Raw genomic sequence first — 72,089 nt, 5'->3', positions numbered from 1 at the left:
ATCCCAACTTAAGTAAGTCAACTAAACTAGAGGTCATCCCAACTTAAGTAAGTCAACTAAACTAGAGGTCATCCCAACTTAAGTAAGTCAACTAAACTAGAGGTCATCCCAACTTAAGTAAGTCAACTAAACAAGAGGTCATCCCAACTTAAGTAAGTCAACTAAACTAGAGGTCATCTCAACTTAAGTAAGTCAACTAAACTAGAGGTCATCCCAACTTAAGTAAGTCAACTAAACTAGAGAAAATACCAATATTTGTTTTCTATCCATTTGCTTACATTACTATTCAACTTATTCTGTTGTCTGAACTGATGAAATATTCTTTAATAACTTTGAAGTGATCGAAGTGAGTACTATTGTAAAATGTTCAACGAATTTCAAAATTAAGAATTTCACATGTGGCACACATTTAACCTTAGTCCCAGCCACTTCTAATGCTCTGACTAGCATTCAGTTAATAAATATCATGTTCAGAGATATTCTGTTTATTGTTTCTTTTTCCAATGTTTAGAATGATTTTCTTATATCTCAATGTGTTGTTTGTTTCTAGAGCTCGGAATGTTTTGTTTAGGAATGAGGATAAGGACACGCTTTAGTTGATGTCAAGTATTGAAGTTTTACATTCAGTTTTTTAGTTAGTATTGTGTACTTTAGTAGAATAAATGGTTGATTATATGGCTCCTTCTGTCTCGAAAGACAAAGGAAGCGCCCAGATAAATCACTGGTTTTTGTTTCTTCTTGATACCGGGCAGAATGTGATGTGACTAAGCAAGCCCATCTGATTCGTCAAAGTTTGCCAAAGTTAGTGCATGTGAATGCACCTGATTTAGGGCTATAGGGCAGCTTTCTTTCTCATTCTCTTGTCCTCGGCCGCTTCATTCTTTTGCTCTGAGCGAGGTTCGTACCAGCACGCACGTCTGTCTACAAGCTGTCCCAATGGTGTGATTGTCTCCTTTTTTTTTTAATGCCTGTAGTTCTGAGATTTCGCGTGAGGAGATTTTTGTTGGGTCTGACTCCCTTTGTAAGCTCAGCATCGAAAAAATCCTCCTTCTGGCATGTGGATGACATGTCCAAGCCAACGTAGTTTTCTCTGTGTCAAAAGAGCATGGATACTGTGCCTATTGGCCAATTTCAAAACTGATGAGCCGCGTGCAGCGCAAGTGAAAACTGTTTCATTTATGATCTTGGTGCCTGCATGTTGACTAGATCAAACTCACATAAGAAGAATGCTCGCTTTGACAGCAGTCACAAGGTTATAAACTATTAAGCTAGTTTCACTGTTCCGGAATGTTACGTACGAGTGTAAACAGTTAAATACTTTTGTGGTGAAATGTTGTAATGTAAACGGACAATAGCAATTTTTTTTTTTAAATCGTAAAATTGTTTTCAGAAATTGCTAACTCGTGTTGTAATTCATCAATTGGGAGTGTGAAAAATTAAACTGAATTATAATACGGTATACAAATGAATTAAAAAGACATTATACAAAGTTAGCTAGCGTATTTTTTAAAGTTGTATGTACATAAATATATTTATATGCGGCCCCCATTCCCCAATTTTTCTTAATGTGGCCCTCGATACAAAAAGGTTGCCCACCCCTGCAATAACATCTACTTCAAAATGACTTAGTTTCTGAAATGTTGTTTCTTGTTAAGTAAGATAATAATACTAAATACTAAGTACTAACACTACCTCAGTTTAGAAATAGAAACAATATACTTCACTCCATTTTTCAGGTTCACCTGTACTAAGTCCAACGGAGGCAGTGCTAACAACAAACATTGGGAAATCTCTGACTGTCAGTGCCAATGTCACTATGTCCAAGAAAGTCTCTGCAGTGTCAGTCTATTATCAAACTCACAAACAGAAGACTAAATCATGTGGGCCCAAACTTTGTGTGAAGGAAAAATTGAACAAGAACTGGAGACGACTGATAACAATTAAGATTGCAAACATCACAGATCAAGACATTGGGAATCAAACGGTTCAGATTTGTTCTAGAAAAGGAGCTGAATTGTTGTGTAGTAATTTGTCGCTGAAAGTAGTTCTGAGCGGTGAGTAGTTTTTGACATTTTTAGCGGTCCCCGTAAGGGGAAAAAGCCGCTATTAGGTTTGTGCAAAATGTCCGTCTGTCCGTCTGTCCGTCTGTCACACTCAGATCTCGAAAACTAGAAGAGATATGAAAAATATTATTTCATCATTAAATGCGGCTTCAAAAGTTTAGGTGCAACGGCTACTTTTGGTTTTCTAAAAGCAAACCGTTTAATTTATAAAATTAATTATGCAAGCGATTTTTTCATAAAAATACACCAATTCTAAAACAATTACGTAAATGTAAGGGAGGCAATGTTACAATATGCTAACAAAGATGGACAATTAATGTGTATTTTCAGTATCACTAAGTCAAATATATTTTAAAAATGTACAGGAAATGTTTACAACAAATATAAATAATAGTTAAAGATGTTTTTTCTGGTCAACTAGCTGCTAAAATTAAAAAGAAAACATTTCTGTTTGTTTATAAAGGCTAATAATGCACTTTGTATGTAAATATCACGCACATTTTTTTAAATGGACTTTTTATGCAGCGATTTTCGTGCAGTAGCGTAACGTCGCAACATGACCAGGTGCTAAACCAATTCCTTAAACTTTAAAAAAAAATCAGATTTTATTTATTTTTTATTTAGTGCCCCCATCCGAATAAAAGAAGCTTATTTTTGTGCGTTTTGTCTGTTGGTCGGTCTGTCCGTCACGATTAGATTAAAAAAACTAGAACTCTAAAAGCAATTGAAAATCTGATTTACCCTTTAATTTTCCTCCCGTAACATCTCAATAGTTTTAATTATCTAAAAATTGATTGTTCCGGATTTTTTGTGTGCAAAACTAATCAACCCCAACAAATGTTTGTTTGCTCTTCTAATTTATATTACATTCAATTTCCATGCTTAAACGTTGCAAAAACACATTATCAATAATATGTTGTTCCGTTTTTTATGTAAATAGCATATTAATGCTAAATCAAAATCTCTATACTGACTTATATTTCATTAAGTGTAAAAATGTTCCGGATATTGTTTTATAAAACATGAATTATGCCTAATGATTGTTTGAAATCGCATAAGGCTTTTAAAAAAAGTAATTTACTAGAATTGATTACTGAAAATTACTTTTTAGACATTTAATTTTCTTGTAAAACATAACATAGAAGTTTTGTAATCGATAAAGAAAGTTCCGGATTTTGTTTCTTACAAATCGTCGCCAGAAATTTCCGAATTTATTTAAAAATCTACTAACGCCAAATAATTGTTTGAACTCCCTCTTCTAATTAATAAACAAATAATCTTCTCATTTACGAAATAATGTTTTTACGGATTTTTATGAAAAATATTTTAACTCACTACTCTCTTACAGTACATTTAACTTTCTACCTAAAACATTAAAAAATCTAATTATCGTTAATATTATGTTCCAATTTTTAAGAAAAACAGAATCCAAACACCAAAGTAAGGAATGAAAATCTCTACACTTGGCTGTAGTACATCTAATTTTTATACGAGACCATCCAAAAAATTTAATTAACGGTATTACATTTATCTGAAATTCTCTTTTTCTTTTACTATTTATACAAACATCCGGAACAATCTATTATATAAACTTTTCAATTGTGTTCATACCTAAAAATTATTGCGATGTTTTGAAACGTAAAATAAAGGTTAATCAATTTTTAATAACTTTTAGTTGTTTTTTTTTTATATCAAGATGACGGACAGACCGACTGACAGACAAAACGCAAAAACAATGCGGCTTTGATCCTCTTTAAATAAATTCTATTAGAACTCAGTGCACCAATGTCTATGAACCCTCGTTAAATATCTCGTGTAAATAAAGACATTTTTTTATAGTACCGGTACTAGCCTATTGTGAGGTAATGGAATTTTTTTCTTTGACGTCATATGAATGGACTCTTTAAATGTAATGTTAAAAGAACGCACTCGGTGCACCAATGTCTATGAACACTCGATAAATGGCTCGTAATGATAAAGGCGATTTTTAGACTAGCTAGGCCGTGTGACGTAGTGTTTTTTTTCTTTTGACGTCATATGGAATGAATTCTTTAAAAGAAATGCTAAAAGAACGCACTCGGTGCACCAATGTCTATGAACACTCGATAAATGGCTCGTAATGATAAAGGCGATTTTTAGTCTAGCTAGGCCGTGTGAGGTAGTGTTTTTTTTTCTTTGACGTCATATGGAATGAATTCTTTAAATGAAATGAAAAAAGAACTCGGTATAGTAATGTTTATTAAGCCTCGTTATGTGACTCGCGTTTAAAAAAGGAATGATATCTTGATTTAGATCTAATCTAGATTTTTTAAACTAGATCTAGATTTTTATTACAGTATATCTAGATCTGGATTTATATTCTAATTAAAATTATTCTAGATTCTAGATCTAGAATTTCTAGATCTAGTTTAGACTAAAATAGACTAGATTAAGATGTAGAATTTCAATTTCTAAACTTAAAGTGTAAAAACAAAGTGTAGATTTTCATTTCCAAACGTTTTGATCAATATTGTAGTGTTTTAATATACTAAAACTAATCTACTATTTTTTATTTAATTTAAATTTAAATTTACGGCAAATGAATCTTTGAAACTTTTGACCATCAAAATTAAATCGCCTCTTGAATATTATTTGCGAATATGCAGATCCGACAGGGATCTGACTTCGACGGGGGCCGCCTCTGAGTTTGTGTAACACAAACTCTCTTTGTAATCTTGTTTATGTGTACGTTATTCTTGAAGTCTCAAAATGTGTGTGAATTATTACAAAGCTTTTATCACCTCAACCTGACTTTATGTATAGTCATCCAATTTGGATAATTGATCGAAGTTTCGAGAGAACGGGAGTGGGAAAAAAATTTGTAAAATATTTTGACCAGACAGACAGACGGAATGACTTGATATAAGCTAGGTAAATATTTGGCAGTATAGGTTTCAATCAACGACATTCGCTTCATTGGCAACTCACTCTATCAATTTTCAGATTGAAATAAATGATTACATTTGTTTGTGCTATTAACCACTGTTTTGACGAGTGTCCATGTTTTGACCACTGTCCATGTTTTGACCAGCTTTAGCCAATGAAGAAGTTGGCAGCTAACGTGGGAGTTTTACGATACAAAAAAAGCAAGGAAAAAAATCTTTTATAATATTCCCACGCAAAAAAATTCTGTCAAAATTTTTAAAAGGTTATGAAATAAAGTAGAGCGCATCCATAGTCAACGTCTACGAGAATGTTCTGAGGCAAACACAACGAACAATGTCTTGTACTTGTCACTGGAGATTACTTCCCTTAAAGTTAAGTTTACCAGGAGATAAATGAAATGTCAAATTAGCATTCATCTTTTTTATCAATAAGATCAAGCTTTTTTTTTTTTTTTTTTTTTTTTTTTTTTTAGTAAAAACAATTTAAAACAAGATTACAAAGAGAGTTTGTGTTATCACACAAACTCAGAGGCGCCCCCCTCGGAGTCGGATCCCTGTCGTATCCGCCTATACGCAAGGAGTATTCAAGACGATATTTAATTTTGATTGTCAAAAGTAATAATATATCAAAGATTCATTTGCAGCTGTAAAAAATGTTTTTTTTCTGTTTTACATGTTTCGGAAGTTTGGATTTAAAAATAATTAACTTCTGGCTGGACGACGGAGGATGGAGGCGAGCAGGGTATAACCCTGCCTGGTCGTGCAGTTTGCGCGCTGAACTGTCGTTTGGATTTATCGAAGGTCCCTGGTACAAAACCCTGCCTGCTCCCATCCCCCGTCATCCTGCGGGAGGTTTGGACTAGGAAGTAAACTATCTTTAACTCTGAAGGAACATCCGAAACATTAAAACAAACAAACAAACAACCCGGGACCATCAAGATAATCAGTTCAGCACGCTAACCGCTCGACCAGGCATTGCGCTTAACTTAATAACAAACTGGTTACAAACTAATAGCCTATTATTGATAAAGAGATATACTACACATTACGGCATGTCATCCCTACCGGATAGGTGCAATAAGCGTGGTCGAGAAGCCAAGTGCACTTGGCTTGGCTTGGCTACCTAGAAGGGGCTCGAGGTTCGACACCCGACTCGGGCAGAGTTGTGTTTACTGAGCGCCTAAAGGCAGCGCGGAAAACCAACTCCTAGATACCCCCTCCCCCCACTGGTCCACAAATGAGATTGGACCAAAAGCGCTCTGAGCATGCTATAAGCATGAAAGTAATGCTAAAAGCTAGTATATGTGTCAGACGAGCGATTTTAGATAATCTTGCAGCATTGATATATCGTGCTTGTACTTCGATGCACGGCTATCAACAGAGCTATTAGCATTTTCATTTAAAAAGAACTAGAATAAGGATGTAGATCTACATAAACTAAACTTCTGATTTAGCACTCTTGAGATCTATATCTACGTCACAATGGGCTAGTAACAAAAAAAAAATGTTTTTATTAACACGAGAGATTTAACAAGGGTGGATGACCACTAGTGCGTTGAGTTCTAATAGAATTCACTTAAAGATATTATGTATAGAAATATATATATATATATATATTAGGATTAAAGCCGCATTTTTTGTGCGTTTCGTCTGTCAGTCTGTCTGTCCGTCATGTTAATATCGAAAATAAAAACAACTAAAAGCTATTGAAAATTTGGTTAACCTTTAATTTTCCTTCCGTAACATCGCAATAGTTTTAAGTATCTATAGTAGATTGTTCCGGATGCTTGTATATATAGTGAGAGAAAAAGAGAATTCTAGATAAATATAATACCGTTAATTAAATTTTTGGAATGGTCTCGTATGAAAATTTGATGTACCATAGACTTGGAGAGAGAATTTTTATACCATATTTTGGCGTTGGGAAGTTGTTTTCCATAAAAATCGAAGCATAATATTAACGATACTTAGATTTTAAAAAGTTTAGCTAGAAAATTAAATGTAATATACGACAGAAGTGCAATTTTACATAAATAGAGTTAGAAAGTTTTTCAAAAAAATCCGGAACAACCGATATTCGTAAATGAGAAGAAGATTTTTTGTTTTATTTATTAGAAGAGGGATTTCAAACAGTTATTTGTGTTAGTACATTTTTCATATACAATTCGGAACAAATTTGGCGATGATTTGTAAGAAAATTTAAGTAATGTAGGTTGATTTCTTTTTCAAAACCAAATCCGGAACACTCTTTACAGATACAAAAAACTTGTTATGTTTCAGCAAGAAAATTCAATATAAAGTAAGTCTAAAAAGTGTTTTTTAATAATCGTTTCTAGTGAATTACTTTCTTTTTTTAGATACTAATCACCTATTGTCGATATTTTTGAAAAAAAAAAAGTCATTTGACATAAATTTGTTTTAAATTGAAAATACGGAACAATTGGATATCGATAATTAAACTATAGTGACTTATAGTCCAAGAATATAAGGGTAATGTAAGTCAATGATGCTATTTCAAATAATCATTGGACATATTTTTTTTTATAAAACAACTTTCAGAACAACTTCATAGTTCTTCATAGTTCATAGGAAGTAAATTACATGTAATATAAGTTAGAAGAGCAAACAAACATTCGTTGTCATTGATTTGTTTTTCAAAAAAAAACTTACGGAACAATCTATTATAGGTACTTGCTATTGTCGCGTGTTTTGGAAGGAACACTAAAGATTAAATCAGATAAAAAGTCCATTTTAAAAAATGTTATTTACTTACAAAGTGCATTCTTAGCCTTTATAAACAAACATAAATGTTTTCTTTTAATTTTAGCAGCTAGTTGACCAGAAAAAAACATCTTTAACTATTATTATTTTTATTTGTTGTGAACATTTCTTGTACAATTAATAAATATATTTGACTTAATGATACTGAAAATACACACAAAAATTGTCTTTAATTGTTAACATATTGTGACATTGCCTCCCTTACATTTACGTAATTGTTTAGAATTGGTGTATTTTAATAAAAAAATCTCTTAATAATTAATTTTATAAACTAAACGGTTTGCTTTTAGAAAACCAAAGTTGCACCTAAACCTTTCAAGCCGCATCAAATGGTGAAATAATATTTTTGATATCTCTTCTAGTTTTTGAGATCTGAGTGTGACAGACGGACAGACGGACATTTTGCACAAACCTTATATCGGCTTTTCCCCTTAAAATAAATATATACTTTTAAGTTATATAATTTTTTCAAGTAAGTTAATTGTACAAAGTTTCTTCTATTTAACAAAAGATCTCATTTTATTTTCAGAGAACAGACTGATAAAAGCAAAGGCCAAAGTGCCCAGCCTCAATGTAAATCAGACTTCCGTCACTCGCCCTTCCACTTCTTTACCAGGGTTCAAAGTTCAAAAAGTTCATTCAAAGAAATTAATGAAAGAAAAGTTGAAGAAAAAAGAAACGAAGCAAAAAGAACAACGTAACAAGTTAAAGCAAAAAGAACCAAAGAAACTCAAACGAAACAAATTTGTTAATTAGAGTGTCTTCTTCAGGAGTTAGTTCGGTTTTTATAAGAAGGGCATTTCATTTAATACGTAGTCATATATTGTTAACACATGTTGTTATATATATTTCAGTAATACTTAAATATCATTCTATTTAAATAAGTATGTTTATGAAGTGTTAATAGGCAGACAGACAGAGAAAGAGAGAGAGAGAGAAAAAAAAAAGGACATAATTAGAAAGGAGTGGCTAGATGTTGTGATCAAGTAACCAAGAAAATTAGACTGCAGAGAATTATTTCAAGTGATTAGTGAGAATGACTTTTTATTTGTATCATTTTAATAGTCGATGTGTTATGAACATGTTTATCAATGGAATGTCTTGCAGTTGTTTAAACAAAAATCAGTTGCTATAAGTTGCTTAAGAATGAGTTTCTCTATTGAGTTACTTCATTGCAGAGAATAAAATAAACACTTGTCAATCATTTCTACTACAAATTATTTTCTTCTTGCTTTCAAGTTTGTAGCGCCAAGACGTGGTAAGAAGTACTTCCGCTCTCACGTCTGCCGATGTAGGTCAAGTGCTCTTTGCGGTGACCGGTCATTTCATTCCCGGTCTTTTCATCCCCGGTAGTTTCATCCAACAACCCCTCCCCGAAATCTCCCCGAGGGAGGGGGGTCGGAATATGGTGGCTGATTTTTAGCGGCCCCCGTAAGGGGAAAAAGCCGCTATTAGGTTTGTGCAAAATGTCCGTCTGTCCGTCTGTCACACTCAGATCTCGAAAACTAGAAGAGATATGAAAAATATTATTTCATCATTAAATCCGGCTTGAAAAGTTTAGGTGCAACGGCTACTTTTGGTTTTCTAAAGGCAAACCGTTTAATTTATAAAATTAATTATGCAAGCGATTTTTTCATAAAAATACACCAATTCTAAAACAATTACGTAAATGTAAGGGAGGCAATGTTACAATATGCTAACAAAGATGGACAATTTTTGTGTATTTTCAGTATCACTAAGTCAAATATATTTTTAAAATGTACAGGAAATGTTTACAACAAATACAAATAATAGTTAAAGACGTTTTTTCTGGTCAACTAGCTGCTAAAATTAAAAGAAAACATTTCTGTTTGTTTATAAAGGCTAATAATGCACTTTGTATGTAAATATCACGCACATTTTTTTAAATGGACTTTTTATGCAGCGATTTTCGTACAGTAGCGTAACGTCGCAACATGATCAGGCGCTAAACCAATTCCTTAAACTTTTTTTAAAATCAGATTTTATTTATTTTTTGTTTAGTGCCCCCATCCGAATAAAAGAAGCTTATTTTTGTGCGTTTTGTCTGTTGGTCGGTCTGTCCGTCACGTTTAGATTTAAAAAACTAGAACTCTAAAAGCTATTGAAAATCTGATTTACCCTTTAATGTTCCTCCCATAACATCTCAATAGTGTTAAGTATCTAAAATTGATTGTTCCGGATTTTTTTGTGCAAAACTAATCAACGCCAACAAATGTTTGTTTGCTCTTCTAACTTATATTACATTCAATTTCCATGCTTAAACGTTGCAAAAACACATTATCAATTATATGTTGTTCCGTTTTTTATGTAAATAGCATATTAATGCTAAATCATAATCTCTATACTGACTTATATTTCATTAAGTGTAAAAATGTTCCGGATATTGTTTTATAAAACATGAATTATGCCTAATGATTGTTTGAAATCGCATAAGGCTTTTAAAAAAAGTAATTTACTAGAATTGATTACTGAAAATTACTTTTTAGACATTTAATTTTCTTGTAAAACATAACATAGAAGTTTTGTAATCGATAAAGAAAGTTCCGGATTTTGTTTCTTACAAATCGTCGCCAGAAATTTCCGAATTTATTTAAAAATCTACTAACGCCAAATAATTGTTTGAACTCCCTCTTCTAATTAATAAACAAATAATCTTCTCATTTACGAAATAACGTTTTTACGGATTTTTATGAAAAATATTTTAACTCACTACTCTCTTACAGTACATTTAACTTTCTACCTAAAACATTAAAAAATCTAATTATCGTTAATATTATGTTCCGATTTTTAAGGAAAACAGAATCCAAACACCAAAGTAAGGTATGAAAATCTCTCCACATGGCTGTAGTACATCTAATTTTTATACGAGACCATCCAAAAAATTTAATTAACGGTATTACATTTATCTGAAATTCTCTTTTTCTTTTACTATTTATACAAACATCCGGAACAATCTATTATATAAACTTTTCAATTGTGTTCATACCTAAAAATTATTGCGATGTTTTGAAACGTTAAATAAAGGTTAATCAATTTTTAATAACTTTTAGTTGTTTTTTTTATATCAAGATAACGGACAGACCGACTGACAGACAAAACGCAAAAACAATGTGGCTTTGATCCTTTTTAAATAATATCTATTAGAACTCAGTGCACCAATGTCTATGAACCCTCGTTAAATATCTCGTGTAAATAAAGACATTTTTTTTTATGGTACCGGTACTAGCCTATTGTGAGGTAATGGAATTTTTTTTCTTTGACGTCATATGAATGGACTCTTTAAATGTAATGTTAAAAGAACGCACTCCTCGCACCAATGTCTATTAACCCTCGAAAAAATTGCTTGTATTAATGAAAACATATTTTAGTCTAACTAAGCCGTGTGACGTAGTGTTTTTTTTTCCTTTGACGTCACATGGAATGAATTCTTTAAATGAAATGCTAAAAGAACGCACTCGGTGCACCAATGTCTATGAACACTCGAGAAATGGCTCGTGTTGATAAAGGTGATTTTTAGTCTAGCTAGGCCTTGTGACGTAGTGTTTTTTTTTCCTTTGACGTCATATGGAATGAATTCTTTAAATGAAATGCTAAAAGAACGCACTCGGTGCACCAATATCTATGAACACTCGATAAAAGGCTCGTAATGATGAAGGCGATTTTTATTCTAGCTAGGCCGTGTGACGTAGTGTTTTTTTTCCTTTGACGTCATATGGAATGAATTCTTTAAATGAAATGCTTAAAGAACGCACTCGGTGCACCAAAGTCTATGAACACTCGATAAATGGCTCTTATAGATGAAGACGATTTTTAGTCTAGCTAGGCGTGTGACGTAGTGTTTTTTTTTCCCTCTGACGTTATATGGAATTAATTCTTCAAATGAAATGAAAAAAGAACTCGGTATAGTAATGTTTATTAAGCCTCGTTATGTGACTCGCGTTTAAAAAAGGAATGATATCTTGATTTAGATCTAATCTAGATTTTTTAAACTAGATCTAGATTTTTATTACAGTATATCTAGATCTGGATTTATATTCTAATTAAAATTATTTTAGAGTCTATATCTAGAATTTCTAGATCTAGTTTAGACTAAAATAGACTAGATTAAGATGTAGAATTTCAATTTCTAAACTTAAAGTGTAAAAGAAAAGTGTAGATTTTCATTTCCAAACGTTTTGATCAATAGTGTAATGTTTTAATATACTAAAACTAATCTACTATTTTTTTATTAAATTTAAATTTAAATTTACGGCAAATGAATCTTTGAAACATTATTACTTTTGACCATCGGATGGCTGCCTGGTCGTGCGGTTTGCGCGCTGGACTGTCGTTCAGATTTATGGATGGCCCAGGGTTCAAACCCTGCCCGCTCCCATCCCCCGTCGTCCTGCGGGAGGTTTGGACTAGGAAGTAATTATCTTCAACTCTGAAGGAACATCCGAAACGTGTAAAACATTTTACATCAAAATTAAATCACCTATTGAATATTATTTGCGAATATGCAGATCCGACAGGGATCCGACTTCGACGGGGGCCGCCTCTGAGTTTGTGTAACACAAACTCTCTTTGTAATCTTGTTTGCTTTGATTTTGTTTATTTTAGGTGAAATTTTAATACTAAACCATCACTTGCCCAACACAGCCAATGGGGTTTTGAGTTTAAAAGCCCCTACCAGGAGGTTTTGCAGTTAAATCCCCCTCTTGTATAATGCAAAACAAAAAAAATGCAAACGACAATCCCCAAATTCCAAGAGCATAGCTAAGGAAGATTTTGATTTTAAAACCCCCTCCGAAATTTACGATAAACCCCCTCTTCAATATAAAAAAGGAAATTACACACTCAAAACTCTATGAGCGTAGCATAAGTTTTTTTTTAGTTTAACCCCCCCCCCCTTCAGCGGTGTTAAAGCTAAAAAATACCTTTTTTGAGTTTAAACTCCCCTCCAGTGGGGTTTGAAGCTAAAAAATACGTCTTCAATATAAAAAAGCAAATTACACACTCAAAATGCTATGAGCCTTGCCAAATGAGGTTTTGAGTTTAAACCCCCTTCTGCGGGGTTTGATGCTAAAAACACCTCCTCAAAATAAAAAAAAAGCAATTAACACACTAAAATTCTTTGAGCGTAGCAAAGCATATGGGGGGGGGGGGGAGGGAGGATTGAGTTTACCCCCCCCCTCCTCCAGATGGCTTTATTTTTAAAGTTTAAAACCCCTGCAGATTATTTTAAGTTTTAAAACCTCTCTCTTCAATATTATTCTAAAGCAAACTACAGTCACCAATTCTATGAACGTAGCTAAATGGGCTTTTGAATTAAAAAACAAACAACTCCAGAAACTTTGTCAGCTTAAAACCCCCAGATGATTTTGACTATAAAATTTCCTTTTCGATATAAAATCTAAAGTTATCTAATTCCAAGAGCTTAGTCAAAAGAGGTTACACAATTCTACCAGTGGCTGAGCTCCATTAATAAAGTGCAGTGAATAGTCATGGCTAAGGCAGATTTTAGGAGTCAGTTATAGAGATCGGGTCTCAATCAAGGAAATCCTATGCCGAACTTGGAGTCGACCCCTTAGTAAGGTTGTGACAGAGCGTCGCATGAGGTTTACGGGACATGTTCTTCGACAAAATGAATTACGCATAGTAAGAGTTGCGATTACATCCTAGTACAACTTGGCGCCACACTTTCATGGAGGTCCTCAGAGCAGGTGGGAAGAGGCTTCAGACATTGCCACTGACAAATTTTTGTGGAGGCAGTTTGCCGCGGGAGGGTCTAAGTCAGTAAAAATAGCACATAAGGTTTTTGAAATAACACTTTTTATCAGCAGGATAATGCACTCTAGATACCTCAGAATATGTATTTTGCTGACTTTCAATACCGGACTTTTGACTACCATATCGGCCAACATATTAGAGGGGTGGGGGGCGAAATAATCTAAAAATAGTTTGAAATATAAATAATTAGTATATATTATTAACATAAGGGGGGTGACGGCCGATTGGGGGGGGGGGGGGCGATCGATCCAGTAACTAGGTCTGAACTTAACAGACATTTGTAGCTCTGCCTACATCAGTGAGAGCTTCTTGAACGATGGGAAAATAATTCCTGCGGAACCTGATGAGTGGTGGATGAACATTTGCTTATGGAACATTACATGAGTGCTTTATGGTCATACCTCACAAATGAGGCTGAGAATGACTATGTGTTTGAAACCATGGCTACTTGTGGGCTTACAAAAGTGTAACGAGACGTCCATGGAAAAGGTCCGCTGACTTGGCGTATTACAGCAACGGCCCTGGGAACAACAGTGATCGCCACAACCTCCATTTGTGTTAAGTGGCTGGCAACCCTGACCTCCATTATCTCCCCCTGTGTCAGCTGGCTGGCATCAGAGACAATCGTCCTGAGGTCGAAGAGGCGACCACGATATCGTCTCAAGAACAGACTGGAAAACTGGAGGAAGAGAAAGCGTCGGCCGCAAAAAAAAAAAACTGTTCAGATGGCATCGTGTGCAAAAGGCTACCTGCCGTCAGTGGCTCCTACCGATCGGCCTCCACCGGAACTGTCAAACCTCCACTGCACTGTTTCTTTTCGGGACGAAAAGCTCTAAGAAGGGGGCAATAATATAGCCCTTCCATGCGCACCGTCATTCAAGCTAGTGCTAGAAGGTGCACACTGTTATAGACTGGACTGAAAAGGATGTCAACATTAGGAGGAAGAGAACAAATTTTACCCAAGTGTAGAGCCGATATGAAGAGACTGTGCTAAAGGCAGATGCTGTTTTGTGTAGGCCTATTTGTGATGTCCCATGAATAAACATAGCTGCCTCGTTGAGTTGCCTCCCATAAGTTATTACAATATATACATATATATATATATATATATATATATATATATATATATATATATATATATATATATATATATATATATTAAAGAACACATTCAGTGGTCTTGATTTGCATCATGCATCTCTCTTACAGCTTTGATTCTGTTCTACATTGATCTGTAGTACAATCAGTAGTTATTTTGCGGAATCTTTATGTTTAGAGTATCTCCTGTGTATAGATGAAAGAAAATCTCCGTCCCATGAAACATCTGTTGTAACAGTTGGTTGGAGTCTAAATAGCGCTACTTGAAAACCTCTGAAATAGGAGAAGAGAATCAATCTGATTTAGACACACATACATAGTGTTAGGCTAAGATGACACAGTTGATTTCTCAAGAGCGATACGAACACATCTAATGGATTAGCCTTTGTGAGACAAACAGCGAAGAAAATTACGAAACGTCACAGGTTGAGAAAAAAAAAGTAAAATGGTATGTAATAAAAAAAAACAAAAACAAGAAAAAGATTAAAAAAATACTTAAAAAAACCAAAATAAATCATATGAAACATATTGAACGATTGTTTGTACTCTTCAATATTAATAAATGTTAGAATTAAAAACATTTTATAACTCCACCCCTTTCTCTCCGAGAATGAATCCTGGTTAAGCGAATGTATAGATCTAGTACACCAATGATAAGCATTTCGATCTAGACTTAGAAGACAATGTGCAAAATTTTACTGAATGCGATAGTCCTTTCAAAACCGATGTAGGATGTAGACCTAGATTTAGTCTCTAGCCAAATTTACATTTATTTATTTTTACTTTGAAAAAAATATAATGGTCAAACTAGAGTTTTCCCCATTTACCGACGAGGTAGTTTTTCTTTTCTCAGCGATACACATCAACTGTTAAATTTCTAGGAAAATCGTTAGAGCCATTTTTGAGATCAGCTTTCCGCCTACTCTCCATGAAGAAGTGACTTGAATATAGAGGTATTGTACAAATCTTAGGAATAGTTTTTTTGGTTCTTACACTACTATCATTTACAGCTTTGTTTATATAGAGTGAAGTTCAGACCCAAGTGGGCGCTACAGAGTGGGCTATTCAGTGTGCATTTCAGAATGGGTTTTCATAAACTACTAGATGTATCAAAAATGCCTTTAAATTCTTTTTTTTTGTGTGTGAATTAAATTCAAGAAGAGGGCTAAAACGAATCTTTGATTAAATTTGTTGAGTTCTTTTCATTTCTCTTCCATACATGATCAAAGCTTGCTCGTAGAAGTATTTTGAGTTTCAGGTAGAGTTCAGAGAACTGACACAAACGTTCAGTAAAGGTTGCAAAATACTTTTCAATGAAAGACTCTCTTTAGCCAGCACAGGCTGGGCAAGGAAAACAATTGAAAACAGTAACTTATATAAGCGCTAGCTACAAAAGCAGTCCAAGTCTGAAGCCGATACTTCAGCTGATGTCTCAGCTACATGCGGAGGTACAGAAACAAGGAGCTAAGACAAAACTATTTGTCATGGACAACAATGGACGAAATTGATTGAAAAACTACAAAAGACACAAAAATAGATGTACATTTCTTGATTCCATACGGTTGAACCAATTCATACAAGTTTTCCTTCTTCAATAGTACAATTAGAGAATGAAATGGGTTGCCTGAATTAGCCAGGAAGAACAACGAGTCATCAGATTTTAAGTCATTAATTTATGTGCATGACTAGATTGATACATGAAATGCGTGGGACGTAATTATCTTCTTTTTTGAAGTAACGTCTGTAACATATAAGATTGATGTCTAAATTCACGTTCTCTGTACTACATGGACTATCCAGAAATGTCTCATCTTCTAGTCTTCTAGTCTTCTTCTAGTCTTCTTCTAGTCTTCTTCTAGTCTTCTTCTAGTCTTCTTCTAGTCTTCTAGTCTTCTTCTAGTCTTTTTCTAGTCTTCTTCTAGTCTTCTTCTAGTCTTCTTCTAGTCTTCTTCTAGTCTTCTTCTAGTCTTCTTCTAGTCTTCTAGTCTTCTTCTAGTCTTCTTCTAGTCTTCTAGTCTTCTTCTAGTCTTCTTCTAGTCTTCTAGTCTTCTTCTAGTCTTCTTCTAGTCTTTTTCTAGTCTTCTTCTAGTCTTCTTCTAGTCTTCTTCTAGTCTTCTAGTCTTCTTCTAGTCTTCTTCTAGTCTTTTTCTAGTCTTCTTCTAGTCTTCTAGTCTTCTTCTAGTCTTCTTCTAGTCTTCTAGTCTTCTTCTAGTCTTCTTCTAGTCTTCTAGTCTTCTTCTAGTCTTCTAGTCTTCTTCTAGTCTTCTTCTAGTCTTCTAGTCTTCTTCTAGTCTTCTTCTAGTCTTCTAGTCTTCTTCTAGTCTTCTTCTAGTCTTCTAGTCTTCTTCTAGTCTTCTTCTAGTCTTCTAGTCTTCTTCTAGTCTTCTTCTGGTCTTCTTCTAGTCTTCTAGTCTTCTTCTAGTCTTCTTCTAGTCTTCTTCTAGTCTTCTAGTCTTCTTCTAGTCTTCTTCTAGTCTTCTTCTAGTCTTCTTCTAGTCTTCTTCTAGTCTTCTAGTCTTCTTCTAGTCTTTTTCTAGTCTTCTTCTAGTCTTCTTCTAGTCTTCTTCTAGTCTTTTAGTCTTCTTCTAGTCTTCTAGTCTTCTTCTAGTCTTCTTCTAGTCTTCTTCTAGTCATCTTCTAGTCTTCTAGTCTTCTTCTAGTCTTCTAGTCTTTTTCTAGTCTTCTAGTCTTTTTCTAGTCTTCTAGTCTTCTTCTAGTCTTCTTCTAGTCTTCTTCTAGTCTTCTAGTCTTCTTCTAGTCTTCTTCTAGTATTCTAGTCTTCTTCTAGTCTTCTTCTAGTCTTCTTCTAGTCTTCTAGTCTTCTTCTAGTCTTCTTCTAGTCTTTTTCTAGTCTTCTTCTAGTCTTCTTCTAGTCTTCTTCTAGTCTTCTAGTCTTCTTCTAGTCTTCTTCTAGTCTTTTTCTAGTCTTCTTCTAGTCTTCTAGTCTTCTTCTAGTCTTCTTCTAGTCTTCTAGTCTTCTTCTAGTCTTCTTCTAGTCTTCTAGTCTTCTTCTAGTCTTCTAGTCTTCTTCTAGTCTTCTTCTAGTCTTCTTCTAGTCTTCTAGTCTTCTTCTAGTCTTCTAGTCTTCTTCTAGTCTTCTTCTAGTCTTCTAGTCTTCTTCTAGTCTTCTTCTAGTCTTCTTCTAGTCTTCTTCTAGTCTTCTAGTCTTCTTCTAGTCTTCTTCTAGTCTTCTAGTCTTCTTCTAGTCTTCTAGTCTTCTTCTAGTCTTCTTCTAGTCTTCTTCTAGTCTTCTAGTCTTCTTCTAGTCTTCTTCTAGTCTTCTAGTCTTCTTCTAGTCTTCTAGTCTTCTTCTAGTCTTCTTCTAGTCTTCTTCTAGTCTTCTAGTCTTCTTCTAGTCTTCTAGTCTTCTTCTAGTCTTCTTCTAAACTTCTAGTCTTTTTCTAGTCTTCTAGTCTTCTTCTAGTCTTCTTCTAGTCTTCTTCTAGTCTTCTTCTAGTCTTCTTCTAGTCTTCTTCTAGTATTCTAGTCTTCTTCTAGTCTTCTTCTAGTCTTCTTCTAGTCTTCTAGTCTTCTTCTAGTCTTCTTCTAGTCTTTTTCTAGTCTTCTTCTAGTCTTCTTCTAGTCTTCTTCTAGTCTTCTTCTAGTCTTCTAGTCTTCTTCTAGTCTTCTTCTAGTCTTCTTCTAGTCTTCTTCTAGTCTTCTATTCTTCTTCTAGTCTTCTAGTCTTCTTCTAGTCTTCTTCTAGTCTTCTATTCTTCTTCTAATCTTCTTCTAGTCTTCTAGTCTTCTAGTCTTCTTCTAGTCTTCTAGTCTTCTTCTAGTCTTCTAGTCTTCTTCTAGTCTTCTTCTAGTCTTCTAGTCTTCTTCTAGTCTTCTTCTAGTCTTCTTTTAGTCTTCTTCTAGTCTTCTAGTCTTCTTCTAGTCTTCTAGTCTTCTTCTAGTCTTCTTCTAGTCTTCTAGTCTTCTTCTAGTCTTCCTCTCTTCTTTGCGTCTTTCTTATTTTGAGACCTGACCTTCTAGGAAGGTTCACATAGAGATCTTGAGAAATAGCTTACATCATAAGTTTACGCTTTTCGCAATGGTCAGGAGGTCATCTTGAGGCCCATCCGTTCTTCGATCCTGCTTTTTACTGCCAATCTTAAGGACATATCCAAATAGTTTCATGCTTTGCATGTCTGTAAGCTCTATGTTTAGTAAACATTTCAGGACAAACACTAATGACTGACCAAAAAAAAAGAGGTTAATTCAGGTTTTGAAGATTTTGGGAGACACACCTGCCAAAAAAGTTTCTTACATAAAAAAGTCAATTTTTATAATATATGTATTTGTAAAAGTTTTGTTTAAATAAAAAAATAAATGTATTTATATTCATTTTTTTTGCAAGATTCATTCTAGAGTGTGTTAAACTTCATTCTAGAGTGTGTTAAACTTATTTCTAGAGTGTGTTAAACTTTATCCTAGAGTGTGTTAAGCTTCATTCTAGAGTGTGTTAAACTTCATTCTAGAGTGTGTTAAACTTCATTCTAGAGTGTGTTAAACTTCATTCTAGAGTGTGTTAAACCTCATTCTAGAGTGTGTTAAACTTCATTCTAGAGTGTGTTAAACTTCATTCTAGAGTGTGTTAAACTTCATTTTAGAGTGTGTTAAACTTTAATCTAGAGTGTGTTAAACTTCAATCTAGAGTGTGTTAAACTTCATTCTAGAGTGTGTTAAACTTCATTCTAGAGTGTGTTAAGCTTCATTCTAGAGTGTGTTTAACATACTTCTAAAGTGTGTTAAACTTCAATCTAAAGTGTGTTAAACTTCAATCTAAAATGTGTTAAACTTCATTCTAAAGTGTGTTACACTTAAATCTAAAGTGGGTTAAACTTCATTCTAGAGTGTGTTAAACTTCATTTTAAAGTGTGTTAAACTCCATTCTAGAGTGTGTTAAACTTCAATCTAGATTGTGTTAAACTTCAATCTAGAGTGTGTTAAACTTCAATCTAGAGTGTGTTAAACTTCAATCTAGAGTGTGTTAAATTTTTATCTAGAGTGTGTTAAACTTCAATCTAGAGTGTGTTAAACTTCAATCTAGAGTGTGTTAAACTTTATTCTAGAGTGTGTTAAACTTCATTCTAGAGTGTGTTAAACTTCAATCTAGAGTGTGTTAAACTTCAATCTAGAGTGTGTTAAACTTCAATCTAGAGTGTGTTAAACTTCAATCTAGAGTGTGTTAAACTTCAATCTAGAGTGTGTTAAACTTCAATCTAGAGTGTGTTAAACTTCAATCTAGAGTGTGTTAAACTTCAATCTAGAGTGTGTTAAACTTCAATCTAGAGTACACACTCTAGATTGAAACTACGCAGTGATTTCCTTCAATATACGACTTCTTTCTTTCATTCAGTATTCTATTATTTCTTTCACTTCAAATACTACACCTTTGATATGATTTAAACCAGGGGTGTGCAACCTTTTTGTATCGAGGGCCGCATTTAAAAAAAATGGGAATGGCGGGCCGCATATGAATATACAACTTTAAGAGATACTCTAGCTAACTGTCTAAAATATCTTTTAATTCATATTTACACTGTATTATATTCACGTTTCTTTTTTTTCCACACTCCACGTTAAGGAATTACAATAAGAGTTATTAATTTTTGAAACCAATTTTACGATTTTTTTTCAAATTGCTGTTGTTTTTTTGCATTAAAATATCCTCACAAATATACATACAGTTGTACTTAATGTGCAGTATTTTACTTTTTACACTCGTGCATAATGTTCCGGAACTGTGGAACTAGCTTACTAGTTGTTACCTCTGTGACTGCTGTCAAATTACAGTCAGTCAAAATCGACCAGTAATTATACTTGTTTAGTTTCCACAAAAGAAAATGATTGTTTACTGAATGAGACAATATATGTTCCGGAAGTGAAATATCGGGACGAGAGAAACTTACCCTTTTAAGTGTGGAAATATAGCTTCTGACACCCATAAGACTCCTGTGGAAGTACTGACTGGAACTTCTCTTTGCTTGGAGATAGGTCCTCTGGAGCTGAATCAGCTTCTGCGCTAAATGGTGAGCTGATGATATTGAAAACTGGTTCTTGACGTCTTAAAATTTGCTTTTATAAATTGCACAATTAAGAAATCTAAATAAGTGTTATACTTTCAATCATTTCACTAGAAATAGTTTCACCTTTCAGCAAAGGAAAATGACAAAACCTGTTTTCTTTTTTGCTTACTTGTAGAAATGGGAAAGTCTTGTTTGAAAAGATTTAACATGCAATTACATTTCATATGCAAAAAACAACAACATCGCAATAGTAATCATGGAACACATGAAATCTGTCTTCCACTCTTCATTGTAAATATTGGTAACATAGTCACAGTCAATGTCCTTCAAGTAACATAACTATTCTTTCTTAAGATTTTATATTGTTCTTATATGCGTAACCCATGCTAAGAAAGCGGATACATTGGATTATTTTGTACCTAAATCGGAAATACCTGTGGTTAATACCCCTAGCTCCAATAAGGTTAATTACTGTTACTTTCATCGACAATATGTCGAAATTTTATGCAGCTTTGTGCAAACTTTCCTGTTTAGAGTTTATGGTTGGGATATTTTTGTTTATATAAAAACAAAAAATAAACTATTTTACTATATCAAAGATCGAGCTGCATTAGTTGTTACACTTGCCATCTTGTTTCAAGCCTACCCAACATTCAACACAGTTCTTCATAGCATTGAATAAATACTGATCAGAGATCGTGTTTTGAATTGAGTGTATTGATGATAATAAGAAAATCTTAGTTTACTTGAAACTTTTTATAATGAGACAGTTTATATAGATATTATTTTTAATATATTTGCTTTTTAATCTGTATATACTGTGGGCACACCTGATTTCTGGAGGTGTCGGCGGGCCGCATAAAACACTCCGGCGGGCCGCATCTGGCCCGCGGGCCGTAATTTGCCCACCCCTGATTTAAACCTTAGATCCAACATATTACACGCACCACATTCACACACTCCACAAATCTAAAGATATAATCGCATTGTTGCGTCTTTTTATCCCATTGTAAGTGAGAATCCAAGTTTAATCCTATCAAGTGGTTAAATCTTTTTAAACTGACGCGCTTGAAAGATTAAACAGATCAATAGTATAGATGGACTGCAACATTCTTGTATAAGTTCTAGTAAGTTCTACTTAAGCAACCCAAAAAAATATATTCTGTAGATACTTGAGTGAAAACATATGACTGATGTATTGGACTGACTTGGTACATTTCTCTTTGGTTAATCTTTGGGCTATGAAATAAAAGCCACGACTGAAATCTATGACTTCAAAGTCAACTAAATGGTCACAAGGCCACGCACATAAAGACAAATCTCTAGGGGCTGAAAGACGATTTCATTGATTCTTTGTTCTCAATAATCTCTTTATGTCTTAGCGTGTCAGATGTAAATATCTTTTCGTTACGCCTTATGCTTTTCAATTAAAAAAAAATAAAAACTATTTATGAGAGAGAGAAAAAGACACTAGTAAATATCTTTAATGTATATTAAATTCATAAGAAAGTGGTTGTTACCATGACAAGACTAATGTAATAAGAAAGTGGCTGTTTCCATTAGTCACTTATGTAACAAGAAAGTGGTTTGTTACTGTGAGGAAATAATAAATGTGTTCAGAAAGTGGGAGTTAGCATGTGAACAAAAAAATTGTCATGAGAAATAAACTGAAAGTGACAATATAAATGTCATTGTCACAAAAACATACCCATAAATGGATAATGTAGTGTGTAGGTATTATATATATATATATTTCAGTTAATTAAACATTTGTATTTAAAATTGTTTATATATTGTTCTTCATACAATTACAGCAATAAATAAAGTCACACGTAAAATCGTTGGCGGCCTTACGGGCTAGTCGTAATTACACACTTTATTCAAAGTTAAATCACGCAAGCAGTCCTAATGAACAGGATCTGTCACCTAACTTGAACAATTATGTATACGTATATATGTACTCACTAAACAACGTTTACAGCTGTTTTATAACACTAATCTTAGGAGTACTTTTAGAACATGAGAAAAGCTTCCCGGTCATTTCATCCCAGGTCACTTCGTCCCCGGTCATTTCATCCCCGGTCACTTCATACCCTGGTCATTTATATTCTGATCATTTCATCCCTTGTTCTTTTCATCATCTGATCATTTTATCTAACAAATAGTAATTATAAAATCGTGAAATAAGCAATATTTAATATGTTCATTTTTATTCATATGACAAAAAGTGTAACACATTAGATAAGAATAAATTAAATGACATTAAGAACCAAAAAAAAATTAACATGTATAAATATAGAGGTAATGTAAAAAAAAAAGTGTTTTTTTTGTGTTCATCTAATCTACACCAATAAGATAGGCTATTGATTGTAAATAGAGAAGACGATTCATCGATTCCTATTGCTGAACAATGTTTTTAATTCTCTTTGCCAATAACACAACTTGGAACTTCAATGTTTAAAAGCAATTAAAACTTATATAAGTGACATGATATCCTAAGGATGGGTGAAGTCAGTCTTTATTAGAACAAATAAAACCATTTTTCGAGGCAAAAAAAAAATGACGCCCTCCCCCCCCCCCACACACTTTTTAAAGAAAGAGGGTTTGAAACATAAAATAATGTGAAAGATGGACATCAGAAGCTCAAAAGATTTCCACTTTTTTCACTACACCTTGGCCTTTGATCATCAAGTCATGCGTAGGATAATGTTGTAATATTACACCTCCCACATTCACTAGAAGCGCTATAGCTAAGTACACACTCTGATTTACAGTATATTATAAGATTTCTTATCAAGCATGTGAAGTGGAAGGGGAAACACTATAAACGTATTAATAACATGTCAAAAAATATATAAAAGCATTCAAAATAATCATATTTATATATTAGATGAAATGACGGCTTAAAGTCAACGCCTTAACAGCACAATTAAACTATGAAAAAGAAAAAAAATATTTGATCAGGGATGAAGTGACTGGGGATGAAGTGATCTAGGATGAAATAATCTGGGATGAAGTGATCGGGGATGAAATGGCAGGGGATGAAGTGACTGGGGATGAAATGACTGGTCACTGAAAAAAAAGCTCAATTGTTATTACAAAGATTATATCAAATTACTCTCTCTCTGTCTCTCTGTTTGGTAAAAAGTTTAAACACGTTATTTCTCCCACACCCAATTTGGAAATTTGAAATTTTGCAGAATTATTTCTAGTACTTAACAAAACAAGAATCGATAAATTTTTTTTTAACCATTTAGTTAATTAACTATTGACATTTAATTATTTTCTTTGGTATTGAACAAGGAAAAGATACTGTACTTGACAGATGTGGTGGTATATACTAAGCGTAGAGGAAACGTTTGAAACTAACAATTGATAGCTCTAGAACCTTTAGGTTTCATTAGCACTTCCCTGGCACAATGGTTAGTCTATTGACTTTAGGAGGTCTTGAGCCCACTTTAAATTCAAGTCATACCTTTTGAAAATATAAAATGAACTAAAAAGCGATTACAGTAACGTAAACACTAACACCCCGTTACCCACTGGTTTAGTCAAGTGATTGGACCATAGCGCATTGAGCAAGCTAAATAACATAAACACTAACACCCCGTTACTCACTGGTTTAGTGATTGGACCATAGCACATTGAGCAAGCTAAAACACATAAACACTAACACCCCGTTACTCACTGGTTTAGTGATTGGACCATAGCGCATTGAGCAAGCTAAAACACATAAACACTAACACCCCGTTACTCACTGGTTTAGTGATTGGACCATAGCACATTGAGCAAGCTAAAACACATAAACACTAACACCCCGTTACTCACTGGTTTAGTCAAGTGATTGGACCATAGCGCATTGAGCAAGCTAAAACACATAAACACTAACACCCCGTTACTCACTGGTTTAGTGATTGGACCATAGCGCATTGAGCAAGCTAAAACACATAAACACTAACACCACGTTACTCACTGGTTTAGTGATTGGACCATAGCACATTGAGCAAGCTAAAACACATAAACACTAACACCCCGTTACTCACTGGTTTAGTGATTGGACCATAGCACATTGAGCAAGCTAAAACACATAAACACTAACACCCCGTTACTCACTGGTTTAGTCAAGTGATTGGACCATAGCGCATTGAGCAAGCTAAAACACATAAACACTAACACCCCGTTATTCACTGGTTTAGTGATTGGACCATAGCACATTGAGCAAGCTAAAACACATAAACACTAACACCCCGTTATTCACTGGTTTAGTGATTGGACCATAGCACATTGAGCAAGCTAAAACACATAAACACTAACACCCCGTTACTCACTGGTTTAGTCAAGTGATTGGACCATAGCGCATTGAGCAAGCTAAAACACATAAACACTAACACCCCGTTACTCACTGGTTTAGTGATTGGACCATAGCACATTGAGCAAGCTAAAACACATAAACACTAACACCCCGTTACTCACTGGTTTAGTGATTGGACCATAGCACATTGAGCAAGCTAAAACACATAAACACTAACACCCCGTTACTCACTGGTTTAGTGATTGGACCATAGCACATTGAGCAAGCTAAAACACATAAACACTAACACCCCGTTACTCACTGGTTTAGTGATTGGACCATAGCACATTGAGCAAGCTAAATAAACATGAAATCGTACTACACAAAAACAATTGGTTAACATATATTTAATCGTACAGTTTTATTACTATTAGTCTAGATTTATTACAAATTTAATTACACGATTCATCCTGTGGATGTAGTACAATTACACTAAACATAAACTTTGTTTTTAAATAAGTATTTTAATATCTTGTTATTGTTTCTAAAATTTACATACAAAAACACACACAAAAAAAAAACGGATAAGTCTACTTCCTTTTATGCTATATAATTCAGTACTTGTATATATTGCCAAGCCTAAGCCAAATTGGAACTTTAAAACAAAAAAAATTCAAATCTATTTCTAAGTTATAAATTTCAATTTCCATCAAAAGTTTGAATCTATAGTTCTTTTTTTTTAGCACACTCTGGTGATGTTGCATAGCTAATACCCATTGTGTAACTTTTAGTTAATACGAGTTGATTTTTGTTTAGCTCTGTAGGTCAATTCTTAGGAAAAGACTAGGTGATGACATCTACATTCATCTAAGAGTTTCTCCTTTCTACGCCAGTTTGCCTCCTCCAAATTAATCTTCTTCACAACTTGGATGTCATTATGAAGACGATCTACGCTAACAATAATACTAAGGTAGGCCTTGTGGATGAGTGCACTAGTTCAAATGACAACCCAGATCCTGTTGCGACATGCACATTTTGTAAAAATCATGTTCAGACAATGTCGTTGTCCGCTTTTATAAGTTTGCGCCTGCGTATGGCAAGGGCTTTTCTTTGGGCCTCACACTTGTGTGCTGCGACCTTCAGAAATCAATCAGAGAAATCAGGTCTGAGATCTATGTGCATGTACCCAGATACATTTGACAGTAACATTTCCCAGGTGGTTGTTGGCAGTAGAATTATAGATCAAATTGTTCAACGCATTTAAACGACGATGCAAAAAAATTCAGAAAGGGAGACTATTCTCTTGTATTAAAACGCAAACTGCTTGGGAAGAGTGTCAGTCCTTTTTGAATAAACTGCTTTTAAAAAATGCTTTATTTATTTATTCTGAAAATTAGAAGTAGTAACAGCCATTTCCAAGAGAATTAGGCCGACTTCATAGAAATAATCAATAGTACACAATATACAAAACTTAGACGTTAGTACAATAAATCACAATGTACACACACTTAAATGTACACATAACAATTTAGACTTTAGTACAATGCATCATAAAGTAAACACACTTGAATGTACACACATTAATCTAGAGTTTAGTACAATACTCCAAAAAGTACACACATTTAAATGTACACACAACAATTTAGACTTTAGTACAATACAACACAAAGTACACACACTTAAATGTACACATAACAATTTAGACTTTAGTACAATGCATCACAAAGTACACACATTTAAATGTACACACAACAATTTAGACTTTAGTACAATACAACACAAAATAACACACACTTAAATGTACACATAACAATTTAGACTTTAGTACAATACATCACAAAGTACACACACCTAAAGGTTTTTTAAAAGCTTTCGATCATGGTGGGACACTTCTCTTGTGGAAAGAAATAAGATTTCAAAGCAGGATGTAATTTAAATTGTATCTCCACTGAAGGCTTCAGAATTAACCGCTTGGTCTTTCCACAGCCCGAATTCTGCTCTACTCTAAATCAACGAATTTGCTTCCAAGAATTGATTTCACTTGAATGTGGTCTCGAAGCAATTGTGGACACTGTCCAAGAACTGGAAAATTGTAGGATAGACAGAAGTACCTTTAAGTTTACCGGCTGCGAATTGATCTATCTATATCTATATATGTCAAGATGTTAAAATATCTTTATTGAGGCTTACTAGATGAAAAAAGATTTTAAAATAAAAGCGTGCCATTGATCAACTTTCTTAATGAAAGCTGGACATTGGTCGACCCGACCGACATTTTATGAAAAGCGGCTGGTCAGCTTACCTAGGCCAAAGTAGTCATTCATGCTAATCAATGATTTAAACTCTGCAAAATCATTGGTTTTCCTGGCTGACTCGAGCAATCCATTTTATGCTCTAATAGAAGGAGTATTTGTACAGATTTGTCCTAGCACCTTTATCTTTGTGTCTTTCTGAGTATTTTTTTTTTTTTTTTTTGTATTTAAAGTTTATAGTTCAGTGTTTTATGTATAATTGCAACTTCACTTTTAAGTCTTCTATCCTGAAGCGTCACTTATTTTAATGATTTTACTTAAGTTGTTAATTTAATGAAGCATCATTACTAGTACACATGGTTAAATCAGGCACTAACTCAACTCTTTCAAACAAAACATTGATCTGACCTTTGAACTTCATCACTATTTGACAGTGAGACTAAACCACTACAATTGTATCAGAACACAACACAGTTTGATTGATAATGAAATTAATGCCTTAAAATTTATTGTTATTATTAAAATATTTATAAAACAAACAACAACTTTAATCCCCCCACCCCCCTCCAGAAATGACCTTGACACGAATCAACTCTATCAGCATTTTTTTTTGTTCAATTGTGCAAACTTTTTAAATTCTCATTTTTAAGCCCATGACAATATTACAAACATTATTTAAAAAGCAGTTAAAACGTATATAGTTTATTGTATTGCAAAATATCTTTAAAAGAACTTTTTAAAATCTATATTTATGTAGACGCCTCTCACAAGATAGTTTAAAAGATCCTTCTTTGAGGATGAACAGACTACACTTTAATTGATAAATGTTGGTAATAATGTATTGAATTTAATTTTGATTCATGACTACAATGGAAACAAAAGTTTGCTTTTTTTGGCTTTGATAAAAATCAGAAGACCCTAATTCGTGTCCTCTTTATAGCACCTCGCGTCTCAAAATTTAAGAAACTCTGCTCTTAGCAGTCATTGACAATCTACAGCTGTAAAATATCTAAGCATTTAATGACAATCTACAGCTGTAAAATATCTAAGCATTCAATGAAGATCTATAGCTGTAAAATATCTAAGCGGGCAATGACAATCTACAGCTGTAAACTTTCTAAGCAGTCAATGACAATCTACAGCTGTAAAATATCTAAGCAGTCATTGACAATGTACAGCTGTAAAATATCTATGCAGTCATTGACAATCTACAAATGTAAAATATCTTAGCAGTCAATGTCAATCTACAAATGTAAAATAACTATGCAGTCAATGTCAATCTACAGCTGTAAAATATCTAAGCAGTCATTGACAATGTACAGCTGTAAAATATCTAAGCAGTCATTGACAATGTACAGCTGTAAAATATCTAAGCAGTCATTGACAATGTACAGCTGTAAAATATCTAAGCAGTCATTGACAATGTACAGCTGTAAAATATCTATGCAGTCATTGACAATGTACAGCTGTAAAATATCTTAGCAGTCATTGACAATGTACAGCTGTAAAATATCTAAGCAGTCATTGACAATGTACAGCTGTAAAATATCTAAGCAGTCATTGACAATGTACAGCTGTAAAATATCTAAGCAGTCATTGACAATGTACAGCTGTAAAATATCTATGCAGTCATTGACAATGTACAGCTGTAAAATATCTAAGCAGTCATTGACAATGTACAGCTGTAAAATATCTATGCAGTCATTGACAATGTACAGCTGTAAAATATCTATGCAGTCATTGACAATGTACAGCTGTAAAATATCTTAGCAGTCAATGTCAATCTACAAATGTAAAATATCTAAGTAGTCAATGTCAATCTACAAATGTAAAATATCTATGCAGTCAATGTCAATCTACAAATGTAAAATATCTTAGCAGTCAATGTCAATCTACAAATGTAAAATATCTTAGCAGTCAATGACAATCTACAAATGTAAAATATCTATGCAGTCAATGACAATCTACAACTGTAAAATTTCTAAGCAGTCAATGTCAATCTATAGCTGTAAAATTTCTAAGCAGTCAATGACAATCTACAGCTGTAAAATTTCTAAGCAGTCAATGACAATCTACAGCTGTAAAATATCTAAGCAGTCATTGACAATGTACAGCTGTAAAATATCTAAGCAGCCAATGTCAATCTACAGCTGTAAAATATCTAAGCATTCAATGAAGATCTATAGCTGTAAAATATTTAAGCAGTCATCTGAAAATCATTTACACCTAAAAATGCAGTAAATCTACATTTCAACATTTAACTTTTAAAAACTTGAAAAAATTTTCTTTACACATTTACATGTATTGTAAACAATATTTACACTGAACATTTTCCATAACAAAACTTCCAAGATTCAGTACATAACAGAACGTGGTCACTTTCGTTGACTGTCTCTTATATTAGAGTTAAAGCAGTTATCTATTTTAAATTAGGGCTACATCCAAATAGTTTGAATACGTGTTAACAAATGTAATGAACTAGTTTAAAAGTCTAATTTAACTAATTAATTTCAATTTAATTCTATATGGAATGTATTAAATAGACTATTTTTTCGTATATAAAATATTAATGAGTGATATGAATAGTTGAATCATTATATTCAATGGGCGAATTGATGTTAGTGACAACTTGTTTCATAACATTTCATGCATGCATCCCATTATAATAGCCTGACAACATTAATTTCTATTAGAGTTCTATTTCTCTATACACTAGGTAATAATTTTAGAAGCTATTTAACTTTCCCTTTCAGACTTGCGATACATAGGGCTAGCTATTCTGTTTCTATGTGGGTGTCATGTGGCCAGCACAACGACCAACCGCCTTTACATTTCGCAATTAATGTCAGTTACACATTAAAGTTGGTTAAACTCAGGGGCATCCTAAAAAACGAATAGTTCAGAGGAGATTTGGCCTGGAACTGTCTGTTTCGGAACCTAAGTGCTTGACCACTAAGCTATCACGCCCCATGGAACTCTTCGCTTCATATTTTAACCATTTCAGTTATTTGAAGAATCCATGTCTCTATGCAACAGTTAAACCAATTTAAATCAGTGGCTGATAACTTTTTTTTTCAAGAATGAAGTATCCAAGTCTGCCTACCATTGAACCACACACACACTTGCTTCTATTTTAACATCGATTCAAATTTCATTAGCCTACACTTCATTAAATGAACCAAAGACTTTGTATATAGATTTTCCATCAACCAAATATTTCCCTAGATTTGAAAGAACTTTTCTTACAACTAGTTTGATGAGGATCAGTCAGTGGTCAAACACTGAACCTCGTACACATACATTCCAATAAAAAGATGAAATGAAATCATCCGTCTATTTGAGTGTTGGTTCCCCCATAAAGAGTGAAGTGGACACTACTTGAACATGTTCCTAAATTACAAATTTAAATTTCAGTACGACAGCCTATAATAATAATAAGGCTTGTCTTTGAGTCCGAAGATTAGTGAGGAATGCAGTATTTCCCTTGGCTGAGCAGCCCCAGCTGTGACCAACATATTTTGACAGTTTATATAGCTATAGTTTTTAAAATTATTGTTTAAAATAATTCCAAACAATCAAATCAAAAGAATGACTGAACCGACGAGGTACGCTCGTATGTCGTGGCTTCAACACGTTCAGGATTCACTAATGGATAAAGGGACATAACCAAATTAATAGAGCAGCAACTGTTAAAGGGACATAACCAAGTTAAGAAGGTACGAAGTTAATGTTGCTGTAGGTGTGCTCTTGTAAGTCTGGCTCTTCATTCACAGGATGTTCCTGGTCAGTGTTCATGCCATTGTAGTCCAAGTTGACTATCTCGACCGTCTCGCGGACCTCTTCAATGATGGTTCGCTCTGTTTTCTTGATGACCTGTGTGTTGCCCACTGTCATGAAGGTCAGACCTTCTGTTGTCATTGTTTGGCCATTTTCCTGTTTCCAATAGAGTAGAGCATAATCATAATTTTTTAATATCGAAAATATAGTAAATAATAAATTCAATTCATGTACATGTGTACCACATGGATCATAAGGAAATAATAGAATAAATTCATGTCAAAGTGTAGCACATGGATTCACTAACACATAGAGTAGTTATTTACCACATTCTGGTGAAATCAACGTTGGTATCGTTAGTTAGGAGAGAAAGAGTTAAGGAGAAATAATAAAAGCAATTCATGTACAAGTGAACAACATGGATCAAAGGGAAATAGGGTTAATAAAAAACAACAAGAAAAGGAACACACCATTGCATAATGACTTCATATAACGAACGTGTCTCACATGCCAACAGAAAACAAACTACATGCAAATATTGAATCAAAGATTCACAATCTTTGGACTACTTTGTAGATATTGAGTGGAAAGAGTAAAGGTCAAGGACAAGAAAACTTCATACAGTTACACACACGTTTATTGTGTTCCTTGTCATTCACTATATCAATTCTGAAATAATCATGGGGATCTTTGAGGAACAAAAGACAATGAATGAACTAAAATGTGAAATAAAGAATTGAATCAAAACATCAACCTGCTATGAAGGGCATACGAACTTTGAAATTTAAAATAAACTTACAGAAAGAGAGTAGAAGAGACCAATATTTTTACTGATTCAACTAGCTTGGGTAGAAAAACACTAGATTTAGATTGTTTTGAGAAAACTATACTTAAAGAGGGATCTTGACAAATTGTTCACAGAAAGTTTGTTCAACCATTCATTCACGACCATTGGTTCATCAGACAATTTGTTCATTGGACTACTGTATTGCCTATCAAATAGTTTACCCGAAAAATCGTTCATCATAAAACTGTCAAATGATTCTTAGACAACCGGTTGACAAGATAACTGGCTTTCCCACAATGGCTCACAGACACTTGTCTCACCAAAAAATGGTTCCCATGACCAACGGCTGACTCACTGAATCATTTCCAGTGAATCACTCGCCGGGAAGCTGAGTCAAGAGTTGACACTAATGAGTACAGAATGAAAGAACCTTATATCCTAATGCCTGCACAATGGTAACATTTCTTTCCCTTGTTCGAGATATCAAACAAAATAATTAATTACCAAAAGTTTGACTAGTCGGTTATTTTTTTAAATTGGTTCTTGTGTTGTAAGGTAAAAGAAATAATTGTGCCAAATTTCAGTTAGACCCCAGATTGGTTGTCGGAGAAATAACGTGTACAAACTTTTGACCAGACAGACAAACAGATATAAGCTTTTTAAATGAGTCAAAGTGTTTATGTCCTATTAATGTATGCTAAAATCTAGATCAACTTGTATTTAACTTGTTTTCTTATTAATGAGCTAAATTCGATCTCGGAGGTTTAAGATAACTAACAATAAACGTACAGTTAGTGTCGAGTGATGATTCATGGTGTCTGTCAGGTGAGGCATATACGTAGTGGAAGTACTTCCGGTGTCTGGAGTATAGCCTGTAAAACAAGACGGATCTGTGAGTCAGTTGTTGGAAGATATGTGACATCTATGTAAAATATAATATAAATAAATAAATTAGAAAGTATTATGTTTCAGTTTTATCATCATCATCAAACTCCATATCTTGCAAAAGCCCTAGACAAACACCCTGTGGTTTTGCGTAATGCATACATGTCAACATACAGGTCGAGTATTTTTGGTTTCCCAGACCTGTCGAGACGAAGATCAACAAGTTTGGGGCAGTCAGAAAAAATATGAGATACGATTTCCTCTTCTTCCCCGCAGCGGGGGCACCTTGAGTCAAAGTCAGTTTTATCTATTACATATCATTAGTAAATTTCAGTCACGTCTCTTCAATATTTGCTATGATCCGATTTAGAAAAGTCAGACTCCTCTCCAAATAGACTACTCTCCAAATAGACTACTCTCCAAATAGACTACTCTCCAAATAGACTACTCTCCAAATAGACTACTCTCCAAATAGACTCCTCTCCAAATAGACTCCTCTCCAAATAGACTACTCTCCAAATAGACTACTCTCCAAATAGACTACTCTCCAAATAGACTACTCTCCAAATAGACTACTCTCCAAATAGACAAGGTATTCCAAGGTCTGAATGTGTTGGTTGATGCTGGAGAATAATTTCAATTACATTCGCCAATCCTTCGACTCTCCTTAAATTAGTAATTGTTTTGTCACCACCGTTAACTGATAGCTGCCTGCCAACGGCTCTGTCACTGATATCACGTGTGTTTGTAGTGCAGCCCATGTTTGTATGGTCACGTGTGTTTGTAGTGAAGCCCATGTTTGTGTTCAAAAATACTTTCTTCCTGTTAGAGACAGAGTTTCTATTCTGTAAGTCATCAAAACGTTTATTCATTGTGTGACTTTGGTTTTGAGGATTTCTTGGAGCTTCATGTGCGTTTTAAAATTCAACCTTGCCGAAAAATTTCAACCTGCTGCTGTATCATTGAAACAGTCGTGAAAGTTTGTAGGTCTAAATCTCAGCACAGCCCTATAGCCGCCCAACCGGTGACGTCACGTATAACCACACCACAAGTGATGTCAAGTATAGGCACACCACAGTGGAAGTCACGTATAGTGATGTCATGTATAACCGCACCAGGTACTGTCATGTATTTTGGAGAAAACCTACTGTAAAGTTGAACTTTAGCGACTATGTATGGTAGATGTCACAGAACCAGTGAGGCCACTATTTCCAGGAGGTGGAAGGATTGTAAATATAGATTTTGTTGGTTTGTGTAGTCACACATACCTGTTTAGCATTTTGATGACAAAGCAACACTTTTTTAAAATTCCTCTATTCAGGTTACACACTCATCGGCAAAAAAATTAAACTTCAAATAAAATAAATGGAACCTAGAACTTGGGTGGACACGGTTCTCGAAAACGGCTCTACCGATGGGCATAGACATTCGACAGTTAATATATATCACTGGGGAAAGAATTACTAGCTCGTTGGCCACTCTGGGAAAACTCCAGTTTGACGTCATAATCTTTCAAAGTATAAATAGATAATAATCTCAATTTGGCTAGAAAACGAGAAAATCTTGAACAAACTATACGTCTTCGGATATGTCTGTATGCAGGCCTCATGCATTTTACAGTTTAGAAAATTTATGTTCAGGAACAACTTGCACACAAACTTGTAAGTCGAGATCACCAGATCTATAGTTCTATCTTTAGTGTAGTATAAAGTCTAGTAGATTTATACATTCGCTTAATTCACCAGGATTTTGTTTCTCTCGAAGGGGGGAAATGGGATCGGATAAAAATGTTCTATTCTTTAAAAATCTAAATATTTATTAGTTATTAAGAGAACAAAACCAGCATGTGAGCTGCGCTGACTTGCAGTTGACTTTCAAAAAGTTTTAGCTATAGTGTTCTCGTTTCTCATTATGTTTCCCTATCTTTGCAGTTCTAAATGTCAAATTATTTCCCTTGTTTAAAATTGTCCTCCATTAGGAAAGTAATAGGTCTGCTCAATATATATATATATCTTCTATATTATAAAGTAGAATGTGAGGGGTATGTATGTATGTATGTTACTTATAGACATCAAAACCGCTTGACCAATCTTGATAAAACTAGGCAGGAATGTCCCTTGGGTACCAACTTAGACCGTAGTGTATGTATTGTAGCCCTAAAACAAACTTAAGACCCTCAAAAAAAATAAAGTTGTCCGACTCTATTACAGCTATAGTATTTTATGGATCTAGGCCATGTCTACAATGTTGACATAAGAAAAGATAGAAAGGATTTAGACCTAGATCTAATTTTAAGAAATACACTTTGCGCAGATAGTTTTTTACTTTGACACATGAAAATACAAAAGAAGATCCATTGATTTCATTATATAATAAAATTAACCTTCAATGTTGTGTTTCAAAAGCATTTTTTACATAAATTAGTTCCTGATATCTGTAACTACAGATTTCCTGACGAACATTCTTTCATTAGACAATACCGTAATGAATCGCGTACTAAAAATTATTTCGTTTAATTGTTTACTTTATAATCCCATCCCTAGATCTAAAACTCTAATCCAACTCTAAGATGATAAAACTTCTCTTCGCACAGATAGTTTTATACTTTAACACATAAATATATTAATTAAAGTCCATTCATTTCATATTTTGATCAAATAAACATTCAAATTTGGTTTTCTAAAGCTACATTCGTTAACGAAAGCTGCGAAGCCGAGTTAAAGGCCTAGATCTATATTCATTCATGAATCGCGTACTAAAAATTATTTCGTTTTATTGTTACTTTATAATCCCATCCCTAGATCTAAAACTCTAATTAAACACTAAGATGATAAAACTTCTCTTCGCACAGATAGTCTTATACTTTAACACATAAACATATTAATTAAAGTCCATTCATTTCATATTTTGATCAAATAAACATTCAAATTTGGTTTTCTAAAGCTACATTCGTTTACGACAGCTGCGAAGCCGAGTTGAGATAGGCCTAGATCTATATTCATTCATGACTCGCGTACTAAAAATTATTTCGTTTAATTGTTCACTTTATAATCCCATTTATTTAACAAAGCTATCGCTCTTTTCGTTTTTAATAGATAAGAATGTATCGACTTCGGGTAAACCATTTTCGCAAAACTAATTTTATTTTCGTAGCGAAAGAGAAATAACGTGAAAGGATCATTAGCTACGTTTAACATACATCTACATCCAATCCACTAGATTATTCAAAAGCAAATGTTTTAATTTAAAAAAAAATGGATTTAAGCCTATTAGCTATTTTAACATTGACACATTCGCTTTACTTATTACATTATTATTTCGTTTAATTGTTTACAAAACACTCTCAGTGACTATATCGACAGTAATGCGCAAATAAAGACCCGCGGGTCGCGGGTAACATATGTCTAGTATATATATATATATACTATTGGACTGGAAATATTTATAACAGCTATAATACAATAAATATAAACAGTTTGTAATAAATTAGTACAAAAAAAGGTTACTCTACCTTCAGCGGGTCTGTTTAGACTTTGAGATCTGAAACAGAAGTACAAGACTGGAACTTTCCACTACTGACGTACACAATACAATGTCAACTAGTTGTTTTCAAAACATATTTCACTCAATTATCTTCTTGTCAATTTGTTTGTCTCAATGTTCACAGAAATAAACTATATCCATTATATCACAGGTCTGTGGTTTGTTCATAATCCTTTCTAGGACATAATTAAAAGCTTTATTTGATGACTCGTGTAGTGTCAGCGAGTTTATTGAAGGTAATGGATGGCTGCCTGGTCGTGCGGTTTGCTCGCTGGACTGTCGTTTGGATTTATCGATGGTCCCGGGTTCAAACCCTGCCCGCTCCCATCCCCCGTCGTCCTGAGGGAGGTTTGGACTAGGAAGTAAACTATCTTCAACTCTGAAGGAACATCCAAAACATGTAAAACATTTTACAACAAAACAAAACAAAAGAAAGATTTGTATGGCCTTGTAATATTGGGTAACATGCGGTATGTGGTTTAGCTTGTTTCACAATAGTGAAGGAAAGATGTTTGTATGAATTCAAGTTATAAATACGTTTGTATGATCTTGAATTGTTAGTTTAACCATTTAGGTTTGTATGATCTTGAATTGTTAGTTTAACCATTTAGGTTTGTATGATCTTGAATTGTTAGTTTAACCATTTAGGTTTGTATGATCTTGAATTGTTAGTTTAACCATTTAGGTTTGTATGATCTTGAATTGTTAGTTTAACCATTTAGGTTTGTCAGTTTGTAAAGAGCTTATAATGAACTTGATAAAAATCTTTTAACGTACTCATGTTCTATATTAAAGGATGTTCATATGACGTGAATATGGTATTGAAGAGATGTTCATATGTCATGAATGTGATATTGGAGAGATTAGAAGTGAATATGATATTAGAGAGATCTGGAAGTGATAATGATAAATTGTAAGCTAAAAATTTTGCTTTTTCCCTGATGAACTCTAGAGCTGTGTCTGTTGGACAAATAAGTTAAGAATCCCTTCTTACCTTTCCTTGAGTTGAGCTTTCAGTAAATGTTTTCCTAGAAATGAGAAATAAAATAAATCAATTGTAAAGATAAACAAAGAAGCATACATATCATTTTTTGTAAATATTAATGTACCAATAGAATGTGTTTTTAAAGTGTTTATTGTAAAGGTGTTAAATTGTTAAAGTTTCTAGCCGTTGAGCGACTCCAGACACAAATCTATCCTCACACGCAAATCTTGGGGGAGCTACCACCTTCTACCAAGCGCGTCCCCAGGTGTCAGTTAGGGAAGGACCTTAGATATAAGGGTTAGCTGTGAATACCAAATAAACAGCCGCGTACCAACTTGTTTGCAGTCATGGAGGATGAGGTGAAGTATTCCAGTGGTTAGAATATTTACTAAAAACATCTCAGAAATCTGGGAAATGATTACAAAAAGAGAGTATAGGGCGCTCTAACTCTAAACCCGGGTAGATGAAGCTCGTTAGCTAGGGATAGCAGTTCATCTAGGAGAGAAAACTCAGAAAATAAACACCTGCTGCCTTGCAGATGATCTTGGATGATCAAAGGCTATGGGAGTATACCCAAAACGAAAAACAAGCTGAAGTCGGAGTCAATGGGCGTCATGGCGCATAACACATTGAAACGCAACCTCATCTATGTTGGAGTTCAGTAACAATTCTAATAGATGTGGCGTCCTGCCTGTGAAATCCCGCCGCGCAGGTAGAATCCGGGCTCTCCGCCACATAAGCGAGCTGGTGGTTGTTCTATCTCTGCCTGTGGAGCCAGTGGCTTGGACAAGAAAGTAAAAATTAATGGTCAACACTCCAAGAATGAGACAACTTATGTATCGGAAGGTCAAAATTGGAACCTGAGAGAGATGAGATGAGCTCCTATTGAAAAATCAGAGCAGGAAGGACTCAATCCTCTCGAAGTGCTCTGGCAAAAAAACTGGGCCGTTTGGCGTAATGCCCCGTAGCTACCATACATGTCGAGTGACTGCTCAGACACTTCCCCCCTTAGCTCTCGGACACTCGTACAAGATATGCGACACTGTTTTGACGCTCTCTCCAAAGTGATGGCATCGGGAGTCGTAGTTCGGGCGGAACCAAGCAAAGTATGCCCCAACAGGACAATGTTCCGTCCTACACTGTGCAATGATTGCTTGTTCTGACCTCCTTAACCGCCACCACGGATCGTCGCGATCTGGGTGACGCATATGCTGCCAGACACTACGTGCTCTATCGCATTCCTCCCAGGACTTTAACCACTTCTCATGAATGAGTGCTCGGATTTCTGCCGTTGCTTGTAGAAACGTGCTTGGTGCTTCGAGGTGTGTGGCTGCCAAAGCTCCCTTTCGTGCAAGGGAGTCTGCCGTTTCATTGCCCCTAACGCCGCAATGTGAAGGCGCCCACTGCATGAAAACGACAGCTCCAATAGCTCGGAGGATGTTATCTGCGGCGCTGACTGCCTCTTCTATTACGGGCAACCCTCCCCCGCTAGTAGACTGGACAGTAGTTGCGCTAGTTTCACTTTGGGTCATTTGGGCTCTAATAGCCTCGAATGCCAGAGTTATCCCTGTAAGTTCGGCGTCCATGGAACATGAAGCGAAGCCGCATGGACTAGAGAGCCGGTTTGGTTCTGGCCGGTCTTGGTAGACTATAAGGGCCCCATACCCAGATCTATCTGGATCCCTCAATACCAACTCATCGGTATAACAGAAAATGGCATCTGATGGGTAGAACTTTGATGTAGCTGATGCCAAATTTTGGAGTATGGCAGGTGTTAATCGCCTCTTGGTGGCTCCCTTATGCCCTATAAGGGACAGGTTAATTTGTGGGTCTGGCAATCTCCTCCACGGAGGGCAAGTACTTATTCTTATAATGGGAACTCTATCAGTGGAGAGCCCAGCTGTTTTACTCAAATTGGTTGCAATGTGCAGGAACGAGCGCATTTTGATACGGTTCCTCTCTCTCCACTAGTTTACTAATATTGTAGTAGGTAGCTTAAAGTCGCCCCTTTTATAACTCTCATAAGCCGTGAGTACCGCCCTCTCCCTCATTAAGTTTAATGGGGCCACGTTACATAGAATTTCAGCAGCGTTTGTTGGGCTTGTCCAAAAGCTGCAGCAAATGAACCTTAGTGCCTGTAGTCGGTCGAGAAATTGGAACCAGTGAAATCTGCCCATGTAAAGTGTCACCAGAGAATGCTGACCATGTCCTTCAAAACTGTTCTTTTTACCATGAGGCCCGTACAAGACACTGGCCCAAAACACCCCAATAGAAAGAAAACTATATACAGAGCGTTCCCTGATTTAGAAACCACTGCGCAATTCATCTCATATATTGGTCTAGTCACTGAACGCTCCAACATAAAAATGACAACGAGGAAGAAGAAGAAGACACAAATCTATTCTCACACTCAAATTTATTCTCACAGGTAACTCTATTCTCACACGTTAATCTATTCTCACAGTTAAATCTATTCTCACACTCTAATCTATTCCAAAGTAAATTTTCACACGTCAATCTATTCTCACACGTTAATTTATTCTCACACGTAAATCTATTCTCAAATACAAATCTATTCTCACGTGTAAATCTATTCTCACATGTAAATCTATTCTCACACTCAAATCTATTCTCACACTCAAATCTATTCTCACATTCAAATCTATTCTCACATTCAAATATATTCTCTCACTCAAATCTATTCTCACACTTAAATCTATTCTCACACTTAAATCTATTCTCACACTTAAATCTATTCTCACACTTGTTACCACATGACTTAGCCTTCACTTCTTTTGACCATAACTTAGCGAGGACACATTTGGTGGAAACGTTTGAGCCATTCGAGCAAGAAGCAGTAGATAAGCGATTCTCAAACTGAGGGGCATGGGGCAAACGCGATATTTTTAAAGAGGAACATCTCTGTTGTATTTGGATTGTATTGAATCTCTGATTATAAAAAAATCTTGTAAGAACGACAGTATTAGCAAATGTTTAATAAATGACATTACTAATTAAAGTGAAGACTAAGTATAACTCTTTCTTTGATATGTTAATGAAACAACTTGCTATATACTCTGTGAGATGTTAATGAAACAACTTGTTATATACTCAGTGAGATGTTAATGAAGCAACTTGTTATATACTTAGTGAGATGTTAATGAAACAACTTGTTATATACTCAGTGAGATGTTAATGAAACAACTTGTTATATACTCTGTGAGATGTTAATGAAACAACTTGTTATATACTCAGTGAGATGTTAATGAAACAACTTGTTAGATACTCTGTGTGATGTTAATGAAAAAACTTGTTATATACTCTGTGTGATGTTAATGAAAAAACTTGTTATATACTCTGTGTGATGTTAATGAAACAACTTGTTATAAACTCAGTGAGATGTTCATGAAACAACTTGTTATATACTCAGTGAGATGTTAATGAAACAACTTGTTATATACTCAGTGAGGTGTTAATGAAACAACTTGTTATATACTCTGTGTGATGTTAATGAAACAACTTGTTATATACTCTGTGTGATGTTAATGAAACAACTTGTTATATACTCAGTGAGATGTTAATGAAACAACTTGTTATATACTCTGTGAGATGTTAATGAAACAACTTGTTATATACTCTGTGAGATGTTAATGAAACAACTTGTTATATACTCTGTGAGTTGTTAATGAAACAACTTGTTATATACTCTGTGTGATGTTAATGAACAAACTTGTTATATACTCAGTGAGATGTTAATGAAACAACTTGTTATATACTCTGTGAGTTGTTAATGAAACAACTTGTTATATACTCTGTGAGTTGTTAATGAAACAACTTGTTATATACTCTGTGTGATGTTAATGAAACAACTTGTTATATACTCAGTGAGATGTTCATGAAACAACTTGTTATACACTCAGTGAGATGTTAATGAAACAACTTTGATGTAATTTATGATCAACAATCTCTTACCTTTTAGTTTAAAGAAAACGGTCGCTATGACCACGGTGGTAACAACAAACGAACAGGCCAGAGTTACAGGGAGAATTGGAAAGTCAGGGTTATCCGAATAAGGTCTACCATTGATTGACTTGGCATCTCTGGGTGTGGCTGAATCCACTATGAAATAGGATGTGTTAGAAATAGCTTTAACAATGTCAAACTTTAACTGTGGATGTAATTCATCATGAAAACGACATTCTAACTCTATGACATTAAAATGTCAAGCATCTCACTATTCAATATAATAGTTGATTTAAGCTTTCATTCCTTGGGGCAGACTATGTCATCTGTTTCTATGGCTGTAGGTGAACGAGGATATTCATTGGCTACCACAATGACCAACTACATTAAGCTCGAATTCTACGTCTTCAAATGGATTCCAACACGAGCCTCCTCACTTTGAAAGTCAAATGCTTCCCCAATCAGTTACCATGCCTCATTGAAGTTTAAAAAATGGTCGTTAAATTCATCCATGGATACAAAGAAATGACACTTGTGATAAAACGTCCTATTCCTACATCCTACCCCAATGCTGAGCTAACGAAAATAACAACCAACTCTAGCTCATCCGTCAATCTTACTCAAACACAAAATACTGAATTACTGTTTCCAGCATGGTGATCACCAAAACTGACCATAACAACCAAAATGTTAGTCTGCAACGCCTGGATGGTGAGCATTCTTCCTTAAGTCAACATACAGGCACCAAGATCATGAATGAAACAGTTTTTACTTTCGCTGCACGCGGCTCATAATGTGTATCTCCTGAAAGAATCGTTTTTCCAATAAGGAACTTTTGAAATTGACCAATACGCACAGTATCTATGCTCTTTGGACACAGAGAAGACTATTTAGGTTCGGACATCCATATGAGCTGTAGGATTTCTTAAGGGCATTCTCTATGCTGAGCTTAAGAAGTGAGTCAGACCCAACAGAAATCTCCTAACGCAAGAACAGAGAACTACTGGAATCAGGAAAAGCAAAAGGGGGACAAACGCACCAATGCGGACAGCTTAGAGACAGAGTTGCGTGCTTGTACAAACCTCACTGACAGCAAAAGAATGAAGCTGCCGAGGACAAAAGAATGAGAAAGAAAGCTGCCCTATAGCCCTAAATTAAGTATATCCACATGCACGAACTTTGGCATAGTTTGCCGCTACAGATGGAACAGGTGGGCTTGCTTAGTCACATCACATTCTGCCCGGTATCAAGAAGAAACAAAAACCAGTGATTTATCTGGGCGCATCCTTTGTCTTTTGAGACAGAAGGAGTAGGAGCTATATAATCAACCATTTATTCTACTAAAGTACACAATACTAACTAAAAAACTGAATGTAAAACTTCAACACTTGACATCAACTAAAGCGTGTCCTTATCCTCATTCCTAAACAAAACATTCCGAGCTCTAGAAACAAACAACACATTGAGATATAAGAAAATCATTCTAAACATTGGAAAAAGAAACAATAAACAGAATATCTCTGAACATGATATTTATTAACTGAATGCTAGTCTTTTAAAAACCTTTTTGGGGGTTTATCTCTAGCAGCAAAACTTTGATGAAGACTGAAATGTTTTTTCAGCATTCGGGAAATTACAATCAACACTCCCGGCACCTATTGTCACATAGCCTAACAATGTCTAGGGATTTACTGAACGTAACCATCTACTTTATATTTAAATTGTCGAAATAATATTCTCTTGTATATTTAAAGAACTAATGACCAACTATATCTAAGACTTTGGAATCGATTTGATCGGTGACATGCCTGGGAGAATGGTAAGCTCCTCTTATGGTCGTCACAATGGTCATGAGTAAAAACCAGGCTCTTGATATACCTTTAGATAGAGCTTTGAAACAGCGAATGTCGAGAGAGTTGAGTCAGAGACTCTAGAACTCTAGGCCAATCAAAGCTCCCTTCAGCAGGCCTGTCTCAAAAATTGTTTTGAGAGAGGTTCAAGAAGATGTCTTTGTTCAAATGATGCTAAATCCCAAGACTCTCAGAACTAAAAGTTAAGCTGAAGGCCGAGCACACCGGGGACCTCCATCATTTGACTTCAATGTACCACACTAAACATGAGGGCGTCAGCCATAGAACGGCTATTCAGAAATAGCGTCTGGATCATTGTTGGGACAATGAACAACGGGAGCAATATTTGATTATTCTTTTGGCCAAGTTGTCTTCTGAGGAGTCTTCTCTAACGGTCATTTCTACTCGGGCGCCACTATGAGGCTGGGTAGCGAAGTCCGGGCTTCGGAACAAATGAAACTTGTACGTGTTAGTATTTATACTATTGATAGAATTTAAATAATTTGATTTGCTTCTTTCTTTACTGAATTCTGGATTAATCTTTTATATTCATTACAGTTGTAAGTAAAACTGTTTTCGAGAATCAGGTCATTTTAAGCAGAGTGAATATAAAGTGGAGGAAGTCAAGTTTCACCATTGCTGCTATCAAACTTCAATTGATCGTAAAATAAAAACAACAGTTCAATCTTTAATAGTGTCACAGTAAGCTAATTTCTTGTTAGGCTAATATCTTAAAGTGTATTACAATTCTATAGTCTACAAGTTACAAATGTGTATGTTGACTAGACAAAAAATGTCAACATTTATTTAATATGTCAAATATATTTGGATGAAAGTAGAAGACTACAAAACGAGATTGTTTCCCCCCTAGTTTTGAGGGGATGCAGCCGGACAATCTAAGTTGATGCATATAACAAATATAACAAATATAACAATAAATGTTTTGCAACTAGGTTTTAAGTAAAACAAAACTAATAATATTTTTATTTGATAAAAAATGACAATGTACCTGGTTCGTGTAAAGGAAGTATTGTAATGGTCATGTTAGTACAGAAACTCTCTGCTTTAAAATTGGAACACATAGTGAAGGTCTGGTTGCCCATGTCTTGCGTTGTGATGTTGTTGATCACAATCTTGATTTGTTGGCGCCATTTGTTCCTTGTTTCGGATGTCTGAATGCACAACTTGGTCCCACATTTGTTGATGGCATTCTGTTTTTGATAGAGTATAGTTAGTTGATGGTTCAGTGCGAGTAGGACATCAACACTCACATTGACTGAGTCTCCCAGTTCAACTCTCACTGTTTGATCAGATTTCATAAGTTGAGGTGGACCTACAGAGAAATGTGGAGTTTTTAAGTATTTGAAAGTGTTGATATTGCTTATACTATACAGTCATCGAATAGTTCTATGTGGATTGTACTTATACTTAACGTTAGAGGACAAACCTCTGAAGATAGTCAGACGTAGGTAGAATTCAAGAAAGTAGACAAAATATGCAGAGAAACATAGCGTAGGTCGACAAAGTGTAAATAGCGGACAAAATGCAGGTAAAAAGAACCACCTAGCTAAACAAAAGCTCAATTTAAAATTAAAAAACAGAACCATACAGATACTTTGAAGATTGACAAAGCGTTGATTTAACGTAAGTAGACAGAACCATGCCGATAGACATAGTATATATTTAACGTAAGTAGATAGAACCATGCCGATAGACATAGTGTATATTTAACGTAAGTAGATAGAACCATGCTGATAGACATAGTGTATATTTAACGTAAGTAGATAGAACCATGCTGATAGACATGGTGTATATTTAAACGTAAGTAGATAGAACCATGCCGATAGACATAGTGTATATTTAACGTAAGTAGATAGAACCATGCTGATAGACATAGTGTATATTTAACGTAAGTAGATAGAACCATGCTGATAGACATAGTGTATATTTAACGTAAGTAGATAGAACCATGCTGATAGACATAGTGTATATTTAAACGTAAGTAGATAGAACCATGCCGATAGACATAGTGTATATTGAACGTAAGTAGATAGAACCATGCTGATAGACAGTGTATATTTAACGTAAGTAGATAGAACCATGCTGATAGACATAGTGTATATTTAACATAAGTAGATAGAACCATGCCGATAGACATAGTGTATATTTAAACATAAGTAGATAGAACCATGCCGATAGACATAGTGTATATTTAAACGTAAGTAGATAGAACCATGCCGATAGACATAGTGTATATTTAAACATAAGTAGATAGAACCATGCCGATAGACATAGTGTATATTTAAACATAAGTAGATAGAACCATGCCGATAGACATAGTGTATATTTAAACGTAAGTAGATAGAACCATGACGATAGAAATAGTGTATATTTAAACGTAAGTAGATAGAACCATGCCGATAGACATAGTGTATATTTAAACGTAAGTAGATAGAACCATGCCGATAGACATAGTGTATATTTAAACATAAGTAGATAGAACCATGCCGATAGACATAGTGTATATTTAAACATAAGTAGATAGAACCAAGCCGATAGACATAGTGTATATTTAAACATAAGTAGATAGAACCATGCCGATAGACATAGTGTATATTTAAACGTAAGTAGATAGAACCATGCCGATAGACATAGTGTATATTTAAACGTAAGTGGATAGAACCATGCCGATAGACATAGTGTATATTTAACATAAGTAGATAGAACCATGCCGATAGACATAGTGTATATTTAACATAAGTAGATAGAACCATGCCGATAGACATAGTGTATATTTAACATAAGTAGATAGAACCATGACGATAGACATAGTGTATATTTAAACGTAAGTAGATAGAACCATGACGATAGACATAGTGTATATTTAAACGTAAGTAGATAGAACCATGCCGATAGACATAGTGTATCCCAAGGCATGAATCAAGCTCTATTCGTATCTCAAGGCATGAATCAGGCTCTATTCGTATCTCAAGACATGAACCAGGCTATTCGTATCCCATGGCGTGAACTAGCCCGACTAATAGACATGAATTTAGCAGTCTACGTAAAATTACTCAAGAATATAATTAACTGTATTCAAGAGATAACGGAGGACCTACACACTCTCACTTGTGTATTGACTGTAGGTCACTAGGTTTACCCAGTAACTGGTCAACATTTGGCCATAAGGATCTTTAACAAACAGAAAAGTGACAACTTTTGGATCCACGTTATCACAAGCGATGGAGTTGCCTAGCACGAGCTTCTCTGTCGGATTAGAGAAAGCAGAAGTTGTCTTTAAAAAAGTACGGCCTATCTGAACAAACAAATCAATTAGCCTGGACACCAAGATCCATCTTATAAATGTTGTCCCAGCACCAACTACGCTTTGGGACATAGAAGATTGAAACGAGGCTAAACGTGACTCAGCAATGATGACTGAGAAAGATCCTAGAAATAATATACCGAGATCTTGCTACCAATAGAGAAATTCTTTCCCTGAAAGGCCTTTGTCCACTAAGGGAAGTAGTGAGCGAACGTCGTATAAGAATTGTGGGGCATAGAGTTCAAGAGAAACACGTTGACCAAAGTCTGTGAGTGAAGGTGAAAGACGAACAGCGAACACTTCCATGTCTAACATCAGAGTGAAGGTAAAAGACGAACAGCGAACACTTCCATGTCTAACATCAGAGTGAAGGTGAAAGACGAACAGCGAACACTTCCATGTCTAACATCAGAGTGAAGGTGAAAGACGAACAGCGAACACTTCCATGTCTAACATCAGAGTGAAGGTGAAAGACGAACAGCGAACACTTCAATGTCTAACATCAGAGTGAAGGTGAAAGACGAACAGCGAACACTTCCATGTCTAACATCAGAGTGAAGGTGAAAGACGAACAGCGAACACTTCCATGTCTAACATCAGAGTGAAGGTGAAAGACGAACAGCGAACACTTCCATGTCTAACATCAGAGTGAAGGTGAAAGACGAACAGCGAACACTTCCATGTCTAACATCAGAGTGAAGGTTAAAGACGAACAGCGAACACTTCCATGTCTAACATCAGAGTGAAGGTGAAAGACGAACAGCGAACACTTCCATGTCTAACATCAGAGTGAAGGTGAAAGACGAACAGCGAACACTTCCATGTCTAACATCAGAGTGAAGGTGAAAGACGAACAGCGAACACTTCCATGTCTAACATCAGAGTGAAGGTGAAAGACGAACAGCGAACACTTCCATGTCTAACATCAGAGTGAAGGTGAAAGACGAACAGCGAACACTTCCATGTCTAACATCAGAGTGAAGGTGAAAGACGAACAGCGAACACTTCCATGTCTAACATCAGAGTAAAGAAGAAAGACGAACAGCGAACACTTCCATGTTTAACATCTGAGTGAAGGTGAAAGATGAACAGCGAACACTTCCATGTCTAACATCAGAGTGAAGGTGAAAGATGAACATAGAACAGCGAACACTTCCATGTCTAACATCAGAGTGAAGGTTAAAGACGAACAGCGAACACTTCCATGTCTAACATCAGAGTGAAGGTGAAAGACGAACAGCGAACACTTCCATGTCTAACATCAGAGTGAAGGTTAAAGACGAACATCGAACACTTCCATGTCTAACATCAGAGTGAAGGTTAAAGACGAACAGCGAACACTTCCATGTCTAACATCAGAGTGAAGGTTAAAAACGAACAGCGAACACTTCCATGTCTAACATCAGAGTGAAGGTTAAAGACGAACAGCGAACACTTCCATGTCTAACATCAAAGTGAAGGTGAAAGACGAACAGCGAACACTTCCATGTCTAACATCAGAGTGAAGGTTAAAGACGAACAGCGAACACTTCCATGTCTAACATCAGAGTGAAGGTTAAAGACGAACAGCGAACACTTCTTTTTTTAGAAGACTGAGCGCTCCAGCTGTTAAGAGACTGTGGAAGTCGCCTTAGACAGACCTCTGTGGAGAAAGCTTGCATCCTATGCGCAGGCTTTAGTCTATGTGTTTCTCACCTTTTTACCGCAAAAGATATTAATTTTGCCACCCATATGATCAAATTACTTTACCCAGAGTTTTCCAGGGCGAAGCCCAGGGTGCCAACCGATTGTATGCATTTCTAAGTTTCAGAAACAGTTTACCCTGGCGTCTACGACACATTATTTTTTATTGTAAGAATGAAGATTGCAAGTCAGAATTGAATTAAAGGCAGTAAGAGAATGAAGGTTTTGAATGAGCTTTATCGTCGTATTCAGCAAGTTGTCTTGTATGGGGCATGTTTAGTTCACACAGAAGACGTCCATAAAACTACGCAGAACCACGCTACTGCGATACTTAATTCGAGAAACATTTGCCCGTTCTAAAGTAAGGTGGCAGACTGCAAGGCTGTAAGGTAGAATCGATCTTGTTGGCAGACTACAGAGCTGTCAGGGAGAATTGATCTTGTTGGCAGACTTTAAGGCTGTGAGGGAGAATCGATCTTGTTGGCAGACTACAAGGCTGGGAGGGAGAATCAATCTTGTTGGCAGACTACAAGGCTGTGAGGGAGAATCGATCTTGTTGGCAGACTACAAAGCTGTGAGGGAGAATCGATCTTGTTGGCAGACTACAAAGCTGTAAGGGAGAATCGATCTTGTTGGCAGACTACAAGGCTGTGAGAGAGAATCGATCTTGTTGGCAGACTACAAGGCTGTGAGGGAGAATCGATCTTGTTAGCAGACTACAAGGCTGTGAGAGAGAATCGATCTTGTTAGCAGACTACAAGGCTGTGAGAGAGAATCGATCTTGTTGGCAGACTACAAGTCTGTGAGGGAGAATCGATCTTGTTGGTAGACTACAAATCTGTGAGGGAAAATCGATCTTGTTGGCAGACTACAAAGCTGTGATGGAGAATCGATCTTGTTGTTAACGAATTTCACGAAAGAAAAAAAAAAAGACGTGGCTTAATTGAATTTCTGAAACATTGTATATACAATCGTTTTAAACTGGACAGTCCAATATGGAGTAACTACAGTGCAAATACAACCGATTTTGGTCCTTAAAAAAACCTTTCACCCCCCTTTCCTTTTTTAAAAATTTTGGAATCACTTCTAACGTTGTACACAATTGTGCCGAAAGTAATCATCTATCTTTATATTTCTCTTCATGGCCCAACCACCAAAAGTCATAGAAAGATAACCCTTTTATTCATGCAAGTCGGACGGACTAAAGTTACCCGAAGTGACTTTGTATATTCACCCGTCACTAAATAGCAGGGCCGGACTTCACCATTGTGGGGCCCTATGCGAAACAGATTTCGCGGGGCCAAGTTTGGGTAGGGAAGTGGATAATTTGTGAAATTTAAGAGTTTGTATTTGAAAATAAATTCGTCTTTGCATTTTATTCATTTTTTACTACGTACAGAATTATTTTACGAGCCTTGCGTGTAGCAAAGTCATACAGTATGTCATAAAAACTCTATTTCCTGCATAGATCACGCTCAATAGCAAGAGTTACCAAATGTTTCAATCTATCTACGATAATTCTTCATTAGTTTGAGGCGCGAGAAGCTTCTTTTACCAGATTCCACAATTACGGGTATTGTATAATGGCGTTTTATTTATTCCGCGTAGGATTAGAGTTTTCAATATTATTATACCCCAAAATGACAAATTTGTCTATAATTCAGATTTTTATGCTACGCCGCGGGTCGACTAGTATATAATATTGATATAAAGATGTTTGGCTATCTAGCTACAGTTTCTTAAAAATAAGTAGTTTGCAAAAATGCATTTAGAAAACTGGATTTTTTCACTTGGGTGTCACCCCTGGCGGGTATCATCCGGTGTGGCCAGAACCCCCCGATCCTCTAGTGATGCCATTGTAATTAGCACTTTCTGTAGTCTAATAAATGTTTACACATTTGTAACATTGAACTACAAAACACTCAGTTAAAAAACAGTCAGCTAATTCTACGTTGTCCTTTAACATATGATGTCCAATTATTATTATTGGATAGATCAACTACTCAAACAGTGATTCTCAAACTATGGCTCGCGGTGCTATAAGGTCCTCAAACGTTTTATGAACATAAGAGCATAATGAAGCTGTTGAGGTTCCCCAGACTTTATGTCAATGCGGCACGTGACATGGCCCCAGGCCGCACTGTTAAAGAAGACTAAAGAAAAGTGAAGTACCTCTTTCAGAACTTGGAGTAGAGGATGTAGAAATCATCTGGTTTTGTGATCCCAGGTAAACGAGGATGTCACATGGCTAGCACAATGACCAATCGACTTTACTTTTCCCCACTTCATGTCAGGCACCCATTAGCGTTTGGTTGACTAAGAGACGCCTTTTAAGTCCCGAAATTAAAAATCCTAGCCTCATCGGAATTCGAACTTGAGACCGCCCTCGGTTCAAAATCAAGTGCCTTACCCCTCAGCCACCACATCCCCTGAGGTATGACAGTCAAAACAAAAATCTAATTTTCAAGTCCAAAATTCGAGGGTGTAACAAAGTGAAGATAAAGCTTATTAATACTTTTGAATGGAAAGTATTTTAACGTATCCTACGTCCCTTCGGGCAATGTCCAACTTGCTTTATGTTTCTGAAGGTCGTTGTATCTAATTAAGAGTAATTTAAACTCTTTGGTTTGATCTCATTAGGATCCATGAAAGAAGAATTTAAAGTTTTGAAACTTTCATAAGAAAAACTTCATCACAAAGAGCATGCAAGGAAGTAAGTGCAAAGTTATATGGTAGTGGTTGTGGTAGTGGTAGTGGTTGTGGTAGTGGTAGTGGTTGTGGTAGTGGTAGTACTGCTTTTGTATAACCTATCTTTATTAAGCTTGGTTAGGCCAATAATAGAATATGCATTCTCTGTTTGGAGGCCCTCAACTAAAAAACAAACAAACATAAACAACATTAAGAAACTAGAACAGATACAAAATAGAGCAGTGAGATTCATAACAAACGAATATTTACAATTGACTAGAGTAACAACTTTAGTAAAAACACTAAATTTAGAAAGCCTTCAGGATAGAAGACTTCAAATTATAGTAGCAATTATACATGAAACATTGAACTATAATCTTCAAATACAAAAACAATAAATACAAATACTCCTTCTTCCCTAGTGCTATTAGAGCATGGAGTGGGTTGACTGAGCCAGCCAGGAAAGCCAAGGACTTGTCAGTCATTTTTTAACATGCATGACTAGATTAACCAAGGAACACGAGTAGGAAGAAATCATATTCTTTTTTGAAATAACGTCTGTATTTTATAAGATAAGATTCCGAGCTGCACTAGCATGTTCAGTGTTCTCTTTCCCTTTTGTGGACAAGTGGGGTGGAGGTGGTATGTGAAAGGTTTGTTTCTTTAGAGGTTTCTCCTTCTGTGGACAAGTGGGGTGGAGGTGGTATGTGAAAGGTTTGTTTCTTTAGAGGTTTCTCCTTCTGTGGACAAGTGGGGTGGAGGTGGTATGTGAAAGGTTTGTTTCTTTAGAGGTTTCTCCTTTTGTGGACAAGTGAGGTGGAGGTGATATCTGAAAGAAGGTTTTCTTTAGAGGTTTCTCCTTTTGTGGACAAGTGGGGTGGAGGTGGTATGTGAAAGGTTTGTTTCTTTAGAGGTTTCTCCTTCTGTGGACAAGTGGGGTGGAGGTGGTATGTGAAAGGTTTGTTTCTTTAGAGGTTTCTCCTTCTGTGCACAAGTGGGGTGGAGGTGGTATGTGAAAGGTTTGTTTCTTTAGAGGTTTCTCCTTCTGTGGACAAGTGGGGTGGAGGTGGTATGTGAAAGGTTTGTTTCTTTAGAGGTTTCTCCTTCTGTGGACAAGTGGGGTGGAGGTGGTATGTGAAAGGTTTGTTTCTTTAGAGGTTTCTCCTTCTGTGGACAAGTGGGGTGGAGGTGGTATGTGAAAGGTTTGTTTCTTTAGAGGTTTCTCCTTTTGTGGACAAGTGAGGTGGAGGTGATATCTGAAAGAAGGTTTTCTTTAGAGGTTTCTCCTTTTGTGGACAAGTGGGGTGGAGGTGGTATGTGAAAGGTTTGTTTCTTTAGAGGTTTCTCCTTCTGTGGACAAGTGGGGTGGAGGTGGTATGTGAAAGGTTTGTTTCTTTAGAGGTTTCTCCTTTTGTGGACAAGTGAGGTGGAGGTGATATCTGAAAGAAGGTTTCCTTTAGAGGTTTGAGTACATAGACTACAACTTACGAAGGTTTCCTTTAGAGGTTTGAGTACATAGACTACAACTTACAATCATAAACTATTACATCTCCTGGTTTTGAACCGCAGTAATATGTTCCCATAGTTTCACAAGTCACGTGGTTAAAAGTATACTCGCAGGGGGAGGTGTAGCATAAAGTCAAATTTTTCTTGTCCATAGTTTGTATTGAGACTTCAGAAGATATATTTAGTTCACAGCTTAATTTCAAATTCCAATTTTTTTTAATGTTTACAGATGGACTTTTAAATGTGAAAACTGGTGGTGGACCTGGCATAAAAATAAGAAAATCATATGAAATGCAAGAGAAAACGAGAACGGCAGCATGATTTAACGTGCCAATAATATAAAAAAATATGTTTCAAAATTAAAAATAATAATTAAATGTGTTTTAAAACATAACAAGAATAAATGTGATCTGAATGGGAAAGTGGGGCACTTAGTGGCTTTATGAAAATTATTTGTAATAACATTGTCACGTAAAGTACGCTCGAAGGTCTCACGATTTGAGTAAATTAGTTATTTAAAGCAAACCTAATTATTAATTATAGCAATCAATTATTTTTGGGTATTGAACAAGGGAAATAAATGCTACTTATTAAGAGATGTGGATGTATAGGCCTTTGTGAAGTTATTCCCTTATTACATTTGGTACTGTTTTTTTCCTCCCACTTTCTATGCTCGGATAAAGTTGAAAGTTCGCGCCATGATCCAAATTCAATGACAATACATACATATAAGAAAAAGAAAACAATTAGTGAATCAATTACTGTCTAGATATTAATTAGTTTTATATAGAAAAAAGGCAGCCATACAATGTTGGGTTTCTCCCCTTAGACGAGCTTTGTTTAATTTTGTTCTATTGATTGAAGTTGAACCCGAGCTCCTGCCAAACATCCCAGCCACTTTATCTTAACGATAACAAACATGACCTTCAATCTTATCTTGATGAAATAAAAATAAATTCTGTGCTAAAAATGTAAAATACAAATTCTCTGCACAAAATACAAAAAGTCACGTGATGTAAACAGATAGTCCATGGTGGCATTAAACAACTTCACAAAATGTGAGACCATTCATTGAAGAAGGCCTGAACACTGACCAGCGACTTGTGGGCAGTGGAGTCCACTCGAGACCATTCGATGAAGGCCTGAACACTGACCAGCGACTTGTGGGCAGTGGAGTCCAGTCGAGACCATTCGTTAAAGAAGGCCTGAACACTGACCAGCGACTTGTGGGCAGTGGAGACCACTCGAGACCATTCGATGAAGAAGGCCTGAACACTGACCAGCGACTTGTGGGCAGTGGAGACCACTCGAGACCATTCGATGAAGGCCTGAACACTGACCAGCGACTTGTGGGCAGTGGAGACCACTCGAGACCATTCGATGAAGGCCTGAACACTGACCAGCGACTTGTGGGCAGTGGAGTCCACTCGAGACCATTCGATGAAGGCCTGAACACTGACCAGCGACTTGTGGGCAGTGGAGACCACTCGAGACCATTCGATGAAGGCCTGAACACTGACCAGCGACTTGTGGGCAGTGGAGACCAATAGCTCGTTGCCAGGTTGTAAAGACCTGTGACGTGGCAACGAGCTATTGGTCTCAAGTGTCCACAGGTTGCGACGTTGAAGGTCTGTGCTCAGACCTCCAATGATCATTGGTCTCGGTCCAATAGTCTGTGGCTCAATTGTTTTCTTTAGTCACTTATTTCTTCTTGTATCACTGACTGAAGTTGTTAGTTAACATAAACAGGAACTATTAGTTTAAGTATCAATAGTACGGGAGAATTCAAAACGAATAATTCCATCTATAATGGTCTAATTTTAGTTTTACATTGAAACAGTCCAGTATACACTTTGAGTAACACTATTACTTCCTTACATCTGACAATGATTGTTCTTGACCATTCCATGTGACCAGCCCTGCATGTGTATTTGCCTGCGTCTGAACAGTCCATCGAGTGTTTGATATAGTGAATGGTGACATTTTCAATGTGATTGGTTTTTGTTGTCTTTTTCTGTAATTCTATCTTCTGAAACAGAAGAACGCTGTAGAATGATTGGCCACTGACTGAGCAGGTCAAGTTCACCGCAGCATACCTGTTCACGTAGATTGGTGTAGTTTCGTTTTGTCTCAAGTCTTGACTATAGGAGTTAGTTCCCCGTGTGACAGTCAGGTTGAAATAATGAAGTGTTAGAGAACCTGAGGTGGAGAATACAGAGCTTTTAATATTATGTCAAGATCAGATGTAATAGTCTATAGGATTAGGGATCCAATCATTGATATCTTTGGTAAAATGTTATGATATAATTGAGTCCTTTGACAAGGTTTAAATGTAATAATTTAATTGAAATTATTATACAACGATCATCTTAATGATATACTTAAGACATAAGATCACAGATCAAAAGCAAATATGTTTTTGAGATATTAGACAAACATGATTGATGTTTGTCTGTCAAAAGTTAGATTGTGTCATGATTAAGGTTTTATAGGTAAAAAGTTAGTTAAAATATTTCATGATAAATGTGTGTATATCAAAAGTTTGTTACAGTATGTCAATATCATAGTTCAGATGTAAAATTCCAAAAGATCCTGAGGCTAATAAATCGTTCATTTGGTCGACATCGTTAGTCAAAGGTGACTACAACTTTTATAATTTAAGCAAAAAAATATCAGCAAAAACTAAAATAAAACCCAACAAACAACTATGAACTTGTTTTAAGTCTTTGTGTTTGTCTTTTTGTTTGCCTTTGTGTTTGTCTTTTGATACGATGTTTGCTCATATAGTCTTAACAAATTTAAAGAACATTTAAAAATGAAATGTTCATCCTATAGTGTTTTTTTTTCTAATCTAGACAAAGTCTTATCTGTAGTTTTAAGATGTCTCTAGTTTAATAATTCTTTAGTTAAATAAATCGGTAGCTTGATAAGATTTTAGTTAAATAAGTCTGGAGTTTTAATACGCCTGTTGTTTTAATAAGTCTGTAGTTTAGATAAGTTTGTAGTTTAATAATTCTTTAGCTTGATAATTATTTAGTTAAATAAGTCTGGAGTTAAATAATTCTTTAGTTAAATAAGTCGGTAGCTTGATAAGTATTTAGTTTTAATACGTCTGTTGTTTTAATAAGTCTGTAGTTTAAATAAGTCTGTAGTTTAAATAAGTCTGTAGTTTAAATAAGTCTGTAGTTTATATAAGTCTGTAGTTTAAATAAGTCTGTAGTTTAAATAAGTCTGTAGTTTAAATAAGTCTGTAGTTTAAATAAGTCTGTAGTTTAAATAAGTCTGTAGTTTAAATAAGTCTGTAGTTTAAATAAGTCTGTAGTTTAAATAAGTCTGTAGTTTAAATAAGTCTGTAGTTTAAATAAGTCTGTAGTTTAAATAAGTCTGTAGTTTAAATAAGTCTGTAGGGGAAGCAAGACAATGTTGCCTCGGCGCTATCACTTACTTGAAACCATCCACTCGAAACTCCTACATGAACATATTATGGATTCGCGAAGAGATATTTTATAACATTGAGAGATATTCCAAAATATGCGAAATTAGTTTTTTTTAGTCTTTTGTTCTCAAACAGTTCAAATAATTTTTAATTATTTCATTGTCAAAATGAATAACAATAGTTTGTGTAAATTAAAAAAAAATCTCCTACAAACCTTGAGCATTCAGAAACAAAGTCCAGGTGAGGAGAAATGAACATAATTTCATCATTGTAAACATTGTCACTGCTATCTCAATTAGAAGTTAATAAAACATTTGATAACATAATGTCTTAAGGTTTGAGGGTGTATAGTCTTCACAGTCTCCGTGAGGTCAACAAACAACTAAGTCACACACATCCAGGCATACAAACACACACGCAGACTTTGTGTGAAATCCACACTTGTTTTTCTTAAGTGTCAATTATCCAACAGGCTTGGGTCTATTGTCTGAACTACAAACTCGGTTGAAACTTCCTGTTACATGGATGAGCTCACTCTGTGGCTTGCTGATCATTTGACTTGATAGAATGTGGTCGATGAAACTGATATTTGTCTATTTGTCATTCCTAAGTGTAAACCTAGATAAAACATGTAGTTATTAAAATGCTTAAACGTAACATGCATTTAATTGTTTACATAGAATATAACATGTATTTATTTGTTGACATGGAATATAACATGTATTTATTTGTTGACATAGAATATAACATGTATTCATTTGTTGACATAGAATATAACATGTATTCATTTGTTGACATAGAATATAACATGTATTTATTTGTTGACATAGAATAGAACATGTATTTATTTGTTGACATAGAATAGAACATGTATTCATTACGACATTAACTAAAAGGACATTGGTCGCCTCCAATTGAGAGTAGGGTACAGTAGATCTTTTCGTCTGCCGACAAAGTCAATGTCTATCAAGCAGTGGTTCTCAACATACTGTTATAAACCTGGTGGTGGCACAGATGGGGGTAGTGGTGTGAGTGTAGTCAGCCGACGCAAATCGCCCCAGGCCAGCGCTAGACGAGCGGTCAACCGTGACGAGTTACGACGGTCAGCCGAGACGAGTGTCAACACGGCGGTTCGGTAAAAATCGACGTCGTGAACAGAGCTCAGGAGCGTCACGAGAGTTTTAGTCATCTGACCACCTGGAAACGTCGAGCGGCGTTCTGTCCGGTTCGAGAAGGCCAGTAGGGACCCTATATAAGAGAGGAGGTGTCGCAGTCAAGACGGTCGAGAAAAGGGGCTCAATACAGCAAGGTTCACGAGAGACGGTTCATGGCAGGGGTTCAGAGCCCTGTTCACTATAGTCCGGTTGACAGCACAGTTCAGCGGTGTGGTTCTGTACGGAGCATTACGACGGTTCAGTGCGGAGTACTATCAAGTACAGTTGAGTGATCTTGGTCTGTGATCGAGTCCGACACAACGAGCCTAGTGTGTGAAGTCAGTCCTGAACTGTTGAACCCAGTGCAAGCTCGGAACGAGACGGAGAAGCCAGTGCAAGAGTTGATACGGCGGAACGGTGTTATCGGAGAGATATTTGTACAGTGTACGTGTTGCCAATTGTACAGTATTGGCTGTTATTTATCAACTATTAAAGTGTTACGTTACTTTGGAGCCCTGAGTTGTCAAGTTCTTTAAGTTGGTGGTGTAAGGTGCAGTTTGCAGAGAGCCTGGATAGTGAGATTCGTAACAATGCTTTTGTATGGCTCTGAGACCTGACAGCTCAATAGGAGGCATCAAGCTTCTTCGCTCCAAAATGGGCATACGCTGGCAAGACTAGCTTACAATGACAATATTCAGCTGGAGGCCGACGTGGACAGTGTAGAGGTAATATTTACCATTCGACAACTGCGGTGGGTTGGAAGCCTCATATAGAGGATTACTGCATGCCAGAGGCGATTTTTTTGGGGGGTTGTGGGGGAGGTGTGGCTTAATTAAGACGACTGCTTAACGTAGTTGCCTCCCCGGAATAGCTAGAAAGATCACTTCTGGAGTCATTTTGCCCCGATTGACATAGAGGAAGCCTACAGACAGCTAATGGCTTCTGAAAGAGTCAGCTGGAGAGCTCTCACGAAGGTCTTGAGACACGCATTGTAGGCCCAAAGAAGAGCCCGTGCAAGGCAGGTTCAGAAAACAAAAGCAAGTAATCTTCGGACTAGAAGACATCGCGTTCTCAAAGACATGAACTAGCCCTTGATAAACGAACAAACGAAGCATCTTTCTCGCGACGTTTATTGAAAGGCTTCAACCTAGCAACAGTCCATCTATGCAAATCAAGATAATTGATATCATGTTGAAGAACCCGGGGAATTTCGTTGGGTGACGTCTTACTAGCTACGTAGTATAATATATTATTGAACGCATGCTTTGTCAGCGCACTTCCGGCGTTGTTCGTCGCCCACTTGACATACTAGACAAGTCTGCTTCGGATGTCACCAATATTGAATGATTATAATGGTTTTAAATAACAAAACAACTTATTGTAAGTTCTTCAGGTTACAATAAACTATTATCTGAAAACTGAGAAGCACTCACATGTTTATCAAACACTTTCTGAGGCAATGGTTGTTAAGTATTGAATTGCACGTAACAGAAGTACCTAGATCTATTTCTATTAGTCGACTACACGAAGGAATGACTAGCATCATTTCGATATTATCATAGATAAATCTGATTTTTTATAGGCTATATTTAAAGTTCTGTTGTTTTTTTTTTACATGATTTGTACAAAGCTGATATAAACTCACTTGATCTGTGTCTAGTACATAGTTTGTACACGTTATGTCTCCCACACCCAAGCTCAGGTGATGGGTAAAATTTGTAAAATTTTATTTATTTAGCTGACAAAACAAAAATAAAAAAAACAAAAAACAAACACAAATCTGTTAATTAATTTTTTATGCATTAAAAAAGCGATCACAGTAACATTTACACAGATATGGCCTAGATAAAACAACAACATTGACCTAAGGTCTGTAACTCTCAGTGATGTCCAATATTTTCTAGGCTAAAGGGTCATATATATTACCAACATATCTGTCGTAGACCGCATTACTGCACACAATAAAATGGGCCTGCTGTTTGTAACTACTTGGTTTCAAGATAGGAGGAGCTCTGTGTTTGTATGTGTGAATACATTAGAACTACTTGGTTTCAAGATAGGAGGAGTTCTGTGTTTGTATGTGTGAATACATTAGAACTACTTGGTTTCAAGATAGGAGGAGCTCTGTGTTTGTATGTGTGAATACATTAGAACTACTTGGTTTCAAGATAGGAGGAGCTGTGTTTGTATGTGTGAATATATTAGAACTACTTGGTTTCAAGATAGGAGGAGCTCTGTGTTTGTATGTGTGAATATATTGGAACAACTTGGTTTCAAGATAGGAGGAGCTCTGTGTTTGTATGTGTGAATACATTAGAACTACTTGGTTTCAAGATAGGAGGAGCTCTGTGTTTGTATGTGTGAATACATTAGAACTACTTGGTTTCAAGATAGGAGGAGCTGTGTTTGTATGTGTGAATATATTAGAACTACTTGGTTTCAAGATAGGAGGAGCTCTGTGTTTGTATGTGTGAATATATTGGAACAACTTGGTTTCAAGATAGGAGGAGCTCTGTGTTTGTATGTGTGAATACATTAGAACTACTTGGTTTCAAGATAGGAGGAGCTCTTTGTTTGTATGTGTGAATACATTAGAACTACTTGGTTTCAAGATAGGAGAAGTTCTGTTTTTGTATGTGTGAATATATTGGAACTACTTGGTTTCAAGATAGGAGAAGTTCTGTTTTTGTATGTGTGAATATATTGGAACTACTTGGTTTCAAGATAGGAGGAGTTCTGTGTTTGTATGTGTGAATATATTAGAACTACTTAGTTTCAAGATAGGAGGAGTTCTGTGTTTGTATGTGTGAATACATTAGAACTACTTGGTTTCAAGATAGGAGGAGCTCTGTGTTTGTATGTGTGAATACATTAGAACTACTTGGTTTCAAGATAGGAGAAGTTCTGTGTTTGTATGTGTGAATATATTGGAACTACTTGGTTTCAAGATAGGAGAAGCTCTGTGTTTGTATGTGTGAATACATTAGAACTACTTGGTTTCAAGATAGGAGAAGTTCTGTGTTTGTATGTGTGAATATATTGGAACTACTTGGTTTCAAGATAGGAGAAGCTCTGTGTTTGTATGTGTGAATACATTAGAACTACTTGGTTTCAAGATAGGAGAAGTTCTGTGTTTGTATGTGTGAATATATTAGAACTACTTGGTTTCAAGATAGGAGGAGCTCTGTGTTTGTATGTGTGAATACATTGGAACTAAAACTAAAAATAAATCCTTAATTATTAAGCTTATGGTTCTCTCCCTTTTAAGCTAAAAGCAATATATTGATAGTTATTAACTTTATTTAGCCGAATTGAAACAAATGAATCTAATTGAAATGTGCGACTACGGCTTTAGTGGGCTTACTTTATGTCAAAGAATTTAAAATCAACGTTTGTTATTCTATAGGGCCTCTAAATTCTTTCTTCTTTCTAGGGATTTCGTAGACAGTTTACACTTCAATGTAGCTCAAAGCGACTTCAAAGTGTTTGTCATTGACGACTAAGGCAGCAATATCCCAGTCTTCCGATTGGTTCCCCTGGCAATAGAATCATTAAATAGAAACAATCTGATATAAACTTTTCACATGTAAATTATGACTGAGTCTAGTGTGAATGTATATTTTGTATTTTGTATTATTATTATTATTATTATGTTAGAAATGAACGAGTAGTCATTCTCTGGCGCTGCCAGGGTCGAGTTTCGCTAAAGAGAAACACAATTCATCGTAGTCCCTTTAACAGTTTCCACTGAGGAATTTTCTGGTGATGTGGCAGGTCTGCAGTACCGCCCTCTGACAGCAACGAGGATGTTCCTAGGAATGTTAAGGCCCTTGAAGGTGTCTGTGAGGTCAGTTGTTATAATCCCTTCGGTTATTATAACAATGGGGTATATTGTTATTTTGGACAATTTCCATAGACGCTTAATCTCCAAGCCTAGGTTTCCATATTATCTTTGTTTTTCTTTCTCAGTTTTTCTTAAATTATGAGACAGTGGTACGGCGATGTCGATAATGGGAGCGGTTTTTTTTTATCAACGAACATTATTATTATTATTATTATCCAACATCTACATTTATTTTTCACATTTTACATTCATGCCATTGTTTTATTGACTGTAAAAAGATTTTTTTGTCTAATGCATTCGATGAGGGATTTACAAATTAAGTCTGGCGGGCCGCGAGTCACATCGGCTCGTTTATACTATAGATCTAACCAATACAATCAGAGAAGATAGATATATTAGATTAGGTTAGATAGATAGATAGATAGACAGATAGACATATAGACAGATAGACAGATAGACAGATAGACAGATAGATAGATAGACAGACAGATAGACAGATAGATAGATGATAGATAGATTAATAGATAGATGGATAGATAGATTAATAGATAGATAGATAGATAGATAGATAGATAGATAGATAGATAGATGGATAGATAGATAGATAGATAGATAGATAGATAGATAGATGGATGGATAGATAGATAGATAGATAGATAGATAGATAGATAGATAGATAGATAGATAGATAGATAGATAGATAGATTGATAGATAGAGACACAAAGAGAGACAGAGAATGCTGAGAAAAGAGTAAGGCTATTCTGTTGGGTAATTCCAAAACAAAGTTCCGACGTGACAACTTCATGACGTCCAGTGATCTTCCTGTGAAAAGTGTTGCGAGACTGCGATGAGTCAGTTCAGGCTAAGTTATTCTTTCCGTAGGCATCTTACACTTTGTCAAGTGACAGTCGAGTGAGTACTGGACGCTATGAGACATAACCTTCACACGTGATAACAGTGAGCAACTCCAACATCAACAACAACCACAAAAAGAAAATAAATGTAAAACATAGTGAAACATAGTGAAACAATAGAATTTATCAAATATTTGATGCTTTAATTTTATTGACTTATAAAACATAAATAATAAATGAACAATAGAAGATAGAAAGCATTTATCGATCTGTTTACTAAGCTATTGATAGATTTTGTGAAAGATTTCACTGTTCTATATGTAAGAAAGACAGGTAGACTGGCATTAAAAAGAATTTTGTTGCAAATGCGTCTCTCAATAACAATGTTCTACTTACAAGATACAACGATGCCACATCATTTAATAACTTATTAATGCATTATGGTATTTTACTTTCGTTTTTACTTTACTGATCAAATACAACAGATTTTATATTTCAAAAGGAACCTTGCGGCGCCTCTTTGGGGAACGCCTCACACAGTTTAGGTACTACATAAACAGTTTACACCTGAGCGAAGAGTGTTCAGTAGACTAGACACACGTGGACAGAGAGTGCATATTTATTGGCACACACCTATGGTTTTAGAGTAATGTGTCAGGTGTGACTGACTACATCTAGAGTCGTGTGTCTGATGTGACTGACTACATCTAGAGTCGTATGTCAGGTGTGACTGACTACATCTAGAGTCGTGTGTCAGGTGTGACTGACTACATCTAGAGTCGTATGTCAGGTGTGACTGACTACATCTACAGTCGTGTGTCAGGTGTGACTGACTACATCTAGAGTCGTGTGTCAGGTGTGACTGACTACATCTAGAGTCGTGTGTCAGGTGTGACTGACTACATCTAGAGTCGTGTGTCAGGTGTGACTGACTATATATAGAGTTGTGTGTCAGGTGTGACTGAATACATCTAGAGTCGTGTGTCAGGTGTGACTGACTACATCTAGAGTTTTGTGTCAGGTGTGACTGACTACATCTAGAGTCGTGTGTCAGATGTGACTGAATACATCTAGAGTCGTGTGTCAGGTGTGACTGACTACATCTAGAGTCGTGTGTCTGATGTGACTGAATACATCTAGAGTCGTGTGTCAGGTGTGACTGACTACATCTTGAGTCGTGTGTCTAGTGTGACTGAATACATCTAGAGTCGTGTGTCAGGTGTGACTGACTACATCTAGAGTTTTGTGTCAGGTGTGACTGACTACATCTAGAGTTGTGTGTCAGGTTTTAATGACTACATCTAGAGTCGTGTGTCAGGTGTGACTGACTACATCTAGAGTTGTGTGTCAGGTGTGACTGTCTACATCTAGAGTCGTGTGTCAGGTGTGACTGACTACATCTAGAGTTGTGTGTCAGGTGTGACTGACTACACCTAGAGTCGTGTGTCTGGTGTGACTGAATACATCTAGAGTCGTGTGTCTGGTGTGACTGAATACATCTACAGTCGTGTGTCAGGTGTGACTGACTACATCGAGAGTTGTGTGTCAGGTGTGACTGACTACATCTAGAGTCGTGTGTCAGATGTGACTTAATACATCTAGAGTCGTGTGTCAGGTGTGACTGACTACATCTAGAGTTGTGTGTCAGGTGTGACTGACTACATCTAGAGTTGTGTGTCAGGTGTGACTGACTACATCTAGAGTCGTGTGTCAGGTGTGACTGACTACATCTAGAGTTGTGTGTCAGGTGTGACTGACTACATCTATAGTTGTGTGTCAGGTGTGACTGAATACATCTAGAGTTGTGTGTCAGGTGTGACTGACTATATATAGAGTTGTGTGTCAGGTGTGACTGACTATATATAGAGTTGTGTGTCAGGTGTGACTGACTACATCTAGAGTTGTGTGTCAGGTGTGACTGACTACATCTAGAGTTGTGTGTCAGGTGTGACTGACTATATATAGAGTTGTGTGTCAGGTGTGACTGACTATATATAGAGTTGTGTGTCAGGTGTGACTGACTATATATAGAGTTGTGTGTCAGGTGTGACTGACTACATCTAGAGATGTGTGTCAAGTGTGACTGACTACATCTACAGTCGTGTGTCAGGTGTGACTGACTATATATAGAGTTGTGTGTCAGGTGTGACTGAATACATCTAGAGTCGTGTGTCAGGTGTGACTGACTACATCTAGAGTTTTGTGTCAGGTGTGACTGACTACATCTAGAGTCGTGTGTCAGATGTGACTGAATACATCTAGAGTCGTGTGTCAGGTGTGACTGACTACATCTAGAGTTGTGTGTCAGGTGTGACTGACTACATCTAGAGTCGTGTGTCTGGTGTGACTGACTACATCTAGAGTCGTGTGTCTGGTGTGACTGACTACATCTAGAGTTGTGTGTCAGGTGTGACTGACTACATGTAGACGCGAAGTCTGAGATCTTGTTACCTATACAGTGTGTGATACGTCAAAACAATGAGTTGATGGTAAGTATTTTGATTGGCGTTAATTAGAAATGTGTTTTGCTTAGCAGCTTCGAATCAGGTGACAAGTAAAGAAGGTCATGATCTAGTGCAGACTGACCGACTCAACATTCTCAATGAACTGTAGAATGCATTTAATTAATTGACAATTCCACAGGGTACAGTGACAGATGGAAGAAGTTAAACCTGTTGAATGAATTGGACCTACTTCAGATTCGTGAAGAACAACTAAGGACCAAGCAGATGGGGTGAAGTTATGAAGGAGTCCAAGTCTTAATTTTTTTTACAATACCTCTATTCAAGCAATCCTTCATGGAACCTGACTCAAGAACCTGGATAGCTGATCTTAAAAACGACTCTATCGATTTTCCTAGAAGTTTAACAGTTGATGTATATCGCTGAGAAAAGAACTACTAGCTCGTTAGCCACTCTCTAGTTTGACTGTTAACATTTTTCAAGGAAAAAACTAATTTGGCTAGAGATCTATATCTAAGATTCTAGGGAACAGCCTCAAAGCTTCTCTGAAGGAGTACAGCATAGACCCATCCACCTGGGAGACACATGAGACACAGTAATGACACCAGTTTCGTGTTGGGTCATTCGGGCTCTAATAGCTCGTAAACTAGAAAAGATAGTGAATATTTACAATATTTAAGACCCTTGAAAGTTCTCATGTAACGGCTACTTTTTTCTTTTGCTGAAAGCGAAAAATCTATCTTTTAAAATCATTTATGCAAGCAGTTTTTTCATAAAATACACACTTTTACAACTATTCACTATTAATAGTAACAAACACATGAACACTCGCCACCAATGGATATTTTTTGTTAAGGAAATGTTTTTCTTGAGGAATAAGAGATTGTCCCTTTACTAAAAAATTAAAGCAATTATATATTCATTATAAGACATTAGTTAGGCCAGGTTCACATCTAACTTCACATTCACTTTCACCTATCCTTTGGCCTGTGGACCGCTGTGGCATCACACAAGATCCATCAACCTTCCTTCTCCATTCTTCTCTGTCATTTGTCTTTGATAGAATTTCATTCTGATGTTCTTTCTGAAAATATTGAAACCTGCCCTCTTACCTGTCTGGGTCAACCACTTCGGGGGTCAATTTTGAGTTAGTGTCTCCACCCAACTGTCTTTGTGACCTTGTTTTTTTCCAGTATTGTCTTTTAATGACTTAGTGATGTTGATTGTAAACAATAGTTATTTATTTATTCATTATTATTTAAGGAAAATTTCCTCACGAATAATAAAGATTATTATTAGTAGTAATATAAATATATTTGAAAGTATTTCTCCTAGCGCTAGGTACCATCCAATAAAAGATGTGTCAACTGAAAGTGCTAGGATGAAACTGAAGAATCTCTTGACATGTCAGTGTCTCTTCACTTCTACACAGTGCTTTCGGTTTCAAAATAATATTGACGTGAACACAGAAACTTTCAGCGACTCTCACTGGAGTCAGTTTTGTTTCTGAAGAAGTTTGAACTCAGTGGAACGTCGCACTTTTAGTTCAAATGTACTCGGAACTTTGGTACCATCTTTAAAAACACAGGCAGTAGGACTTTAGAGATGTAGCTAAAACTATTGCAAAGATGTGAGTGTGGCCATTCTAAGAGGGACAGTAAATTGTTACATCAGCTCCTATGCAAAGTATTGTAAAGATGTGCGTGTGCTCAGCTCTTATGGAAAGTATTGTAAAGATGTAAGTGTGCTCAGCTCTTATGCAAAGTATTGTAAAGATGTGAGTGTGCTCAGCTCTTATGGAAAGTATTGTAAAGATGTGGGTGTGCTCAGCTCGTGCTCAGCTCTTATGGAAAGTATTGTAAAGATGTGGGTGTGCTCTGCTCTTATGCAAAGTATTGTAAATATGTGAGTGTGCTCAGCTCTTATGCTTGATATTTAAACAAGACATGTAGGGGAAGTCGGAATATTCAAACGTCTTCCAGATCCGGCCAGCAACATGTTACACGAAATGCTTTATGTTAACCAGACATGAGATACGTTACACATAGTAGAAGATGTTGCATAACATAATTTATTTAACCAGACATGTGACATATAACACAAAACATGTGTGTGTTGCGCCAGCAGGCAGCAGTCGTGTTTTTTCGTCTCTCGTTTTAAGGCATTTTTGTGTTGCTATTTTCTAGAGCTAAGTGATCTTTCTTATACCATTAGATTTGTGTAGATGTCGTCTATAGATTGGTGTATTTAGTTTGATAGATTTAACTCACGTTAATTAAATTTAATTAGCTTTTGTATTCATTTACTATCCTTTAGTTAAACAAGCATCTTGATAAACAGTGACAGAGTGATACTCATAGCCCGAGGGTTTGATGTGCTTGGTAAAACCGTGTGCCGTGGCCACTATATAGCAGTCGCAACGGAAACCTGTGTGTCATCATCGCTAGTGTGTCAAGTCGTCGTACTGGAGTCATGGACGCAATCTACTACGTCGCTTAGGACGCACATGTGTGTTACTCAAATCACAACGAGACAGCGAGGTTTTCCTAAATATTCGTCGACTTGGCATCGGGAGTAAACTGCCGACAGTTCGTGGGTCTAGGGCTGGGCGTCTTACACGCCTATGGTATAACCCATCGCAATTCAACTCAACAAGTACATGCCACACAGTTTCCAGGACTCTCAACTGTGTAGTTAATCCCCCCACCCCTGTCCTTTCATCTACGACAGAGTTCAGCAGTTCCCTACAAAACTATTTTGTCAACCACCCCACCCCTACTACTCCTCACAAGACAGTGGTCATATGTCCCCATCAAAAACCTATAATTCGTGATATTACTCCTCCTGTGTCTTCAACACGTGCTACGCCTCTGGTGACTACATCCTCCAGTCTTCTTAAAATAATGCACCTGAACGCCCGGTCGTGCAGTAACAAAGCTCCTGAGCTTGCAGACACCATCACTGATGATAGCTACGACATTGCTTTCCTTAGTGAGACATGGTTTAAAGAAGTTGGTGATGAGCTAAGAACCATTGAGCTAACGCCACCAGGCTTTATTTTACAGAGTCTACCTCGAAAAACAGGCAGCGTAGGAGGTTTAGCAATACTGTACAGAGACAGTCTAGCCAAGTATGTAACAATAAGACCTGACAGCTCACAGTACGCCACCTTTGAGATGTGCGAGTTACTCCTCTCCCACCATAGTAGAACACTGACTTTATTTTCTTGTACCGCCCACCACCAAGCAAGAGAAATAAATTGACAATAAAAGTTTTCATCGAAGAATTTCAAGACCTCCTTGACAATCACATAGCAACAAAAGATCTATTTGTCATAGGCGATGTGAACTTGCATTTTGACAGTGAAAATGAGACATACGCGGTGTCGCTAAAAATGCGCTAAAGGACCGCAACTTAGACCAACTGATAAATGTTCCGAAACATGTCAAACGCCATACTCTTGACTGGATTGTTACAAATGCAAGTGAGCTTATAGCCAAACTCAATGTCTTAGACCTTGGCTTGTCAGATCATTTTCTCGTACAATTTGCAATGCGCCTATCAAACTTCCCGTAAACTTAAAGCTATAGATATTGCCTCCTTCAAAATGGACGTTCTCAGCAATTACATTTCTTGTATGAAAATGTTGCTGGATAGACATGCACCTCTTGTCACTCGTACAGTCTCAGTTAGGCCATCTGAACCCTGGATGACGGAAGACACAAAGACTGCCAAACTTATTCGCCGACGTGCCGAACGTACATTCCAAAAGACAGGTCTGACGATACATCGACAAATATATATCCTAGAAAAAAACAAGGTTAACCGTATGATAAGAAACGCAAAAGCTAGTCATATTCGACAAAAAACTTCTAATTCTTCCAAGGAGCTATTCAAGATCACCGCTGAAATGTTAGGGGGAGCAAATAACGAACTTTTGCAGTCATCTATCCCAGTATCTGAACTTCCTGATTCCTTCAATAGATTCTTCATTGGGGAGATTGAGCAGATCAGAAATGATATGTCATCCCTCTCATCACAGCTTGACCACTCTTCAATGTTTCAAAATTCTCCTTTTTGCGAGTTTCAGCTTGTATCTGAAGATTATGTCAAAAGTACTATTTTAAAGATGCCAAATAGTCGTGTGGCCTTGATCCTATTCCAACTTCCTTGCTCCTTGAATGTTTAGATGAGCTTGTACCCACAATTACTAACATTGTGAACTCTTCACTGACTTCAGGCATTGTACCACAGCAATTTAAGCATGCACCTGTCAGACTTTTATTTAAAAAATCCAGTCTTGACCCGGAATGTCTAAAACACTATCGCCCGGTATCAAATCTCCCCTTCCTGTCAAAGCTTCTGGAGCACATCGTGTTAGCGCAAATTCTTTCTCATCTTGAACAGTACTGTCTCTTGGAAGAATTTCAATCTGCATATAGGAAGTGCCGAAGCACAGAGACAGCAGTGGTCAGAGTACTAAACGACTTACTTCACAATTCCGACATAGGCCACATCTTAATTCTTTCAATGCTGGACTTGTCCGCAGCCTTTGATACGCTAGACCATGAAATTATGATGGCCAGATTCTCTTCTACTTTTGGTTTAACAGGAATCGTCCTAAAGTGGCTTGGATCCTACCTGACTGAACGCACCCAAAGTGTCGTTGTTAACGGAACAGAATCAACAAGCTTACTCTTGAAGTACGGAATACCACAGGGATCAGTTCTAGGCCCAGTACTGTTCACTATGTATACATATCCACTCAGCGGTGTCATACGGCCAACCGGCATCCTATACCATTTCTTTGCCGATGATTCACAGTTATACGATTCCTCAGTACCCTCAGAGTACTGGCAGAGAAAATCAGTAGTACCGTTGCAAGGGTGAGCAATAGGATGGTTGAAAATAAGCTCAAGATGAACGAAGATAAGACAGAAATAATTAAGATTGGCACTCGGAACAACGTCTCAAAAGTTGAAAGCACAGATTCTCTTTTTATCACGAACTGCCAGCTTCCTATGTCCATGTAGTGCGGAATCTTGGAGTTTTCTTCGACTCAACACTATCTTTCGACCCACACATAAGTCAGCTCTGCAAGGGTCTTTATCTGCAGCTGCGTAGATTAGGCCAGATCCGACCATATTTAACAATGGAGTCAACAAAAATGCTAGCTGTGGCATTCATACTCTCCCGCCTTGACTACTGCAACGCCGTGCTAGCAGGTATACCTGATGACAAAATAGCCAAACTGCAACGTATACAGAACAACGCCGCACGAATAGTACTTAGAAAAACAAGACAAGATTCTGCTACTACGCTCTTGTGCATGCTCCATTGGCTTCCCGTGAAAGCGAGAATCGATTACAAGGTCGCCACACTTTGTCATCAGTGTTTATATAACAATGAGATGCCCTTGTACCTTAGAGAACTGATTACTCCATATGTCCCCCAGAGAGCCCTGCGCTTAATGGACTCAACGCTTTTAGTAGTGCCACGTTTCTCCCTCAAAAGCTACGGTCTGCGGGCTTTTTCAGTGCACGGACCAAAGGTTTGGAACTCACTCCCCATGGATCTCATACAGACAACATGCTATACCACTTTTAAGAAGAACATTAAGACCTACTAGTTTAAAACTTTTTTAGATTAGTTTTTAATTGCAGTTATGGTGTTTGTGTTTGTAATTTTATTACAGCGCCTTGAGCCTACATTTATAAATAAAATTATTATTATTATTATTATTACATGTTAACCCGACATGTGATATATTACCCGGCCTTTGATATATTACCTGGTGTGCAACATGTTATCCAGCCTTTGATATATTATCTAGTATTCGACATATACCCGGCATTTGATACATTATCATATATGCGACATATTACCCGGCCATTGATATATTACCTGGTATGCGACTTATTACCCGGCCTTTGATATATTACCTGGTATGCGACTTATTACCCGGCCTTTGATATATTACCTGGTATGCGACTTATTACCCGGCCTTTGATATATTACCTGGTATGCGACTTATTACCCGGCCTTTGATATATTACCTGGTATGCGACTTATTACCCGGCCTTTGATATATTACCTGGTATGCGACTTATTACCCGGCCTTTGATATATTACCTGGTATGCGACTTATTACCCGGCCTTTGATATATTACCTGGTATGCCACATATTACCCGGCCTTTGATATATTACCTGGTATGCCACATGTTAAAATCCTGTGCAGAACCAAATTTAAGTAAGTGGATTTTTGTGTTGTCAGGTAAAAGAAATATTTGTGCAAATTTGGGTGTGATAGAAATCACGTGTACACACTTTTGAAAAGACCGACAGACAAACAGTGTGAGTTGATATAAGGTTTGTAATAAAAAGGAAGTCAGGTGAGATTCGCACTTGGTTCCATGATACGGTCAAGTGCTGTGAACCGAGTACAGCCAGTCATAGAGGTTAGCAAGTTTGTCCGTATAATCAATGACAATCATTTTTATCATCATTGTTGCATAGCCTTCAGCGATTTGTCCCTTTTTTGTCCCTATGACTTATCTGTAGGTCTTCACAGTTACATAATCAAGGAATCTCCGTAGATATTTGACGTGGATCTTTACTGCTATCTCATCATGTTTTGTTTGTGAAATGTTTTACAAGTTTTTGAATGTTATTTAGAAAAGAAAATAATTTACTTCATAATCTAAACCTGCCGCAGGACGACGTTATTTTTTTTAGTCAGTTTAGGAGAATGCCAGTTTCTCATGTTCTCTAACGAATTCTTTAAATGATTCATTTGTAAGCACTCTGACCCATTGCTATTAGTCTAATTGGTTGTAAGTACATAGAAGTGTAACCTTTCTTTGAAACAAACAATTCATGTATTTAACTTTTGAATGGACTTCTTGATTCAGAGAGATATGTTCTAGTATTGAATCAACAGAAGATACGAAAGTTCTTCATGTTATTACACTACCTCTATTCAAGTCGAATCTTCATGGAACTGGCAGAAACCTGAATCCAGGAACCTGGACAGCTGATCTCAAAAATGGCTCTAACGATTTTCCAAGAAATTTAACAGTATATACGTCATCTCAGAAAAAATCGTTCAGATTCTACGACACTTACACAGTCAATCTAGTTGCTGCATTAAACAGAGGGAACAACCGAGTTTTTTTAGCATCGAGGCAGGTGTGAGACAGGGGTGCATCTTATCTCCTTTCCTCTTCCTCCTAGCCATCGACTACATAATGAGCAGAGCAATTAAACCAGTCTGCCTTTGGTATTCCATGGCGTGAACAAAACCAAATGACGGACTTGGACTTCGCCGTTGACGTTGCACTACTCGAGGCTACAAATAAATGCATACAAGAAATGACGGAGAGCCTAGATAGAGAGGCACCCAAAATTGGCCTTCGCATAAAGTTGGATAAAACTAAAATTTTGCGAGTGGGATATAAGGCAAAGGGTGCCCCCGTCAGACTTGGCGAGTCAAAGCTTGAAGAACTGGACAAGTTCACATACCTTGGCAGCATCATAACAAATGATGGGGATGCCTACCATGATGTAGCGTGCAGAATAAGAAAGGCAGTGAGCATTTTCCAAAGGCTGCAGCCTATTTGGACAAACCAAGCCATTAGACTCAAGACAGATAGATAGAGATGCACCCAAAATTGGCCTTCGCATAAACTTGGATAAGACTAAAATAGACTTTAAAAGGGAAAATTTGAAAATAAAATCATTTTGAAGATGATGACTTTGTGAAAATGGTTGATAGATTTTACAAAGTGGAACAGTTTTAACCACTACTGTTACAAATCTTTAGTACATTCATTCGCGTGATATCCTTCTGACCATTGTTTCAAATTAATTCGACCACGTCGCGACAAATTCAATGTCTCAAACGTTACTCTCATTCCCCATGTCAGAGCCGGAAGTTCGGGTGCAGTCGGGAAGTAAAATGTAATAAATGTAATAATCATCATTTCCTTCTTGACAACGAACACTCGTTACATGTAGGGAACTTAACGTCAACTCAATTAGGAACTTAAAAATGCATGGGAAAAACATGGCAAAAACCCCACACTCAAACAGGATACGTAAAGAGGCAAACTATTATTTTTGTTGAA

General features: G+C 36.2%; 2 protein-coding genes across 2 annotated transcripts in view; one reads left to right on the top strand and one right to left on the bottom strand.

Moving 5' to 3' along the window:
- The window catches only part of LOC129923009 (uncharacterized), a 15,682-nt gene extending 6,704 nt beyond the window's left edge, over window positions 1-8,978 (top strand). Inside the window, exons 4-5 of the mRNA XM_056011660.1 lie at window positions 1,737-2,054; window positions 8,298-8,978. Of these exons, the coding sequence (XP_055867635.1) occupies window positions 1,737-2,054; window positions 8,298-8,524 (545 nt within the window). The 3' untranslated portion in view covers window positions 8,525-8,978. The remainder of the gene's footprint in view (window positions 1-1,736; window positions 2,055-8,297) is intronic.
- An 18,715-nt stretch (window positions 8,979-27,693) lies between these two features.
- LOC106078290 (uncharacterized) lies at window positions 27,694-56,171 on the bottom strand. Its single transcript, XM_056010257.1, has 9 exons — window positions 55,862-56,171; window positions 54,090-54,410; window positions 52,237-52,473; window positions 44,019-44,342; window positions 41,169-41,315; window positions 37,206-37,239; window positions 36,180-36,208; window positions 32,573-32,655; window positions 27,694-31,152 (listed from the first exon to the last, which is right to left on the bottom strand). The coding sequence occupies exons 1-9, from the start codon at window positions 55,923-55,925 to the stop codon at window positions 30,928-30,930; spliced, it is 1,464 nt and encodes a 487-aa protein (XP_055866232.1). The 5' UTR covers window positions 55,926-56,171; the 3' UTR covers window positions 27,694-30,927.
- Between the last annotated feature and the right edge of the window lie 15,918 nt (window positions 56,172-72,089).

Source organism: Biomphalaria glabrata, chromosome 14, assembly GCF_947242115.1.
Source record: "Biomphalaria glabrata chromosome 14, xgBioGlab47.1, whole genome shotgun sequence".
Lineage (NCBI taxonomy): Eukaryota > Metazoa > Mollusca > Gastropoda > Planorbidae > Biomphalaria > Biomphalaria glabrata.
Note: the sequence above shows the minus strand (reverse complement) of the source record. Positions and strands in the feature narration are given on the sequence as shown.

Coding starts and splice junctions, on each gene's coding strand:
- LOC106078290 (XM_056010257.1), bottom strand. CDS start 55,925: ATGTTTACAATGATGAAATTATGTTCATTTCTCCTCACCTGGACTTTG. Junction 41,316..44,018: donor ACTTCCTTTACACGAACCAG/GTACATTGTCAT, acceptor CCTATTTCATAG/TGGATTCAGCCACACCCAGA. Junction 31,153..32,572: donor ATCATCACTCGACACTAACT/GTACGTTTATTG, acceptor TATTGGAAACAG/GAAAATGGCCAAACAATGAC.